General features: G+C 44.5%; 1 protein-coding gene across 1 annotated transcript; it reads right to left on the minus strand.

Annotated features, from left to right (window-relative positions):
- Nucleotides 1-611: 611 nt before the first annotated feature.
- Nucleotides 612-42,262, minus strand: LOC124027598 (neprilysin-like; the record flags this gene model as incomplete). Its single annotated transcript, XM_046339964.1, has 18 exons — nucleotides 612-688; nucleotides 1,852-1,947; nucleotides 3,371-3,436; nucleotides 4,197-4,330; nucleotides 4,452-4,571; nucleotides 6,630-6,688; nucleotides 6,825-6,928; nucleotides 7,347-7,424; nucleotides 13,030-13,128; nucleotides 13,612-13,740; nucleotides 13,886-13,979; nucleotides 16,240-16,376; nucleotides 17,803-17,904; nucleotides 20,070-20,204; nucleotides 21,543-21,611; nucleotides 34,411-34,529; nucleotides 41,956-42,051; nucleotides 42,182-42,262. Coding segments are annotated over 18 exons (1,795 nt in total), but the record flags the coding sequence as incomplete, so codon positions are not given.
- Nucleotides 42,263-50,521: the final 8,259 nt, after the last annotated feature.

Consider the following 50,521-nt stretch of genomic DNA (forward strand, 5'->3'; position numbering starts at 1 on the left):
GAGGAAGTGGCCCTGAGTTAATATGGACAGAGATGGGGTGAGGGGAAGAGGAAGGGCCCTGAGTTAATATGGACAGAGATGGAGTGAGGGGAAGAGAGAAGAGTTAATATGGACAGATGTGGGGAGGGGAAGAGGAAGTGGCCTGAGTTAATATGGACAGAGATGGAGTGAGGGGAAGAGGAAGTGGCCCTGAGTTAATATGGACAGATGTGGGGTGAGGGGAAGAGGAAGTGGCCCTGAGTTAATATGGACCGAGATGGGGTGAGGGGAAGAGGAAGTGGCCCTGAGTTAATATAGACAGAGAAGGGGTGAGGGGAAGAGGAAGTGGCCCTGAGTTAATATGGACAGAGATGGAGTGAGGGGAAGAGGAAGTGGCCCTGAGTTAATATGGACAGAGATGGAGTGGGGGGAAGAGGAAGTGGCCCTGGTTTAATATGGACAGAGATGGAGTGAGGGGAAGAGGAAGTGGCCCTGGGTTAATATGGACAGAGATGGAGTGAGGGGAAGAGGAAGTGGCCCTGGGTTAATATGGACATAGATGGAGTGAGGGGAAAAGGAAGTGGCATTGATTGATACAGGAGAGGAATGGAATGAGGAGTGAGAGATCGTACCTGAACTTCCCTGGACTGTGTACATCTACTTTGATGGAGTTGCCAGCTTGTTGTGGTCGATGTGTTCCACACCACACCTGGAAGAGGAAGAGATGGGAGTGAGATAGGCTGTGACATACACCCATCCATTCTTCCAACCATCCATCCATCCAATAATTCATCCATCCATCCATTCTTCCAACCAACCATCCATCCATTCATTCCTCCATCCATCCAATCATTCACCCACCCATCCATTCATCTATCCATTCACCCATCCATCCATTCACCCACCCATTCATCCACCCATCCATTCACCCAACCAACCATCCATTCAATCACCCATCCATTCATTCACCCACCCATCCATTCTTCCAACCAACCATCCATTCAATCACCCATCCATTCATTCACCCACCCATCCATTCACCCACCCACCCATCCATTCACCCACCCACCCATCCATTCACCCACCCACCCATCCAACCAACCATCCATTCATTCACCCACCCATCCATTCACCCACCCACCCATCCATTCACCCACCCATCCATTCACCCACCCACCCATCCATTCACCCACCCACCCATCCATTCACCAACCCACCCACCCATCCATTCATCCACCCACCCACCCATCCATTCACCAACCCACCCACCCATCCATTCATCCACCCACCCATCCATTCATCCAACCACCCACCCATCCATTCATCCACCCACCCACCCATCCATTCATCCACCCACCCACCCACCCACCCACCCACCCACCCACCCACCCACCCACCCACCCATCCATTCATCCACCCACCCACTCATCCATTCATTCACCCACCCATCCATTCATCCACCCACCCACCCATCCATTCACCCACCCACCCACCCACCCACCCACCCACTCATCCATTCATTCACCCACCCATCCATTCATCCACCCACCCACCCACCCACCCATCCATTCACCCATTCACCCATTCATCCACCCATCCATCCACCCATCCATCCATCCAGTCACCCACCCATCCATTCATCTATCCATTCACCCATCCATCCATTCACCCACCCATTCATCCACCCATCCATTCACCCATCCATCCATACATCCATTCACCCACCCATTCATCCACCCATCCATCCATCCATCCATCCATTCACCCATCCATCCATCCATTCATCCACCAATCCATTCATTCACCCACCAATGCATTCATCCACCCACCCATCCCATCCGTCCATTCATCCATCCATTCATCCAGTCTGACCTGGGCGAAGTTGACAAAGAAGAGTTGTTGATGGTTGAGGTTTATTCCAGGCAGGAGAGGCTCATTCCCATTCTTCTCCACATAGTTCAGGTATGCCTGAAATCATCACAACACCACTTCAAACCACACTGGCCTGAAATCATCACAACACCACTTCAAACCTCACTGGCCTGAAATCATCACAACACCACTTCAAACCTCACTGGCCTGAAATCATCACAACACCACTTCAAATCTCTCTGGCCTGAAATCATTACAACACCACTTCAAACCTCACTGGCCTGAAATCATCAAAACACCACTTCAAACCTCACTGGCCTGAAATCATCACAACACCACTTCAAATTTCTCTGGCCTGAAATCAGTACAACACCACTTCAAACCTCACTGGCCTGAAATCATCACAACACCACTTCAAACCTCACTGGCCTGAAATCATCACAACACCACTTCAAACCTCACTGGCCTGAAATCATTACAACACCACTTCAAACCTCACTGGCCTGAAATCATTACAACACCACTTCAAATTTCTCTGGCCTGAAATCATTACAACACCACTTCAAACCTCACTGGCCTGAAATCATCACAACACCACTTCAAACCTCACTGGCCTGAAATCATCACAACACCACTTCAAATTTCTCTGGCCTGAAATCATTACAACACCAGTCTTTAATACTTGACAATAGATCGATAGGTACTTGATTTAACACCAATCACATCAGATGATCTCAGACTCTCCTACCTTCTTAGAAAACATATAAAGTAAACAAAGGGCTCTCAGAATCAGTGAAGAAGTGTTCTCCATTCCTCCGTCATCACTTCCCTCTGGACACTAACCCGAGACGCCTGGTTGGCCAATCACATTGCTCATTACTCACACCATGCTCAGAGAGCATGTCTAATGGTTCACCATGCCCGAGAGCATGTCTAATGGTTCACCATGCCCGAGAGCATGTCTAATGGTTCACCATGCTCCGAGAGCATGTCTAATGGTTCACCATGCTCCTAGAGCATGTCTAATGGTTCACCATGCTCCGAGAGCATGTCTAATGGTTCACCATGCTCCGAGAGCATGTCTAATGGTTCACCATGCCCCGAGAGCATGTCTAATGGTTCACCATGCTCCGAGAGCATGTCTAATGGTTCACCATGCCCGAGAGCATGTCTAATGGTTCACCATGCTCCGTGAGCATGTCTAATGGTTCACCATGCTCCGAGAGCATATCTAATGGTTCCATCAGAGAGCTGGCAGGAGGAGTAATTAGTAATATTACTGGCAGATGGCAATTACCCACAAGTCCTTCCGATCTCATTTCATCTCACAACATGTCACTCAGACGTATATAGCTAATCATCAAATGCTAAAACAATGTAGATGTGAGGGAGCAATAGAGAAAATGGTAACAGATTACTGGAATCCATTTCTTGCCTGGGTTAAAGGACTCTGTCTTCATAATGTGGGTGCATCTTTTTTAAGCTGGAAAATGTGTCTTTCTACAGTGGGCATTCGTACCTGGTAGGACTGACGGATGCCTCCATTGTCTGCGATGTTCTCACCCAGAGTGTTATTCCCATTGAGCTGCTTACAGAAAACAAAAGACAGATGAATACAGCCTGTAATTGAGTATTTTCAGCAGTTCTCCATCCCAGGGAAACCATTTTCCACGCTGCGGGTAAATGAGCATAAAACAAAATGCTATTGTTCACGGCAACAAGTCAGGGGAGGACAGGAGATGGAGAGAGGAGAGGAGAGGAGGGGAGGGGAGGGGAGGGGAGGGGAGAGGGAGGGGAAAGGAGGAGAGAGAGGAGTGGGGAGGACAGAGATGGAGAGAGGAGAGGAGGGGAGGGGAGGAGAGGAGATGAGCATACGTGAAGAAACAGAGTGGTATAAATGTGAACCCTGCACTCATTTACTGGAAAGAAAGGAGAGAAGGGGAGGAGAGGAGAGGAGTAGTGGAGGGGAGGTGAGGTGAGGGATGGAGGGGAGGGGAGGGATGGAGTGGGGAGGCGAGGGATGGAGGGGAGGAGAGGTGAGGTGAGGGGAGGGGTGGAGGGGAGGCGAGGGAGGGGTGGGATGGAGTGGGGGAGGCGAGGGATGGAGGGGAGGAGAGGTGAGGTGAGGGGAGGGATGGAGGGGAGGCGAGGCGAGGGGAGGGGAGGGAGGCGAGGGGAGGGGGAGGGATGGACTGGGGGAGGCGAGGGATGGAGGGGGAGAGGTGAGGTGAGGGATGGAGGGGAGGCGAGGCTAGGGCAGGTGTGGTGAGGGGAGGGATGGAGGAGGTGAGGGGAGGGATGGAGGGGAGGGAGGCGAGGCGAGGGGAGGGGAGGGTAAAACATACATTCAGCCCGTTGGCCAGGTCCCAGGAGAAGCTTCCATACTGGTCCACAATGCACTTGGACAGATTCACAAAGTTCTGGGTGGAGCTTGGCGTCCACCAGTCCTTCAGGTCACCATCTTTATCGTAGTTACGCCTGGCAACCGGACAAACAAACTGTTACGGACAGCTGACCAGCTAGTCCACATGTCATGAAACGACACTTTGAATTGGACTGTCCATTCTAACAAAGGTAATTCCATGTGCAGAGTGTCTTACCGTTGTCATCGAACCCGTGTGTGATCTCATGTCCGATCACCATGCCGATACCGCCAAAGTTCAGAGACTTGGTCTGGCCCTTACCGAAGAACGGAGGCTGGAGGATCCCAGCTGGGAACACTGAGGAGGAGGAGGAAGAGGATGAAGAAAGGATCTCACATCTTTCACCTTCAGAGTGAAGGGAGAAGACAAGTAGAGGTGATGGGAGAAGACAGTAGAATTGATGGGAGAAGACAGTAGAGATGATGGGAGGGAACAGTAGAGATGATTGGAGGTGACAGAAGAGAAGACAGTAGAGGTGATGGGAGAAGACAGTAGAATTGATGGGAGAAGACAGTAGAGATGATTGGAGGGAACAGTAGAGGTGATTGGAGGTGACAGTACAGGTGACAGTAGAGGTGATTGGAGATGACAGTACAGGTGACAGTAGAGATGATTGGAGGAACAGTAGAGATGATTGGAGGTGACAGTACAGGTGACAGTAGAGATGATTGGAGGTGACAGTACAGGTGACAGTAGAGATGATTGGAGGTGACAGTACAGGTGACAGTAGAGGTGATTGGAGGTGACAGTACAGGTGACAGTAGAGGTGATTGGAGTTGACAGTACAGGTGACAGTAGAGGTGATGGGAGATGACAAAAGAGATGACAGTAGAGGGGATTGAAGTTGACAGAAGAGATGACAGGAGAGGTGATTGAAGGTGACAGTAGAGATGATTGGAGGGAACAGTAGAGATGATTGGAGGTGACAGTACAGGTGACAGTAGAGGTGATGGGAGATGACAAAAGAGATGACGGTAGAGGAGATTGGAGTTGACAGAAGAGATGACAGGAGAGGTGACAGAAGAGATGACAGTAGAGGTGATTGAAGGTGACAGTAGAGGTGATTGGAGATGACAGTAGAGGAGATTGGAGATGACAGTAGAGGTGATTGGAGGAGACTGTAGAGGTGACAGTAGAGTTGATTGGAGGAGACTGTAGAGGTGACAGTAGAGGTGATTGGAGGAGACTGTAGAGGTGACAGTAGAGGTGATTGAAGGAGACTGTAGGTGATTGGAGGAGACTGTAGAGGTGACAGTAGAGGTGATTGAAGGAGACTGTAGAGATGACAGTAGAGGTGTCAGTAGAGGTGATTGGAGGAGACTGTAGAGATGACAGTAGAGGTGAGTGGAGGAGACTGTAGAGGTGACAGTAAAGGTGTCAGTAGAGGTGATTGGAGGAGACTGTAGAGGTGAACGTAGAGGTGATTGGAGGAGACTGTAGAGGTGACAGTAGAGGTGATTGGAGGAGACTGTAGAGGTGACAGTAGAGGTGAGTGGAGGAGACTGTAGAGGTGACAGTAAAGGTGTCAGTAGAGGTGATTGGAGGAGAGTGTAGAGGTGACAGTAGAGGTGATTGGAGGAGACTGTAGAGGTGACAGTAGAGGTGATTGGAGGAGACTGTAGAGGTGACAGTAGAGGTGATTGGAGGAGACTGTAGAGGTGAGAGTAGAGTTGATTGGAGGAGACTGTAGAGGTGACAGTAGAGGTGATTGAAGGAGACTGTAGGTGATTGGAGGAGACAGTAGAGGTGACAGTAGAGGTGATTGAAGGAGACTGTAGGTGATTGGAGGAGACTGTAGAGGTGACAGTAGAGGTGATTGGAGGAGCCTGTAGAGGTGACAGTAGAGGTGATTGGAGGAGACTGTAGAGATGACAGTAGAGATGATTGGAGGAGACTGTAGAGGTGACAGTAGAGATGATTGAAGGAGACTGTAGGTGATTGGAGGAGACTGTAGAGGTGACAGTAGAGGTGATTGGAGGAGACTGTAGAGGTGACAGTAGGGGTGATTGAAGGAGACTGTAGGTGATTGGAGGAGACTGTAGAGGTGACAGTAGAGGTGATTGGAGGAGACTGTAGAGGTGATTGAAGGAGACTGTAGGTGATTGGAGGAGACTGTAGAGGTGACAGTAGAGGTGATTGAAGGAGACTGTAGGTGATTGGAAGAGACTGTAGAGGTGACAGTAGAGGTGATTGGAGGAGACTGTAGAGGTGACAGTAGAGGTGATTGGAGGAGACTGTAGAGGTGACAGTAGAGGTGATTGGAGGAGACTGTAGAGGTGACAGTAGAGGTGATTGGAGGAGACTGTAGAGGTGACAGTAGAGATGATTGAAGGTTACGGTAGAGGTGACTGGTACCTATTTGGTTTTTGCTAGAGGAGTAGAAGGCATTGACAACGGCTGCTCCTGTTACCCATCTAGGGATGAGGCACAAAGACGTTCCACAACAATATTGAATAGAGGAGTTCATAATTAATCACTACTGTAATATTAGTGCTGTGGCTGCTATTTTAGCCAGCGCGGACAATGGGTTTTGGAAAGGAAGGATCTTACTCTTCTTTGTTAACTTTGACCCGTAGCTTCCTCAGACGTTTCTTCTGTACGTAGTCCAGGTTCTGGAGGATGTTCTCAAAGTACTCCTCTGCACTGTAGCTCAACTAACACACACACCAACACACACACGCACACGCACACACGCACGCGCGCACACACACACACACACACACACACACACACACACACACACACACACACACACACACACACACACACACACACACACACACACACACACACACGCACACACACACACACGCACACACGCACACACCAAAACGCACACACACGCACACGCACACGCACACACACACACACACACACACACACACACACACACACACACACACACACACACACACACACACACACACACACACACACACACACACACACACACACACACACACACACAGTGTCAATGGCAGATATCAGGTATGATAGTTTGAACCCTGTGTCCACTGTATCACGACAACTGACGAAATGCATGATTATGTTCCTTCACCTTTTAACACTCACATTTCTATACTCGTTGTTCAGGTAGGTGTCATTCTTGATGTTGTCGGAGTAGCCAATCCGCTCACGGATAGCTTGTGCCTACAGAACATTCGAAGAGTTTGAGGGGAGTAACAAGTGGTGTAAAGTACTTAAGTAAAAAAAATACTTTAAAAGTATTTTTGGGATATCTGTACTTTACTTTCCTATTTATATTTTTTTGATAACTTTAACTTTTACTTCACTACATTCCTAAAGAAAATAATGTACTTTTTACTCCATACATTTTCCCTGACACCAAAAAGTACTTGTTACATTTTGACAAGAAAATGTTCTAATTCACACACTTATGAAGAGAACATCCCTGGTCATCCCTACTGCCTCTGATCTGGAGGTTTCACTAAACAGAGAACATCCCTGGTCATCCCTACTGCCTCTGATCTGGAGGTTTCACTAAACAGAGAACATCCCTGGTCATCCCTACTGCCTCTGATCTGGAGGACTCACTAAACAGAGAACATCCCTGGTCATCCCTACTGCCTCTGATCTGGAGGTTTCACTAAACAGAGAACATCCCTGGTCATCCCTACTGCCTCTGATCTGGAGGTTTCACTAAACAGAGAACATCCCTGGTCATCCCTACTGCCTCTGATCTGGAGGACTCACTAAACAGAGAACATCCCAGGTTATCCCTACTAGCCTCTGATCTGGAGGACTCACTAAACAGAGAACATCCCAGGTTATCCCTACTAGCCTCTGATCTGGAGGACTCACTAAACAGAGAACATCCCAGGTTATCCCTACTAGCCTCTGATCTGGAGGACTCACTAAACAGAGAACATCCCAGGTTATCCCTACTAGCCTCTGATCTGGAGGACTCACTAAACAGAGAACATCCCTGGTCATCCCTACTAGCCTCTGATCTGGAGGACTCACTAAACAGAGAACATCCCTGGTCATCACTACTGCCTCTGATCTGGAGGACTCACTAAACAGAGAACATCCCTGGTCAATCCCTACTGCCTCTGATCTGGAGGTCTCACTAAACAGAGAACATCCCTGGTCATCCCTAACTGCCTTTGATCTGGCGGAAACACAAATGCTTCGTTTGTAAATGATGTCTGTGTGTTGGAGTGTCCCTGGCGATCTGTCAAAAAATAATTCAATACAAGAAAATTGTGCCGTACAAGGAATTTGAAATGGTTTATACTATTGATACTTAAGTATATTTCAAACGATTTTTGAAAGTAGTATTTTACTGGGTGACTTTCACTTCTACTCAAGTATGACAATTGAGTAATTTTTTCAACCACTGGGAATAACAACACAGAATGTATGAATAGAGCTTGTGATTATAACACTTGACAGAGGTAAAACAGAGACAGGTAAAACAGAGACAGGCAAAACAGAGACAGAGACAGGTAAAACAGGGACAGGTAAAACAGGGACAGGTAAAACAGAGACAGGTAAAACAGAGACAGGTAAAACAGGGACAGGTAAAACAGAGACAGGTAAAACAGAGACAGGTAAAACAGGGACAGGTAAAACAGAGACAGAGACAGGTAAAACAGAGATAGAGACAGGTAAAACAGAGACAGGTAAAACAGAGACAGAGACAGGTAAAACAGGGACAGGTAAAACAGAGACAGGTAAAACAGAGACAGGTAAAACAGAGACAGAGACAGGTAAAACAGGGACAGGTAAAACAGAGACAGGTAAAACAGAGACAGGTAAAACAGAGACAGAGACAGGTAAAACAGGGACAGGTAAAACAGGGACAGGTAAAACAGAGACAGGTAAAACAGAGACAGAGACAGGTAAAACAGGGACAGGTAAAACAGGGACAGGTAAAACAGAGACAGGTAAAACAGAGACAGAGACAGGTAAAACAGGGACAGGTAAAACAGAGATAGAGACAGGTAAAACAGGGACAGGTAAAACAGAGACAGGTAAAACAGAGACAGAGACAGGTAAAACAGGGACAGGTAAACAGAGACAGAGACAGGTAAAACAGGGACAGGTAAAACAGGGACAGAGACAGGTAAAACAGGGACAGGTAAAACATGGACAGGTAAAACAGGGACAGAGACAGGTAAAACAGAGACAGGGACAGGTAAAACAGAGACAGGTCAAACAGAGACAGGTAAAACAGAGACAAGTCAAAGAGACAGGTCAAACAGGGACAGGTAAATCAGAGACAGGTAAAACAGAGACAGAGACAGGTAAAACAGGGACAGGTAAAACAGAGATAGAGACAGGTAAAACAGGGACAGGTAAAACAGAGACAGAGACAGGTAAAACAGGGACAGGTAAAACAGAGACAGGTAAAACAGGGACAGGTAAAACAGGGACAGAGACAGGTAAAACAGGGACAGGTAAAACAGGGACAGAGACAGGTAAAACAGAGACAGGGACAGGTCAAACAGAGACAGGTCAAACAGAGACAGGTAAAACAGAGACAAGTCAAAGAGACAGGTCAAACAGGGACAGGTAAAACAGGGACAGGTAAAACAGGGACAGAGACAGGTAAAACAGAGACAGGTAAAACAGGGATAGGTAAAACAGGGACAGAGACAGGTAAAACAGAGACAGGTAAAACAGGGACAAGTCAAAGAGACAGGTCAAACAGGGACAGGTAAAACAGGGACAGAGACAGGTAAAACAGAGACAGGTAAAACAGGGACAGGTAAAACAGGGACAGAGACAGGTAAAACAGAGACAGGGACAGGTAAAACAGAGACAGGTCAAACAGAGACAGGTAAAACAGAGACAAGTCAAAGAGACAGGTCAAACAGGGACAGGTAAATCAGAGACAGGTAAAACAGAGACAGAGACAGGTAAAACAGGGACAGGTAAAACAGAGATAGAGACAGGTAAAACAGGGACAGGTAAAACAGAGACAGAGACAGGTAAAACAGGGACAGGTAAAACAGAGACAGGTAAAACAGGGACAGGTAAAACAGGGACAGAGACAGGTAAAACAGGGACAGGTAAAACAGGGACAGAGACAGGTAAAACAGAGACAGGGACAGGTCAAACAGAGACAGGTCAAACAGAGACAGGTAAAACAGAGACAAGTAAAAAGAGACAGGTCAAACAGGGACAGGTAAAACAGGGACAGGTAAAACAGGGACAGAGACAGGTAAAACAGAGACAGGTAAAACAGGGACAGGTAAAACAGGGACAGAGACAGGTAAAACAGAGACAGGTAAAACAGGGACAAGTCAAAGAGACAGGTCAAACAGGGACAGGTAAAACAGGGACAGAGACAGGTAAAACAGAGACAGGTAAAACAGGGACAGGTAAAACAGGGACAGAGACAGGTAAAACAGAGACAGGGACAGGTAAAACAGAGACAGGTCAAACAGAGACAGGTCAAACAGAGACAGGTCAAACAGGGACAGGTAAAACAGGGACAGAGACAGGTAGAACAGAGACAGGGACAGGTAAAACAGAGACAGGTCAAACAGAGACAGGTAAAACAGAGACAGGGACAGGTAAAACAGAGACAGGTAAAACAGAGACAGAGACAGGTAAAACAGGGACAGGTAAAACAGGGACAGAGACAGGTAAAACAGGGACAGGTAAAACAGAGACAGGTAAAACAGAGACAGGTAAAACAGAGACAGGTAAAACAGGGACAGGTAAAACAGAGAGAGAGACAGGTAAAACAGAGACAGGTAAAACAGAGACAGGTAAAACAGGGACATAGACAGGTAAAACAGGGACAGGTAAAACAGAGACAGGTAAAACAGGGACAGGTAAAACAGAGAGAGAGACAGGTAAAACAGAGACAGGTAAAACAGGGACATACACAGGTAAAATAAGGACAGGTAAAACAGAGACAGGTAAAACAGAGACAGTTAAAACAGAGACAGGTAAAACAGGGACATAGACAGGTAAAACAGGGACAGGTAAAACAGGGACAGAGACAGGTAAAACAGGGACAGGTAAAACAGGGACAGAGACAGGTAAAACAGGGACAGAGACAGGTAAAACAGAGACAGGTAAAACAGGGACAGGTAAAACAGGGACAGAGACAGGTAAAACAGAGACAGGGACCGGTAAAACAGAGACAGGTCAAACAGAGACAGGTCAAACAGAGACAGGTCAAACAGGGACAGGTAAAACAGGGACAGAGACAGGTAGAACAGAGACAGGGACAGGTAAAACAGAGACAGGTCAAACAGAGACAGGTAAAACAGAGACAGGTAAAACAGAGACAGGGACAGGTAAAACAGAGACAGGTAAAACAGAGACAGAGACAGGTAAAACAGAGACAGGTAAAACAGAGACAGGTAAAACAGGGACATAGACAGGTAAAACAGGGACAGGTAAAACAGAGACAGGTAAAACAGGGACAGGTAAAACAGAGAGAGAGACAGGTAAAACAGAGACAGGTAAAACAGGGACATACACAGGTAAAATAAGGACAGGTAAAACAGAGACAGGTAAAACAGAGACAGTTAAAACAGAGACAGGTAAAACAGGGACATAGACAGGTAAAACAGGGACAGGTAAAACAGGGACAGAGACAGGTAAAACAGGGACAGGTAAAACAGGGACAGAGACAGGTAAAACAGGGACAGAGACAGGTAAAACAGAGACAGGTAAAACAGGGACAGGTAAAACAGAGACAGGTAAAACAGAGACAGGTAAAACTGGGACAGGTAAAACAGGGACAGGTCAAACAGAGACAGGTCAAACAGGGACATAGACAGGTAAAACAGGGACAGGTAAAACAGGGACAGAGACAGGTAAAGCATGGACAGGTAAAACATGGACAGGTAAAACAGGGACAGGTAAAACAGAGACAGGTAAAACAGAGACAGGTAAAACTGGGACAGGTAAAACAGGGACAGGTAAAACAGAGACAGGTAAAACAGAGGCAGGTAAAACAGAGACAGAGACAGGTAAAACAGAGACAGGTAAAACAGAGACAGGTAAAACAGGGACAGGTAAAACAGGGACAGAGACAGGTAAAGCATGGACAGGTAAAACATGGACAGGTAAAACAGGGACAGGTAAAACAGAGACAGGTAAAACAGAGACAGGTAAAACAGAGACAGAGACAGGTAAAACAGAGACAGAGACAGGTAAAACAGAGACAGGTAAAACAGAGACAGAGACAGGTAAAACAGAGACAGGTAAAACAGGGACAGGTAAAACAGAGACAGGTAAAACAGGGTCAGGTAAAACAGAGACAGGTAAAACAGAGACAGGTAAAACAGGGACAGGTAAAACAGGGACAGGTAAAACAGGGACAGAGACAGGTAAAAAAGAGACAGGGACAGGTAAAACAGAGACAGGTCAAACAGAGACAGGTCAAACAGGGACAGGTAAAACAGGGACAGAGACAGGTAAAACAGAGACAGGGACAGGTAAAACAGAGACAGGTAAAACAGAGACAGGTCAAACAGAGACAGGTCGAACAGGGACAGGTAAAACAGGGACAGAGACAGGTAAAACAGAGACAGGGACAGGTAAAACAGAGACAGGTCAAACAGAGACAGGTAAAACAGAGACATAGACAGGTAAAACATAGACAGGTAAAACGAGACAGGTAAAACAGAGACAGAGACAGGTAAAACAAAGACAGGTAAAACAGAGACAGGTAAAACAGAGACAGGTAAAACAGAGACAGAGACAGGTAAAACAGGTCAGTCTGAGGTCAACAGGTAGATATCAAATGGCAGGTGAGTCTCACCTTCTCCTCAGCAGCCTTCTTGGTCTCTACATCCATCCATCTTAGGTGGTCTAAGTTACTGATGAATACCTCCCGTATAACAGAGATCATCTCTTCCATCTAACACACACACACACACACACACACACACACACACACACACACACACACACACACACACACACACACACACACACACACACACACACACACACACACACACACACACACACACACACACACACACACACACACACACACACACACACACACACACACACACACACTTTAAACAGATCAGTATGTACTTGATAATGTCTCTATTGTGGATCTCAGCCCAGGTTCCTCTGGAACAGAATGTGATAGGTATCTCTTCTTTCAGAGTGTTAAGGAAAATAATGCTTTAGAGTGAACTTAAAATAAGCTTAAAATAGCTGTGTATGTGTCAGAGGCCTGACAAAACGTTTCATAGAAAATATGTGTTTGGATCACAATCTGTGTGAGCATAAACTCAATGGTATGAGACCCTATTGTGTCAGCCAATGGGTGACCTGAACAGGCTTACGGACACACACTCTCCCCCTTCCCCCTCATGAACCTCACCAGTTCTTTGCTCTCCCCAGAGAAGGACTCCTCTACGTACAGTCTTCCGACAGCGTTGTCCATATTGTTATTGACGTAGATGACACACTGCCGCCACACCGCCGCCTCCGACGTGGCACCGTACAGCGCCTGCAGGGGGGGGGGGCAGCAGGGCATGGCTCACACTGATGACATCACACACACCAGAGAAATAGTGAGATGTAGGAAGAGAAGACGGACTAGAGAGAAAGGCGGGAGGTGAGAGTGAAAGGACAAGGAGATGGCGTGTCTGTACCTTGCGGAAGGCTTTCCTGGTGTCCCTGTACTGTCTGCTCAAACCCACCACCATGTTCATGACAAAACGCCACACCATGTAATTCTGCAGGACTCTGGAAAAAACAACACGGAAACACTACACCAGCGACTACAGTTGATATACAATGTACTAGAAATGAGAACGTTTGAATAACTTATAATGATGTGCTTTTCTCAGTGTTCTCAGTGTGCTTGACTAGGATAGGGTTGAGTCAATGTTCTCAGTGTGCTTGGCTAGGATAGGGTTGAGTCAATGTTCTCAGTGTGCTTGGCTAGGATAGGGTTGAGTCAATGTTCTCAGTGTACTTGGCTAGGATAGGGTTGAGTCAATGTTCTCAGTGTGCTTGGCTAGGATAGGGTTGAGTCAATGTTCTCATTGTGCTTGGCTAGGATAGGGTTGAGTCAATGTTCTCAGTGTACTTGGCTAGGATAGGGTTGAGTCAATGTTCTCAGTGTGCTTGGCTAGGATAGGGTTGAGTCAATGTTCTCAGTGTGCTTGGCTAGGATAGGGTTGAGTCAATGTTCTCAGTGTACTTGGCTAGGATAGGGTTGAGTCAATGTTCTCAGTGTACGTGGCTAGGATAGGGTTGAGTCAATGTTCTCAGTGTACGTGGCTAGGATAGGGTTGAGTCAATGTTCTCAATGTACTTGGCTAGGATAGGGTTGAGTCAATGTTCTCAGTGTACGTGGCTAGGATAGGGTTGAGTCAATGTTCTCAATGTACTTGGCTAGGATAGGGTTGAGTCAATGTTCTCAGTGTACGTGGCTAGGATAGGGTTGAGTCAATGTTCTCACCTCTTAGTGTTCTTGGCTAGGATAGGGTTGAGTCAATGTTCTCACCTCTTAGTGTTCTTGGCTAGGATAGGGTTGAGTCAATGTTCTCAGTGTGCTTGGCTAGGATAGGGTTGAGTCAATGTTCTCAGTGTACGTGGCTAGGATAGGGTTCAGTCAATGTTCTCAGTGTGCTTGGCTAGGATAGGGTTGAGTCAATGTTCTCAGTGTACGTGGCTAGAATAGGGTTGAGTCAATGTTCTCAGTGTGTTTGGCTAGGATAGGGTTGAGTCAATGTTCTCAGTGTGCTTGGCTAGGATAGGGTTGAGTCAATGTTCTCAGTGTACTTGGCTAGGATAGGGTTGAGTCAATGTTCTCAGTGTACGTGGCAAGGATAGGGTTGAGTCAATGTTCTCAGTGTGCTTGGCTAGGATAGGGTTGAGTCAATGTTCTCAGTGTACGTGGCTAGGATAGGGTTGAGTCAATGTTCTCAGTGTGCTTGGCTAGGATAGGGTTGAGTCAATGTTCTCAGTGTACATGGCTAGAATAGGGTTGAGTCAATGTTCTCAGTGTGCTTGGCTAGGATAGGGTTGAGTCAACGTTCTCAGTGTGTTCGGCTAGGATAGGGTTGAGTCAATGTTCTCAGTGATCTTGGCTAGGATAGGGTTGAGTCAATGTTCTCAGTGTTCTTGGCTAGGATAGGGTTGAGTCAATGTTCTCACCTCTTAGTGTTCTTGGCTAGGATAGGGTTGAGTCAATGTTCTCACCTCTTAGTGTTCTTGGCTAGGATAGGGTTGAGTCAATGTTCTCAGTGTTCTTGGCTAGGATAGGGTTGAGTCAATGTTCTCACCTCTTAGTGTTCTTGGCTAGGATAGGGTTGAGTCAATGTTCTCACCTCTTAGTGTTCTTGGCTAGGATAGGGTTGAGTCAATGTTCTAAGTGTTCTTGGCTAGGATAGGGTTGAGTCAATGTTCTCACCTCTTAGTGTTCTTGGCTAGGATAGGGTTGAGTCAATGTTCTCACCTCTTAGTGTTCTTGGCTAGGATAGGGTTGAGTCAATGTTATAACCTCTTAGTGTTCTTGGCTAGGATAGGGTTGAGTCAATGTTCTCACCTCTTAGTGTTCTTGGCTAGGATAGGTTTGAGTCAATGTTCTCACCTCTTAGTGTTCTTGGCTAGGATAGGGTTGAGTCAATGTTCTAACCTCTTAGTGTTCTTGGCTAGGATAGGGTTGAGTCATTGTTCTCACCTCTTAGTGTTCTTGGCTAGGATAGGGTTGAGTCAATGTTCTCACCTCTTAGTGTTCTTGGCTAGGATAGGGTTGAGTCAATGTTCTCACCTCTTAGTGTTCTTGGCTAGGATAGGGTTGAGTCAATGTTCTCACCTCTTAGTGTTCTTGGCTAGGATAGGGTTGAGTCAATGTTCTCACCTCTTAGTGTTCTTGGCTAGGATAGGGTTGAGTCAATGTTCTCACCTCTTAGTGTTCTTGGCTAGGATAGGGTTGAGTCAATGTTCTCACCTCTTAGTGTTCTTGGCTAGGATAGGGTTGAGTCAATGTTCTCACCTCTTAGTGTTCTTGGCTAGGATAGGGTTGAGCCGTCTGAAGTACTTAGGTGCGTAGTTGATAACATTCTCTGTGTCAGGCACAGTGATGCCGACCGTCCCCATGATCTTCCTGGTGAAGTAACTCCAGTCAAACACCTGAGAGGAGTGGTTCATCATCACCTGAGATGAGGGGTTTATCACATCTCGTGTATGATAGTTTTTGCATGTCTCACTCACGAAGCATTTAGCATACTCCCTGCCTGTACTGTTGTCATTTTTGGACCTACTGTGTATGACCTTCTGCCTGCCCCTAAACCCATCTACCTGCCTCCTACTAAAGACAATTGCATTAAACATCAGCTGCGATCTGAGCTTCAAACCAGCTATATGTCTCCCTCAAGTTCATTACACATCTGAGGAGAGGGGTTTATCATCAACACCTGAGAGGAGGGGTTTATCATCAACACCTGAGAGGAGGGGTTTATCATCAACACCTGAGAGGAGGGGTTTATCATCAACACCTGAGAGGAGGGGTTTATCATCAACACCTGAGAGGAGGGGTTTATCATCAACACCTGAGAGGAGGGGTTTATCATCAACACCTGAGAGGAGGGGTTTATCATCAACACCTGAGAGGAGGGGTTTATCATCAACACCTGAGAGGAGGGGTTTATCATCAACACCTGAGAGGAGGGGTTTATCATCAACACCTGAGAGGAGGGGTTTATCATCAACACCTGAGAGGAGGGGTTTATCATCAACACCTGAGAGGAGGGGTTTATCATCAACACCTGAGAGGAGGGGTTTATCATCAACACCTGAGAGGAGGGATTTATCATCAACATCTGAGGAGAGGGGTTTATCATCAACACCTGAGAGGAGGGGTTTATCATCAACACCTGAGAGGAGGGGTTTATCATCAACACCTGAGAGGAGGGGTTTATCATCAACACCTGAGAGGAGGGGTTTATCATCAACACCTGAGAGGAGGGGTTTATCATCAACACCTGAGAGGAGGGGTTTATCATCAACACCTGAGAGGAGGGGTTTATCATCTACACCTGAGAGGAGGGGTTTATCATCAACACCTGAGAGGAGGGGTTTATCATCAACACCTGAGAGGAGGGGTTTATCATCAACACCTGAGAGGAGGGGTTTATCATCAACACCTGAGAGGAGGGGTTTATCATCAACACCTGAGAGGAGGGGTTTATCATCAACACCTGAGAGGAGGGGTTTATCATCAACACCTGAGAGGAGGGGTTTATCATCAACACCTGAGAGGAGGGGTTTATCATCAACACCTGAGAGGAGGGGTTTATCATCAACACCTGAGAGGAGGGGTTTATCATCAACACCTGAGAGGAGGAGTTTATCATCAATACCTGAAAGGAGGGGTTTATCATCAACACCTGAGTGGAGGGGTTTATCATCAACACCTGAGAGGAGGGGTTTATCATCATCACCTGAGAGGAGGGGTTTATCATCAACACCTGAGAGGAGGGGTTTATCATCATCACTTGAGAGGAGGGATTTATCAGACATACTTAACAGAGCAGACAACACACATTGAGTCTCTTACTTGTGTGTCGACCTCTAGGCTGAAGTTAGCATTGAGAACACCCAGCTCCATTTTGTTGTAGAGGAGAACTGGGTTGTTACGGTCCTCTGGAGTATCAGTTGCCTGGGGGAGAGACAGCGAAAGAGGGCGAGAGAGAAAGGAGAGAGAGCACAATTTGCAAATTCAGCACAAACACCATTAACTCTATATCAAATAAAGCATTAAATAGATTTGGCTTGACGATCTGTCCTCTGGCTGTCACAGAGTTCAATTGTCAAAAACAGGCACCGCTGGTCCCATCATAAATGTCTGTTTTTCAATACACACACACACACACACAACAGCATGGTTAGAGGCCCAGGGGTCCCTACCCTGTAAATGTCAGTAACAGAGCAGCCTGATTGTCCTGTAAAAGGCAGCAGTGTAGCACTGAGCTATGGGAAACACAGGGATCTGCTACAAATTTATTAAGAAAGAGCCCATGGGCTCAGCGCTTGCTTAACCCAACAACTGGTAAGAACCAGAGCCGCCTGGTTGACACAACTGGTAAGAACCAGAGCCGCCTGGTTGGCACAACTGGTGAGGACCAGAGCCGCCTGGTGAACACAACTGGTAAGAACCAGAGCCGCCTGGTGAACACAACTGGTTAAAACCAGCACCCCCTGGTTAACATAACTGGTTAGAACCAGCATCCCCTGGGTAACACAATTGGTTAGAACCACCGTCGATTGGTTAAAGCCACAACTAGTAAGATGGTCTGGCTTCATAAACACAGTGATAGAGAGGAGGTTAAGGGCTGAAGTCTGGCTTCATAAACACAGTGATAGAGAGGAGGTTAGGGGCTGAAGTCTGGCTTCATAAACACAGTGATAGAGAGGAGGTTAAGGGCTGAAGTCTGGCTTCATAAACACAGTGATGGAGAGGAGGTTAAGGGCTGAAGTCTGGCTTCATAAACACAGTGATGGAGAGGAGGTTAAGGGCTGAAGTCTGGCTTCATGAACACAGTGATGAGAGGAGGTTAGGGGCTGAAGTCTGGCTTCATAAACACAGTGATGGAGAGGAGGTTAAGGGCTGAAGTCTGGCTTCATAAACACAGTGATGGAGAGGAGGTTAAGGGCTGAAGTCTGGCTTCATAAACACAGTGATGGAGAGGTGGTTAAGGGCTGAAGTCGGGCTTCATAAACACAGTGATGGAGAGATGGTTAAGGGCTGAAGTCTGGCTTCATAAACACAGTGATGGAGAGGAGGTTAAGGGCTGAAGTCTGGCTTCATAAACACAGTGATGGAGAGGAGGTTAAGGGCTGAAGTCTGGCTTCATAAACACAGTGATGAGAGGAGGTTAGGGGCCGAAGTCTGGCTTCATAAACACAGTGATGGAGAGGAGGTTAAGGGCTGAAGTCTGGCTTCATAAACACAGTGATAGAGACGAGGTTAAGGGCTGAAGTCTGGCTTCATAAACACAGTGATGGAGAGGAGGTTAAGGGCTGAAGTCTGGCTTCATAAACACAGTGATGAGATGAGGTTAAGGGCTGAAGTCTGGCTTCATAAATACAGTGATGGAGAGGAGGTTAAGGGCTGAAGTCTGGCTTCATAAACACAGTGATGAGAGGAGGTTAGGGGCCTGACGTCTGGCTTCATAAACACAGTGATGGAGAGGAGGTTAAGGGCTGAAGTCTGGCTTCATAAACACAGTGATGAGAGGAGGTTAAGGGCTGAAGTCTGGCTTCATAAACACAGTGATGGAGAGATGGTTAAGGGCTGAAGTCTGGCTTCATAAACACAGTGATGGAGAGGAGGTTAGGGGCCTGACATCTGGCTTCATAAACACAGTGATGGAGAGGAGGTTAAGGGCTGAAGTCTGGCTTCATAAACACAGTGATAGAGAGGAGGTTAAGGGCTGAAGTCTGGCTTCATAAACACAGTGATGGAGAGGAGGTTAAGGGCTGAAGTCTGGCTTCATAAACACAGTGATGAGAGGAGGTTAGGGGCTGACGTCTGGCTTCATAAACACAGTGATGGAGAGATGGTTAAGGGCTGAAGACTGGCTTCATAAACACAGTGATGGAGAGATGGTTAAGGGCTGAAGTCTGGCTTCATAAACACAGTGATGGAGAGGAGGTTAAGGGCTGAAGTCTGGCTTCATAAACACAGTGATGGAGAGATGGTTAAGGGCTGAAGTCTGGCTTCATAAACACAGTGATGGAGAGATGGTTAAGGGCTGAAGTTACAAAACCTAAAGCAGATGGTAAGTAAAGCAGGTTTTCCTAGAGCAGCAGTGTTGAACTTACGTTGGCGATCTCCCTCTCCAGCTCAATGACCCTGGTGACCTCCTCTCTGATTTGGGTCTCGTTGACCTCTAGGCTGCGGTCGGTACGGATCAACCTGGCCACGTCTATCATGAACTGTTCATATGCTCTACATGGCTGGGAGGACACACACACACACACAGACAGACAAACAGACACACATTAAAAACATGTATTGTAGTATCAACAGAAAAAAAGTAGTCATAAGTAGTTGGCTAGATGATGAAGAATGAGAGATACTGTATTCACATCACTGGAAATACAATGAGAGATACTGTATTCACATCACTGGAAATACAATGAGAGATACTGTATTCACATCACTGGAAATACAATGAGAGATACTGTATTCACATCACTGTAAATATATATTAGGCTTCATCATCCTCTGTTTGCTATTAAGAGACAGGAAGAGAACACTATGAAAATATAATCTGTCTAATCAATGACACACACACACACACACACACACACACACACACACACACACACACACACACACACACACACACACACACACACACACACACACACACACACACACACACACACACACACACACACACACACACACACACACACACACACAACACACACACTCCTATCCCCCACGCCAAGTTTGGCAAGTACATAATCCTTTCAGAATACAAATCAGTGGTGAAACCATACCAGATAATATCCACCCCAAACACTCACATCTGGTTTGAGTTGGGCTGCGACCAAATCGGTCATCTCACTTCGTTATTTTAATGATCACATTGCTCCAGATGGCATCACACACACACACACACACACACACACACACACACACACACACACACACACACACACACACACACACACACACACACACACACACACACACACACACACACACACACACACACACACACACACACACACACACACACACACACACACACACACACACACACTCCAGCTAGTCACATTGACAGTTAGATAAGTTGGAACACAGGTTATCCGTGGGCCAAACATCAGATTGGTTTTTAAGTGGGAAATGGATCATAATGTGGTTTATAGTTTCTTCCTAACAGAGACCTCAGACAAACAGGCTTATTTGGAGGTCTGTGTTAAACCACACTAACACAAACTCATTAGAGCATGTCAATGCTAATGATTAGTTCAATCATTAAACTACAGCAAAATATTCAGGTTCAAATGTCATCAGCTTTAGAGTTCTTCACATCTAGTTCTGGATGTTCATTAAACCATGCTGGAGATTTGGACCCAACGTGATTACCTAGAGAGGATGGTGATCTTATCCTAGACTGATGCTGAGGGCTTGCAGGCACTGCGGAAGTGGGTCATTGTGTGTTCTGGATGGATGGACCAGTGATCAGAACAACATGGGGTTGAAACCCAGACTCTGACATACCCGGCCAGATAAGTAATGTCCTTGAAACATTAACATGTGTGTAGCAGGTACAGGCTTACCTCTGCGTAGGGCCCGGTGCAAGTATAATGCTCTCTGGATAAGAGACCAAGGCTGGTTTGCTGGTCAAACTGGCAGAGGAGAGAGAATCAGGACACAAGCAGCCATTCATTCAACAGCAGGTGAAAGACAGTTCAGAGAGATTAGTGTGTGAATACTAAACACTGCCTAGGTTAGATTTAGGGTAGTTTACTGAGCAAATAAGTACACTATATCCCTAACTATGAGAGCGGGTTAAGGGGTACAAGTGATGGGGTACAGGCTTATTTATGTGTCTATCATATAATGGGGTACAGGTGTGTTTATGTGTCTATCATATAATGGGGTACAGGTGTGTTTATGTGTCTATCATGTGATGGTGTACAGGTGTGTTTATGTGTCTATCATGTGATTGTATACAGGTGTGTTTATGTGTCTATCATGTGATTGTATACAGGTGTGTTTATGTGTCTATCATGTGATTGTATACAGGTGTGTTTATGTGTCTATCATATAATGGGGTACAGGTGTGTTTATGTGTCTATCATGTGATGGTGTACAGGTGTGTTTATGTGTCTATCATGTGATTGTATACAGGTGTGTTTATGTGTCTATCATATAATGGGATACAGGTGTGTTTATGTGTCTATCATATAATGGTGTACAGGTGTGTTTATGTGTCTATCATGTGATTGTATACAGGTGTGTTTATGTGTCTATCATATAATGGTGTACAGGTGTGTTTATGTGTCTATCATATAATGGGATACAGGTGTGTTTATGTGTCTATCATATAATGGGATACAGGTGTGTTTATGTGTCTATCATATAATGGGATACAGGTGTGTTTATGTGTCTATCATATAATGGGATACAGGTGTGTTTATGTGTCTATCATATAATGGGATACAGGTGTGTTTATGTGTCTATCATGTGATGGTGTACAGGTGTGTTTATGTGTCTATCATGTGATGGTGTACAGGTGTGTTTATGTGTCTATCATGTGATGGTGTACAGGTGTGTTTATGTGTCTATCATATAATGGGGTACAGGTGTGTTTATGTGTCTATCATATAATGGGATACAGGTGTGTTTATGTGTCTATCATGTGATGGGGTACAGGTGTGTTTATGTGTCTATCATATAATGGGATACAGGTGTGTTTATGTGTCTATCATATAATGGGATACAGGTGTGTTTATGTGTCTATCATATAATGGGATACAGGTGTGTTTATGTGTCTATCATGTGATGGGGTACAGGTGTGTTTATGTGTCTATCATATAATGGGATACAGGTGTGTTTATGTGTCTATCATATCATGGGATACAGGTGTGTTTATGTGTCTATCATATAATGGGGTACAGGTGTGTTTATGTGTCTATCATATAATGGGATACAGGTGTGTTTATGTGTCTATCATGTGATGGGGTACAGGTGTGTTTATGTGTCTATCATATAATGGGGTACAGGTGTGTTTATGTTTCTATCATATAATGGGATACAGGTGTGTTTATGTGTCTATCATATAATGGGATACAGGTGTGTTTATGTGTCTATCATTTAATGGGGTACAGGTGTGTTTATGTGTCTATCATATAATGGGATACAGGTGTGTTTATGTGTCTATCATATAATGGGGTACAGGTGTGTTTATGTGTCTATCATATAATGGGGTACAGGTGTGTTTATGTGTCTATCATATAATGGGATACAGGTGTGTTTATGTGTCTATCATATAATGGGATACAGGTGTGTTTATGTGTCTATCATATAATGGGATACAGGTGTGTTTATGTGTCTATCATATAATGGGATACAGGTGTGTTTATGTGTCTATCATATAATGGGGTACAGGTGTGTTTATGTGTCTATCATATAATGGGATACAGGTGTGTTTATGTGTCTATCATGTAATGGGATACAGGTGTGTTTATGTGTCTATCATGTGATGGGGTACAGGTGTGTTTATGTGTCTATCATATAATGGGGTACAGGTGTGTTTATGTTTCTATCATATAATGGGATACAGGTGTGTTTATGTGTCTATCATATAATGGGGTACAGGTGTGTTTATGTGTCTATCATATAATGGGGTACAGGTGTGTTTATGTGTCTATCATGTGATGGTGTACAGGTGTGTTTATGTGTCTATCATGTGATGGTGTACAGGTGTGTTTATTACAGGTGTGTTTATGTGTCTATCATGTGATGGTGTACAGGTGTGTTTATTACAGGTTTGTTTATGTGTCTATCATGTGATGGTGTACAGGTGTGTTTATGTGTCTATCATGTGATGGTGTACCGGTGTGTTTATGTGTCTATCATGTGATGGTGTACAGGTGTGTTTATTACAGGTGTGTTTATGTGTCTATCATGTGATGGTGTACAGGTGTGTTTATTACAGGTGTGTTTATGTGTCTATCATGTGATGGTGTACAGGTGTGTTTATTACAGGTGTGTTTATGTGTCTATCATGTGATGGTGTACAGGTGTGTTTATTACAGGTGTGTTTATGTGTCTATCATGTGATGGTGTACAGGTGTGTTTATTACAGGTGTGTTTATGTGTCTATCATGTGATGGTGTACAGGTGTGTTTATTACAGGTGTGTTTATGTGTCTATCATGTGATGGTGTACAGGTGTGTTTATGTGTCTATCATGTGATGGTGTACAGGTGTGTTTATTACAGGTGTGTTTATGTGTCTATCATGTGATGGTGTACAGGTGTGTTTATTACAGGTGTGTTTATTACAGGTGTGTTTATTACAGGTGTGTTTATTAGAGGTGTGTTTATTACAGGTGTGTTTATGTGTCTATCATGTGATGGTGTACAGGTGTGTTTATGTGTCTATCATGTGATGGTGTACAGGTGTGTTTATTACAGGTGTGTTTATGTGTCTATCATGTGATGGTGTACAGGTGTGTTTATTACAGGTGTGTTTATGTGTCTATCATGTGATGGTGTACAGGTGTGTTTATTACAGGTGTGTTTATGTGTCTATCATGTGATGGTGTACAGGTGTGTTTATGTGTCTATCATGTGATGGTGTACAGGTGTGTTTATTACAGGTATGTTTATGTGTCTATCATGTGATGGTGTACAGGTGTGTTTATTACAGGTGTGTTTATGTGTCTATCATGTGATGGTGTACAGGTGTGTTTATTACAGGTGTGTTTATGTGTCTATCATGTGATGGTGTACAGGTGTGTTTATTACAGGTGTGTTTATGTGTCTATCATGTGATGGTGTACAGGTGTGTTTATTACAGGTGTGTTTATGTGTCTATCATGTGATGGTGTACAGGTGTGTTTATTACAGGTGTGTTTATGTGTCTATCATGTGATGGTGTACAGGTGTGTTTATGTGTCTATCATGTGATGGTGTACAGGTGTGTTTATTACAGGTGTGTTTATGTGTCTATCTTGTGATGGTGTACAGGTGTGTTTATTACAGGTGTGTTTATGTGTCTATCATGTGATGGTGTACAGGTGTGTTTATTACAGGTGTGTTTATGTGTCTATCATGTGATGGTGTACAGGTGTGTTTATGTGTCTATCATGTGATGGTGTACAGGTGTGTTTATGTGTCTATCATGTAATGGTGTACAGGTGTGTTTATGTGTCTATCATGTGATGGTGTACAGGTGTGTTTATGTGTCTATCATGTGATTGTATACAGGTGTGTTTATGTGTCTATCATATAATGGTGTACAGGTGTGTTTATGTGTCTATCATATAATGGGATACAGGTGTGTTTATGTGTCTATCATATAATGGGATACAGGTGTGTTTATGTGTCTATCATATAATGGGATACAGGTGTGTTTATGTGTCTATCATATAATGGGATACAGGTGTGTTTATGTGTCTATCATATAATGGGATACAGGTGTGTTTATGTGTCTATCATGTGATGGTGTACAGGTGTGTTTATGTGTCTATCATGTGATGGTGTACAGGTGTGTTTATGTGTCTATCATGTGATGGTGTACAGGTGTGTTTATGTGTCTATCATATAATGGGGTACAGGTGTGTTTATGTGTCTATCATATAATGGGATACAGGTGTGTTTATGTGTCTATCATGTGATGGGGTACAGGTGTGTTTATGTGTCTATCATATAATGGGATACAGGTGTGTTTATGTGTCTATCATATAATGGGATACAGGTGTGTTTATGTGTCTATCATATAATGGGATACAGGTGTGTTTATGTGTCTATCATGTGATGGGGTACAGGTGTGTTTATGTGTCTATCATATAATGGATACAGGTGTGTTTATGTGTCTATCATATCATGGGATACAGGTGTGTTTATGTGTCTATCATATAATGGGGTACAGGTGTGTTTATGTGTCTATCATATAATGGGATACAGGTGTGTTTATGTGTCTATCATGTGATGGGGTACAGGTGTGTTTATGTGTCTATCATATAATGGGGTACAGGTGTGTTTATGTTTCTATCATATAATGGGATACAGGTGTGTTTATGTGTCTATCATATAATGGGATACAGGTGTGTTTATGTGTCTATCATTTAATGGGGTACAGGTGTGTTTATGTGTCTATCATATAATGGGATACAGGTGTGTTTATGTGTCTATCATATAATGGGGTACAGGTGTGTTTATGTGTCTATCATATAATGGGGTACAGGTGTGTTTATGTGTCTATCATATAATGGGATACAGGTGTGTTTATGTGTCTATCATATAATGGGATACAGGTGTGTTTATGTGTCTATCATATAATGGGATACAGGTGTGTTTATGTGTCTATCATATAATGGGATACAGGTGTGTTTATGTGTCTATCATATAATGGGGTACAGGTGTGTTTATGTGTCTATCATATAATGGGATACAGGTGTGTTTATGTGTCTATCATGTAATGGGATACAGGTGTGTTTATGTGTCTATCATGTGATGGGGTACAGGTGTGTTTATGTGTCTATCATATAATGGGGTACAGGTGTGTTTATGTTTCTATCATATAATGGGATACAGGTGTGTTTATGTGTCTATCATATAATGGGGTACAGGTGTGTTTATGTGTCTATCATATAATGGGGTACAGGTGTGTTTATGTGTCTATCATGTGATGGTGTACAGGTGTGTTTATGTGTCTATCATGTGATGGTGTACAGGTGTGTTTATTACAGGTGTGTTTATGTGTCTATCATGTGATGGTGTACAGGTGTGTTTATTACAGGTTTGTTTATGTGTCTATCATGTGATGGTGTACAGGTGTGTTTATGTGTCTATCATGTGATGGTGTACCGGTGTGTTTATGTGTCTATCATGTGATGGTGTACAGGTGTGTTTATTACAGGTGTGTTTATGTGTCTATCATGTGATGGTGTACAGGTGTGTTTATTACAGGTGTGTTTATGTGTCTATCATGTGATGGTGTACAGGTGTGTTTATTACAGGTGTGTTTATGTGTCTATCATGTGATGGTGTACAGGTGTGTTTATTACAGGTGTGTTTATGTGTCTATCATGTGATGGTGTACAGGTGTGTTTATTACAGGTGTGTTTATGTGTCTATCATGTGATGGTGTACAGGTGTGTTTATTACAGGTGTGTTTATGTGTCTATCATGTGATGGTGTACAGGTGTGTTTATGTGTCTATCATGTGATGGTGTACAGGTGTGTTTATTACAGGTGTGTTTATGTGTCTATCATGTGATGGTGTACAGGTGTGTTTATTACAGGTGTGTTTATTACAGGTGTGTTTATTACAGGTGTGTTTATTAGAGGTGTGTTTATTACAGGTGTGTTTATGTGTCTATCATGTGATGGTGTACAGGTGTGTTTATGTGTCTATCATGTGATGGTGTACAGGTGTGTTTATTACAGGTGTGTTTATGTGTCTATCATGTGATGGTGTACAGGTGTGTTTATTACAGGTGTGTTTATGTGTCTATCATGTGATGGTGTACAGGTGTGTTTATTACAGGTGTGTTTATGTGTCTATCATGTGATGGTGTACAGGTGTGTTTATGTGTCTATCATGTGATGGTGTACAGGTGTGTTTATTACAGGTATGTTTATGTGTCTATCATGTGATGGTGTACAGGTGTGTTTATTACAGGTGTGTTTATGTGTCTATCATGTGATGGTGTACAGGTGTGTTTATTACAGGTGTGTTTATGTGTCTATCATGTGATGGTGTACAGGTGTGTTTATTACAGGTGTGTTTATGTGTCTATCATGTGATGGTGTACAGGTGTGTTTATTACAGGTGTGTTTATGTGTCTATCATGTGATGGTGTACAGGTGTGTTTATTACAGGTGTGTTTATGTGTCTATCATGTGATGGTGTACAGGTGTGTTTATGTGTCTATCATGTGATGGTGTACAGGTGTGTTTATTACAGGTGTGTTTATGTGTCTATCTTGTGATGGTGTACAGGTGTGTTTATTACAGGTGTGTTTATGTGTCTATCATGTGATGGTGTACAGGTGTGTTTATTACAGGTGTGTTTATGTGTCTATCATGTGATGGTGTACAGGTGTGTTTATGTGTCTATCATGTGATGGTGTACAGGTGTGTTTATGTGTCTATCATGTAATGGTGTACAGGTGTGTTTATGTGTCTATCATGTGATGGTGTACAGGTGTGTTTATTACAGGTGTGTTTATGTGTCTATCATGTGATGGTGTACAGGTGTGTTTATGTGTCTATCATGTGATGGTGTACAGGTGTGTTTATGTGTCTATCATGTGATGGTGTACAGGTGTGTTTATGTGTCTATCATGTGATGGTGTACAGGTGTGTTTATGTGTCTATCATGTGATGGTGTACAAGTGTGTTTATTACAGGTGTGTTTATGTGTCTATCATGTGATGGTGTACAGGTGTGTTTATGTGTCTATCATGTGATGGTGTACAGGTGTGTTTATTACAGGTGTGTTTATGTGTCTATCAGGTGATGGTGTACAGGTGTGTTTATTACAGGTGTGTTTATGTGTCTATCATGTGATGGTGTACAGGTGTGTTTATGTGTCTATCATGTGATGGTGTACAGGTGTGTTTATGTGTCTATCATGTGATGGTGTACAGGTGTGTTTATTACAGGTGTGTTTATGTGTCTATCAGGTGATGGTGTACAGGTGTGTTTATTACAGGTGTGTTTATGTGTCTATCATGTGATGGTGTACAGGTGTGTTTATGTGTCTATCATGTGATGGTGTACAGGTGTGTTTATGTGTCTATCAGGTGATGGTGTACAGGTGTGTTTATTACAGGTTTGTTTATGTGTCTATCATGTGATGGTGTACAGGTGTGTTTATTACAGGTGTGTTTATGTGTCTATCATGTGATGGTGTACAGGTGTGTTTATGTGTCTATCAGGTGATGGTGTACAGGTGTGTTTATTACAGGTTTGTTTATGTGTCTATCATGTGATGGTGTACAGGTGTGTTTATTACAGGTGTGTTTATGTGTCTATCATGTGATGGTGTACAGGTGTGTTTATGTGTCTATCATGTGATGGTGTACAGGTGTGTTTATGTGTCTATCATGTGATGGTGTACAGGTGTGTTTATGTGTCTATCATGTGATGGTGTACAGGTGTGTTTATGTGTCTATCATGTGATGGTGTACAGGTGTGTTTATGTGTCTATCATGTGATGGTGTACAGGTGTGTTTATGTGTCTATCATGTGATGGTGTACAGGTGTACAGGTGTGTTTATGTGTCTATCATGTGATGGTGTACAGGTGTGTTTATGTGTCTATCATGTAATGGTGTACAGGTGTGTTTATGTGTCTATCATGTGATGGTGTACAGGTGTGTTCAACGGAACGAATTTGATTAGTGTAGTGTCAACAACGCACCCACTGCCAGCTAGCCTACTTCAGCAGTACTGTATCATTTTAATCATTTTAGTCAATAAGATTCTTGCTACGTAGCTTAACTTTTTGAACATTCGAGACGTGTAGTCCACTTGTCATTCCAATCTCCTTTGCATTAGCGTAGCCTCTTCTGTAGCCTGTTAACTATGTGTCTGTTTATCCCTGTTCTCTCCTCTCTGCACAGACCATACAAACGCTCCACACCGCGTGGCCGCGGCCACCCTAATCTGGTGGTCCCAGCGCGCACGACCCATGTGGAGTTCCAGGTCTCCGGCAGCCTCTGGAATTGCCGATCTGCGGTCAACAAGGCAGAGTTCATCTCAGCCTATGCCTCCCTCCAGTCCCTCGACTTCTTGGCACTAACGGAAACATGGATCACCACAGACAACACTGCTACTCATACTGCTCTCTCTTCGTCCGCCCACGTGCTCTCGCACACCCCGAGAGCTTCTGGTAGGCGGGGTGGTGGCACCGGGATCCTCATCTCTCCCAAGTGGTCATTCTCTCTTTCTCCCCTTACCCATCTGTCTATCGCCTCCTTTGAATTCCATTCTGTCACAGTTACCAGCCCTTTCAAGCTTAACATCCTTATCATTTATCGCCCTCCAGGTTCCCTCGGAGAGTTCATCAATGAGCTTGATGCCTTGATAAGCTCCTTTCCTGAGGACGGCTCACCTCTCACAGTTCTGGGCGACTTTAACCTCCCCACGTCTACCTTTGACTCATTCCTCTCTGCCTCCTTCTTTCCACTCCTCTCCTCTTTTGACCTCACCCTCTCACCTTCCCCCCCTACTCACAAGGCAGGCAATACGCTCGACCTCATCTTTACTAGATGCTGTTCTTCCACTAACCTCATTGCAACTCCTCCAAGTCTCCGACCACTACCTTGTATCCTTTTCCCTCTCGCTCTCATCCAACACCTCCCACCCTGCCCCTACTGGATGGTATCGCGCCGTCCCAACCTTCGCTCTCTCTCCCCCACTACTCTCTCCTCTTCCATCCTATCATCTCTTCCCTCCGCTCAAACCTTCTCTAACCTATCTCCTGATTCTGCCTCCTCAACCCTCCTCTCCTCCCTCTCTGCATCCTTTGACTCTCTATGTCCCCTATCCTCCAGGCCGGCTCGGTCCTCCCCTCCCGCTCCGTGGCTCGATGACTCATTGGGAGCTCACAGAACAGGGCTCCGGGCAGCCGAGCGGAAATGGAGGAAAACTCGCCTCCCTGCGGACCTGGCATCCTTTCACTCCCTCCTCTCTACATTTTCCTCCTCTGTCTCTGCTGCTAAAGCCACTTTCTACCACGCTAAATTCCAAGCATCTGCCTCTAACCCTAGGAAGCTCTTTGCCACCTTCTCCTCCCCCTGAATCCTCCTCCCCCCTCCCCCTCCTCCCTCTCTGCAGACGAAGGTCGACGACATCCGATCCTCGTTTGCTAAGTCAAACGACACCGCTGGTTCTGCTCACACTGCCCTACCCTGTGCTCTGACCTCTTTCTCCCCTCTCTCTCCAGATGAAATCTCGCGTCTTGTGACGGCCGGCCGCCCAACAACCTGCCCGCTTGACCCTATCCCCTCCCCTCTTCTCCAGACCATTTCCGGAGACCTTCTCCCTTACCTCACCTCGCTCATCAACTCATCACTGACCGCTGGCTACGTCCCTTCCGTCTTCAAGAGAGCGAGAGTTGCACCCCTTCTGAAAAAACCTACACTCGATCCCTCCGATGTCAACAATTACAGACCAGTATCCCTTCTTTCTTTTCTCTCCAAAACTCTTGAACGTGCCGTCCTTGGCCAGATCTCCCGCTATCTCTCTCTGAATGACCTTCTTGATCCAAATCAGTCAGGTTTCAAGACTAGTCATTCAACTGAGACTGCTCTCCTCTGTATCACGGAGGCGCTCCGCACTGCTAAAGCTAACTCTCTCTCCTCTGCTCTCATCCTTCTAGATCTATCGGCTGCCTTCGATACTGTGAACCATCAGATCCTCCTCTCCACCCTCTCCGAGTTGGACATCTCCGGCGCGGCCCACGCTTGGATTGCGTCCTACCTGACAGGTCGCTCCTACCAGGTGGCGTGGCGAGAATCTGTCTCCTCACCACGCGCTCTCACCACTGGTGTCCCCCAGGGCTCTGTTCTAGGCCCTCTCCTATTCTCGCTATACACCAAGTCACTTGGCTCTGTCATAACCTCACATGGTCTCTCCTATCATTGCTATGCAGACGACACACAACTAATCTTCTCCTTTCCCCTTCTGATGACCAGGTGGCGAATCGCATCTCTGCATGTCTGGCAGACATATCAGTGTGGATGACGGATCACCACCTCAAGCTGAACCTCGGCAAGACGGAGCTGCTCTTCCTCCCGGGAAGGACTGCCCGTTCCATGATCTCGCCATCACGGTTGACAACTCCATTGTGTCCTCTTCCCAGAGCGCTAAGAACCTTGGTGTGATCCTGGACAACACCCTGTCGTTCTCAACCAACATGAAGGCGGTGGCCCGTTCCTGTAGGTTCATGCTCTACAACATCCGCAGAGTACGACCCTGCCTCACACAGGAAGCGGCGCAGGTCCTAATCCAGGCACTTGTCATCTCCCGTCTGGATTACTGCAACTCGCTGTTGGCTGGGCTCCCTGCCTGTGCCATTAAACCCCTTCAACTCATCCAGAACGCCGCAGCCCGTCTGGTGTTCAACCTTCCCAAGTTCTCTCACGTCACCCCGCTCCTCCGTTCTCTCCACTGGCTTCCAGTTGAAGCTCGCATCCGCTACAAGACCATGGTGCTTGCCTACGGAGCTGTGAGGGGAACGACACCTCAGTACCTCCAGGCTCTGATCAGGCCCTACACCCAAACAAGGGCACTGCGTTCATCCACCTCTGGCCTGCTCGCCTCCCTACCACTGAGGAAGTACAGCTCCCGCTCAGCCCAGTCAAAACTGTTCGCTGCTCTGGCCCCCCAATGGTGGAACAAACTCCCTCACGACGCCAGGACAGCGGAGTCAATCACCACCTTCCGGAGACCTGAAACCCCACCTCTTTAAGGAATACCTAGGATAGGATAAGTATTCCCTCCCCCCCCTTTAAGATTTAGATGCACTATTGTAAAGTGACTGTTCCACTGGATGTCATAAGGTGAATGCACCAATTTGTAAGTCGCTCTGGATAAGAGCGTCTGCTAAATGACTTAAATGTAAATGTAAATGTTTATGTGTCTATCATGTGATGGTGTACAGGTGTGTTTATGTGTCTATCATGTGATGGTGTACAGGTGTGTTTATGTGTCTATCATGTGATGGTGTACAGGTGTGTTTATGTGTCTATCATGTGATGGTGTACAGGTGTGTTTATGTGTCTATCATGTGATGGTGTACAGGTGTGTTTATGTGTCTATCATGTGATGGTGTACAGGTGTGTTTATGTGTCTATCGTGTGATGGTGTACAGGTGTGTTTATTACAGGTGTGTTTATTACAGGTGTGTTTATGTGTCTATCATGTGATGGTGTACAGGTGTGTTTATTACAGGTGTGTTTATGTGTCTATCATGTGATGGGGTACAGGTGTGTTTATTACAGGTGTTTTTATGTGTCTATCATGTGATGGTGTACAGGTGTGTTTATTACAGGTGTGTTTATGTGTCTATCATGTGATGGTGTACAGGTGTGTTTATTACAGGTGTGTTTATTACAGGTGTGTTTATTACAGGTGTGTTTATTACAGGTGTGTTTATTACAGGTGTGTTTATGTGTCTATCATGTGATGGTGTACAGGTGTGTTTATTACAGGTGTGTTTATTACAGGTGTGTTTATTACAGGTGTGTTTATTACAGGTGTGTTTATTACAGGTGTTTATTACAGGTGTGTTTATTACAGGTGTGTTTATTACAGGTGTGTTTATGTGTCTATCATGTGATGGTGTACAGGTGTGTTTATTACAGGTGTGTTTATGTGTCTATCATGTGATGGTGTACAGGTGTGTTTATTACAGGTGTGTTTATTACAGGTGTGTTTATTACAGGTGTGTTTATTACAGGTGTGTTTATGTGTCTATCATGTGATGGTGTACAGGTGTGTTTATTACAGGTGTGTTTATTACAGGTGTGTTTATTACAGGTGTGTTTATTACAGGTGTGTTTATTACAGGTGTGTTTATTACAGGTGTGTTTATTACAGGTGTGTTTATTACAGGTGTGTTTATTACAGGTGTGTTTATTACAGGTGTGTTTATTACAGGTGTGTTTATTACAGGTGTGTTTATTACAGGTGTGTTTATTACAGGTGTGTTTATTACAGGTGTGTTTATTACAGGTGTGTTTATTACAGGTGTGTTTATTACAGGTGTGTTTATTACAGGTGTGTTTATTACAGGTGTGTTTATTACAGGTGTGTTTATTACAGGTGTGTTTATTACAGGTGTGTTTATTACAGGTGTGTTTATTACAGGTGTGTTTACCACCCTTGGATTTGTTAACATTTTATTGTGTTACAAAGTGGGGTTAAAATGGATTGGAACTGTTTTTGTTGTTGTTGTTGTTGTTTTTGTTGTTGTTGTTGTTGTTGTTATCTACACAAAATAACATGTAATGTCAAAGTGGAAGAGAAAATCATAAAAATTCAAATAAACATGAACTAAAAATAAAACGCTAATCTATCTTGATTAGATAAGTACTCACATCCTCTGAGTCAACACATGTTACAAACATGTGACAGTCATGTGATGGGGTGTACGTGTGTTCAAGTGTATGTGTATGTACATGTGTATGTGTATGTGCATGTGCATGTGTATGTGTATGTGTATGTGTATGTGTATGTGCATGTGCATGTGTATGTGTATGTGCATGTGCATGTGCATGTGCATGTGCATGTGTATGTGCATGTATATGTGCATGTGCATGTGCATGTGCATGTGCATGTGCATGTGTATGTGTATGTGCATGTGCATGTGCATGTGCATGTGCATGTGTATGTGTATGTGTATGTGCATGTGCATGTGTATGTGCATGTGTATGTGTATGTGCATGTGACGCCACCTACGTGAATGATGTGTGAATTGGAGTCTTTGTCATCAGTGCCGATAAAAAAATTAACCAAGACTTGAGTTCCATATTTCTCATTTAGTCTGGCAATGGCATCCTCCAACTTCCATGTGTCACCTAAGTAGGAGAGGAGAGGATTGGTATGAGGAGAAGAGAAGAGAGGAGAGGATCGGTATGGTATGAGGAGAGGAGAGGATTGGTATGAAGAGAGGAGAGGATTGGTATGAGGAGAGGAGAAGAGAGGAGAGGATTGGTATGAGGAGAAGAGAAGAGACGAGAGGATTGGTATGAGGAGAGGAGAAGAGAGGAGAGGATTGGTATGAGGAGAAGAGAAGAGAGGAGAGGAATGGCATGAGGAGAAGAGGAGAGAGGAGAGGATTGGTATGAGGAGAAGAGGTGAGAGGAGAGGATTGGTATGAGGAGAGGAGAAGAGAGGAGAGGAGGGGATTGGTATGAGGAGAAGAGAAGAGAGGAGAGAGGAGAGGAGAAGAGAGGAGAGGAGAGGATTGGTATGAGGAGAAGAGAAGAGAGGAGAGGATTGGAATGAGGAGAAGAGAAGAGAGGAGAGAGGAGAGGAGGAGAGGATTGGTTTGAGGAGAGGAGAGGATTGGTTTGAGGAGAGGATTGGTTTGAGGAGAGGAGAGGATTGGTTTGAGGAGAGGATTGGTTTGAGGAGAGGATTAGTTTGAGGAGAGGATTGGTTTGAGGAGAGGATTGGTTTGAGGAGAGGATTGATTTGAGGAGAGGAGAGGAGATAATAGGTTTGAGGAGAGGATTGGTTTGAGGAGAGGATTGGTTTGAGGAGAGGAGATAATTGGTTTGAGGAGAGGATTGGTTGAGGAGAGGATTGGTTTGAGGAGAGGAGATAATTGGTTTGAGGAGAGGATTGGTTTGAGGAGAGGATTGGTTTGAGGAGAGGAGATAATTGGTTTGAGGAGAGGATTGGTTTGAGGAGAGGATTGGTTTGAGGAGAGGAGATAATTGGTTTGAGGAGAGGATTGGTTTGAGGAGAGGAGAGGATTGGTTTGAGGAGAGGATTGGTTTGAGGAGAGGATTGGTTTGAGGAGAGGAGAGGATTGATTTGAGGAGAGGAGAGGATTGGTTTGAGGAGAGGATTGGTTTGAGGAGAGGATTGATTTGAGGAGAGGAGAGGAGATAATTGGTTTGAGGAGAGGAGAGGATTGGTTTGAGGAGAGGAGAGGATTGGTTTGAGGAGAGGAGAGGATTGATTTGAGAGGATCACTTCCGGGTTGGAGCGAGCGGTCGCATCCGCACTTCGCTCCGCAGGTAGAATAACTTTTTCATTACATTTCATTACATTTCATTATAGTACAACGGTTTGATTTGTCTAATCTTAGCAATTTCTTCTTAGCTAGCTACATAGCCGTCTTTGTATCAAAGATAATTGCGTAATTATCGTATTTCGTCGTCCTAACGTAGTCTTCACTGCTATTTGCCCAGCAGCTAGCCAGCTAGCAAACGTCCACCGAATAGCAGCACTGTAGAAACTATTACACTCAACTGAACGACTTGATTAGTGTAGTGTTAGCTAGCTACATAGCTGTCTTTGCTGTCTTCGTATCCAAGATAATTGTGTAGTTTAGAGTGTGTAGTCTTAGAGTGATTATCTTAATTTACAGAGGTTAGCTAGCCAGCTATTTGTCGTCCTTAACGTAGGAGACACTGCTAGCTAGCCAACAGCTAGCCAACGTCTACCGAATAGAACAACCCGGTCGCATTCCGCTTCGCTCCACAGGTAGTATCACATTTTCACTTCATTTCATTACAGTACAACGGTTTGATTTGTTTGATCGTAGCTAGGTACATAGCTAGCTACATAGCTGTCTTTGTATCAAAGATAATTGTGTAGTCTAGAGCGACTTTCTAGGTTAGCTAGCCAGCTATTGTCGTTCTTTTAATGCAACGTAACGTAATCAACACTGCTAGCTAGCCAGCTAGCCCCCGAATAGCAGCACTGTAGAAACTATTTCACTCAACGGAACGACTTGATTAGTGTAGTGTCAACAACGCAGCCACTGCCAGCTAGCCTACAAAGTCAACAACGCAGCCACTGCCAGCTAGCCTACTTCAGCAGTACTGTATCATTTTAATCATTTTAGTCAATAAGATTCTTGCTACGTAAGCTTAACTTTCTGAACATTCGAGACGTGTAGTCCACTTGTCATTCCAATCTCCTTTGCATTAGCTTAGCCTCTTCTGTAGCCTGTCAACTATGTGTCTGTCTATCCCTGTTCTCTCCCTCTCTGCACAGACCATACAAACGCTCCACACCGCGTGGCCGCGGCCTCCCTAATCTGGTGGTCCCAGCGCGCACGACCCACGTGGAGTTCCAGGTCTCCGGTAGCCTCTGGAACTGCCGATCTGCGGCCAACAAGGCAGAGTTCATCTCAGCCTATGCCTCCCTCCAGTCCCTCGACTTCTTGGCACTGACGGAAACATGGATCACCACAGATAACACTGCTACTCCCACTGCTCTCTCTTTCGTCCGCCCACGTGTTCTCGCACACCCCGAGAGCTTCTGGTCAGCGGGGTGGTGGCACCGGGATCCTCATCTCTCCCAAGTGGTCATTCTCTTTTCTCCCCTTACCCATCTGTCTATCGCCTCCTTTGAATTCCATGCTATCACAGTTACCAGCCCTTTCAAGCTTAACATCCTTATCATTTATCGCCCGCCAAGTTCCCTCGGAGAGTTCATCAATGAGCTTGATGCCTTAATAAGCTCCTTTCCTGAGGACGGCTCACCTCTCACAGTTCTGGGCGACTTTAACCTCCCCACGTCTACCTTTGACTCATTCCTCTCTGCCTCCTTCTTTCCACTCCTCTCCTTTTTGACTCACCCTCTCACCTTTCCCCCTACTCACAAGGCAGGCAATACGCCTCGACCTCATCTTTACTAGATGCTGTTCTTCCACTAACCTCATTGCAACTCCCTCCAAGTCTCCGACCACTACCTTGTATCCTTTTCCCTCTCGCTCTCATCCAACACTTCCCACACTGCCTCTACTCGGATGGTATCGCGCCGTCCCAACCTTCGCTCTCTCTCCCCCGCTACTCTCTCCTCTTCCATCCTATCATCTCTTCCCTATGCTCAAACCTTCTCCAACCTATCTCCTGATTCTGCCTCCTCAACCCTCCTCTCCTCCCTTTCTGCATCCTTTGACTCTATGCCCCCTATCCTCCAGGCCGGCTCGGTCCTCCCCTCCCGCTCCGTGGCTCGACGACTCATTGCGAGCTTACAGAACAAGGCTCCGGGCAGCCGAGCGGAAATGGAGGAAAACTCGCCTCCCTGCGGACCTGGCATCCTTTCACTCCCTCCTCTCTACATTTTCCTCTTCTGTCTCTGCTGCTAAAGCCACTTTCTACCACTCTAAATTCCAAGCATCTGCCTCTAACCCTAGGAAGCTCTTTGCCACCTTCTCCTCCCTCCTGAATCCTCCCCCCTCCTCCCTCTCTGCAGATGACTTCGTCAACCATTTTGAAAAGAAGGTCGATGACATCCGATCCTCGCTTGCTAAGTCAAACGACACCGCTGGTTCTGCTCACACTGCCCTACCCTGTGCTCTGACCTCTTTCTCCCTCTCTCTCCAGATGAAATCTCGCGTCTTGTGACGGCCGGCCGCCCAACAACCTGCCCGCTTGACCCCATCCCCTCCTCTCTTCTCCAGACCATTTCCGGAGACCTTCTCCCTTACCTCACCTCGCTCATCAACTCATCCCTGACCGCTGGCTATGTCCCTTCCGTCTTCAAGAGAGCGAGAGTTGCACCCCTTCTGAAAAACCTACACTCGATCCCTCCGATGTCAACAACTACAGACCAGTATCCCTTCTTTCTTTTCTCTCCAAAACTCTTGAACGTGCCGTCCTTGGCCAGCTCTTCCGCTATCTCTCTCAAAATGACCTTCTTGATCCAAATCAGTCAGGTTTCAAGACTAGTCATTCAACTGAGACTGCTCTTCTCTGTATCACGGAGGCGCTCCACACTGCTAAAGCTAACTCTCTCTCCTCTGCTCTCATCCTAGACCTATCGGCTGCCTTCGATACTGTGAACCATCAGATCCTCCTCTCCACCCTCTCCGAGTTGGGCATCTCCGGCGCGGCCCACGCTTGGATTGCGTCCTACCTGACAGGTCGCTCCTACCAGGTGGCGTGGCGAGAATCTGTCTCCTCACCACGCGCTCACCACTGGTGTCCCCCAGGGCTCTGTTCTAGGCCCTCTCCTATTCTCGCTATACACCAAGTCACTTGGCTCTGTCATAACCTCACATGGTCTCTCCCATCATTGCTATGCAGACGACACACAACTAATCTTCTCCTTTCCCCTTCTGATGACCAGGTGGCGACCGCATCTCTGCATGTCTGGCAGACATATCAGTGTGGATGACGGATCACCACCTCAAGCTGAACCTCGGCAAGACGGAGCTGCTCTTCCTCCCGGGGAAGGACTGCCCGTTCCATGATCTCACCATCACGGTTGACAACTCCATTGTGTCCTCCTCCCAGAGCGCTAAGAACCTTGGTGTGATCCTGACAACACCCTGTCGTTCTCAACCAACATCAAGGCGGTGGCCCGTTCCTGTAGGTTCATGCTCTACAACATCCGCAGAGTACCACCCTGCCTCACACAGGAAGCGGCGCAGGTCCTAATCCAGGCACTTGTCATCTCCCGTCTGGATTACTGCAACTCGCTGTTGGCTGGGCTCCTGCCTATGCCATTAAACCCCTTCAACTCATCCAGAACGCCGCAGCCCGTCTGGTGTTCAACCTTCCCAAGTTCTCTCACGTCACCCCGCTCCTCCGTTCTCTCCACTGGCTTCCAGTTGAAGCTCGCATCCGCTACAAGACCATGGTGCTTGCCTACGGAGCTGTGAGGGGAACGGCACCTCAGTACCTCCAGGCTCTGATCAGGCCCTACACCCAAACAAGGGCACTGCGTTCATCCACCTCTGGCCTGCTCGCCTCCCTACCACTGAGGAAGTACAGCTCCCGCTCAGCCCAGTCAAAACTGTTCGCTGCTCTGGCCCCCCAATGGTGGAACAAACTCCCTCACGACGCCAGGACAGCAGAGTCAATCACCACCTTCCGGAGACCTGAAACCCCACCTCTTTAAGGAATACCTAGGATAGGATAAGTATTCCCTCCCCCCCCCCTTTAAGATTTAGATGCACTATTGTAAAGTGACTGTTCCACTGGATGTCATAAGGTGAATGCACCAATTTGTAAGTCGCTCTGGATAAGAGCGTCTGCTAAATGACTTAAATGTAAATGTAAATGTTTATGTGTCTATCATGTGATGGTGTACAGGTGTGTTTATGTGTCTATCATGTGATGGTGTACAGGTGTGTTTATGTGTCTATCATGTGATGGTGTACAGGTGTGTTTATGTGTCTATCATGTGATGGTGTACAGGTGTGTTTATGTGTCTATCATGTGATGGTGTACAGGTGTGTTTATGTGTCTATCATGTGATGGTGTACAGGTGTGTTTATGTGTCTATCATGTGATGGTGTACAGGTGTGTTTATGTGTCTATCATGTGATGGTGTACAGGTGTGTTTATGTGTCTATCATGTGATGGTGTACAGGTGTGTTTATGTGTCTATCGTGTGATGGTGTACAGGTGTGTTTATTACAGGTGTGTTTATTACAGGTGTGTTTATGTGTCTATCATGTGATGGTGTACAGGTGTGTTTATTACAGGTGTGTTTATGTGTCTATCATGTGATGGGGTACAGGTGTGTTTATTACAGGTGTGTTTATGTGTCTATCATGTGATGGTGTACAGGTGTGTTTATTACAGGTGTGTTTATGTGTCTATCATGTGATGGTGTACAGGTGTGTTTATTACAGGTGTGTTTATTACAGGTGTGTTTATTACAGGTGTGTTTATTACAGGTGTGTTTATGTGTCTATCATGTGATGGTGTACAGGTGTGTTTATTACAGGTGTGTTTATGTGTCTATCATGTGATGGTGTACAGGTGTGTTTATTACAGGTGTGTTTATTACAGGTGTGTTTATTACAGGTGTGTTTATTACAGGTGTGTTTATTACAGGTGTGTTTATGTGTGATGGTGTACATGTGTGTTTATTACAGGTGTGTTTATTACAGGTGTGTTTATGTGTCTATCATGTGATGGTGTACAGGTGTGTTTATTACAGGTGTGTTTATGTGTCTATCATGTGATGGGGTACAGGTGTGTTTATTACAGGTGTGTTTATGTGTCTATCATGTGATGGTGTACAGGTGTGTTTATTACAGGTGTGTTTATGTGTCTATCATGTGATGGTGTACAGGTGTGTTTATTACAGGTGTGTTTATTACAGGTGTGTTTATGTGTCTATCATGTGATGGTGTACAGGTGTGTTTATTACAGGTGTGTTTATGTGTCTATCATGTGATGGTGTACAGGTGTGTTTATTACAGGTGTGTTTATTACAGGTGTGTTTATTACAGGTGTGTTTATGTGTCTATCATGTGATGGTGTACAGGTGTGTTTATTACAGGTGTGTTTATGTGTCTATCATGTGATGGTGTACAGGTGTGTTTATTACAGGTGTGTTTATTACAGGTGTGTTTATTACAGGTGTGTTTATTACAGGTGTGTTTATTACAGGTGTGTTTATTACAGGTGTGTTTATTACAGGTGTGTTTATTACAGGTGTGTTTATTACAGGTGTGTTTATTACAGGTGTGTTTATTACAGGTGTGTTTATTACAGGTGTGTTTATTACAGGTGTGTTTATTACAGGTGTGTTTATTACAGGTGTGTTTATTACAGGTGTGTTTATTACAGGTGTGTTTATTACAGGTGTGTTTATTACAGGTGTGTTTATTACAGGTGTGTTTATTACAGGTGTGTTTACCACCCTTGGATTTCTTAACATTTTATTGTGTTACAAAGTGGGGTTAAAATGGATTGGAACTGTTTTTGTTGTTGTTGTTGTTGTTGTTTTTGTTGTTGTTGTTGTTGTTGTTGTTATCTACACCTGAAACCCCACCTCTTTAAGGAATACCTAGGATAGGATAAAGTAATCCTTCTACCCCCCCCTTAAAAGATTTAGATGCACTATTGTAAAGTGGCTGTTCCACTGGATGTCATAAGGTGAATGCACCAATGTGTAAGTCGCTCTGGATAAGAGCGTCTGCTAAATGACTTAAATGTAAAATGATGTAAATGATTGGTTTGAGGAGAGGAGATTATTGGTTTGAGGAGAGGAGAGGATTGATTTGAGGAGAGGATTGGTTTGAGGAGAGGATTGGTTTGAGGAGAGGAGAGGATTGATTTGAGGAGAGGATTGGTTTGAGGAGAGGAGAGGATTGGTTTGAGGAGAGGATTGATTTGAGGAGAGAGAGATTGGTTTGAGGAGAGGAGAGGATTGGTTTGAGGAAAGGTTTGAGGAGGATTGGTTTGAGGAAAGGAGAGGGATTGGTTTGAGGAGAGGCAAACTTGGTTTGAAAAGAGGTTGGTTTGATTGGTTTGAGGAAACACAGAGGTTTGAGGAGGGCAAACTAGTGTCGTTCACCATAGACAGTCTCCCAGTGGTCTGTTGCTATTGGCCACTCAAACACATTAGGAAGTATGTCTAGTAAAGGAGCTCCGCCCCTTTTCTCAATCTGACCTTCAGAGGGGGAAAAACACAAAAGTGACCCAGGTTAACTCACAGCTTAAAGGTAGACAACTATTTGGACTTTAATGACTTACTCAATTGAAATGTAATTGACCTCAACAAAACAGACCAGCAGACTCACTCTCATTGGTGCAGGATCTGTAGAGGGTCTTGGCTTTAGTGAGGGCACTGGCCTCCCCCTCCACGCTTCTCTCTAGAACACCTACAAAAATATGATAGAGGTTATAGATTTGCAGCACATCTGTGTTGATGTTTGCTTTTAAACTGAAAATCAAAAAGAGGTTTGGATATGAGTTGAGCTGTGAATGTTGTGAGTAACATGGAGCATGTGAGCTGTGTTATGGAGGACAATGTCCCCCTCAGAGGGACTGTAACATTTCCCTTTAGACCAGACAGAACACAGTCAGACTCTGGGCCAAGGAGCTGTCGGTCTGCTGCTTTTCACCACATAACAAACATTGAGAAACATCACAGAACTGTGGAAACAAAAAAACAAAAAAACAAGCAAGGAAAAAAACAATGCTTTCAATGTGTGGTCATTTCCATGTGGTGGTAACTGTAGACAACATCCATGTGGTGGTAACTGTAGACAACATCCATGTGCTGGTAACTGTAGACAACATCCATGTGGGGGTAACTGTAGACAACATCCATGTGGTGGTAACTGTAGACAACATCCATGTGGTGGTAACTGTAGACAACATCCATGTGGTGGTAACTGTAGACAACATCCATGTGGGGGTAACTGTAGACAACATCCATGTGCTGGTAACTGTAGACAACATCCATGTGCTGGTAACTGTAGACAACATCCATGTGGTGGTAACTGTAGACAACATCCATGTGCTGGTAACTGTAGACAACATCCATGTGCTGGTAACTGTAGACAACATCCATGTGGTGGTAACTGTAGACAACATACATGTGGTGGTAACTGTAGACAACATACATGTGCTGGTAACTGTAGACAACATACATGTGGTGGTAACTGTAGACAACATACATGTGGTGGTAACTGTAGACAACATCCATGTGCTGTAGACAACATCCATGGTAACTGTAGACAACATCCATGTGCTGGTAACTGTAGACAACATCCATGTGCTGGTAACTGTAGACAACATATTGTTATGTGGTATAATAATAATAATAATAATAACAGCTCTCTGTCTCCATTCTTACAGAACAGCTCTCAGCCCCTCTCCATTGGTACAGTAACTGTAGGACAGTAACAGCTCCTGCCCCTGGTAACTTCTAGTAACAGCATCCATTCTTATGGTAACAGCTCTCTGCCCCTCTCCATTCTTATAGTAACAGCTCTCTGCCCCTCCATTCTTATAGTAATAGCTTCTTATTCTTATAGTAACAGCTCTCTGCCCCTCTCCATTCTTACAGTAACAGCTCTCTGCCCCTCTCCATTCTTACAGTAACAGCTCTCTGCCCCTCTCCATTCTTATAGTAACAGCTCTCTGCCCCTCTCCATTCTTACAGTAACAGCTCTCTGCCCCTCTCCATTCTTATAGTAACAGCTCTCTGCCCCTCCATTCTTATAGTAACAACTCTTCATTTCTACAGTAACAGCTCTCTGCCCCTCTCCATTCTTATAGTAACAGCTCTCTGCCCCTCTCCATTCTTATAGTAATAGCCCTCTGCCCCTCTCCATTCTTATAGTAACAGCTCTCTGCCCCTCTTATCGTCCATTCTTATAGTAACAGCTCTCTGCCCCTCTCCATTCTTATAGTAACAGCTCTCTGCCCCTCTCCATTCTTATAGTAACAGCTCTCTGCCCCTCTCCATTGTTATAGTAACAGCTCTCTGCCCCTCTCCATTCTTATAGTAACAGTTCTCTGCCCCAATCGTTCTTCATTCTTACAGTAACAGCTCTCTGCCCCTCTCCTTTGTTATAGTAACAGCTCTCTGCCCCTCTCCATTCTTATAGTAACAGTTCTCTGCCCCACAGTAACAGCTCTCTGCCCTCTCTCTCCATTCGTATAGTAACAGCTCTCTGCCCTCTATCTTCTTTCTTACAGTAACAGCCCTCTGCCATCTTTCTCTCTCTATTTTTACAGTAACAGCTCTCTGTCATCTCACCTCTCAGTCTTCCTCTTTCCCTCTTCCTCAAATCCTCTCGTCATCCCCTGGTTTGGTTAGGACAGAACCCCTGCAGTCTCATTACCTAGTGGGCACACTATTTATGTGCTCATGCAATGTTAATGAAGCGCTGGGTTAGGAAACCTTCATAGGGCGCTTCCTGCCAAAGGGCGCAGATCATGTGTGTGATTGGATTAACAACTGGATGTGGGGAAGAGAGAGGGGGGGGGATTCTGTTTGGATTAAAGACCACCTGATGCTCGTGTGGCAAACACCCCTTTAAATACAAGTTCACCTACTTTGGAAGCTTTCAGGGCTTCTTTTTACTTTTGGGGGGAAATAACAGCGGAGGAGATATTTTTGATGTCTTTTTCAACCCTGCGGTTCTGTCACTCTTACGGTGCTGTGGTTAAACTCCTGAGACCCAGAACACATATACGTGAGCACGCGCACACACACACACACACACACACACACACACACACACACACACACACACACACACACACACACACACACACACACACACACACACACACACACACACACACACACACACACACACACACACACACACACTTAAACAATGTGACCTTATCTGGGCCCCAACCTCAGAGCCCATCCTGATAAAAAAAGGAACTACACAGGAAGTATGTCTCCCCAGAGCCAATCCCTCTGTGTATATGTATTCAGCACAGAACACTGCAGAGCCCCTCTGGCCTCAAATCCACCACATGGACTCAACTAGGGTACATACAACTGGAAACAGCTGCATTGTTGCTGAAGAGCTGAATATGGAGCACAGATCTAGTGCTGTCTGACCTCTGTGATGTCATAAGATTTCTGACTTAGACATTCTTTCAAAACCTCTGTGATGTCATAAGATGCCTGATGCCTTGTTCGAATCTCCGACAACTGGGAATTTGGGACTGGATTTTGATTTATTTCAACGGTCATCCAACTCGGGAACTCTGGCCTCTTTCTAGAGTATTTTTCCTGAGGTCCCAGTTGTCTTAAATTTGGCACATTCTGTCACACCCTCTATGACCTACATAGCATGTATGACAGACAGTAATGTCATGAGATGCCTGACAGACAGTCTGTAATGTAACATGTGAGATGCCTGACAGACAGTCTGTAATGTAACATTTAGTAATGTCATGAGATGCCTGACAGACAGTCTGTAATGTAACATTTAGTAATGTCATGAGTAACATTTAGTGCCTGACAGACAGTCTGTAATGTAACATTTAGTAATGTCATGAGATGCCTGACAGACAGTCTGTAATGTAACATTTAGTAATGTCATGAGATGCCTGACAGACAGTCTGTAATGTAACATTTAGTAATGTCATGAGATGCCTGACAGACAGTCTGTAATGTAACATTTAGTAATGTCATGAGATGCCTGACAGACAGTCTGTAATGTAACATTTAGTAATGTCATGAGATGCCTGACAGACAGTCTGTAATGTAACATTTAGTAATGTCATGAGATGCCTGACAGACAGTCTGTAATGTAACATTTAGTAATGTCATGAGATGCCTGACAGACAGTCTGTAATGTAACATTTAGTAATGTCATGAGATGCCTGACAGACAGTCTGTAATGTAACATTTATGAGATGCCTGACAGACAGTGTCATCTGTAATGAGATGCCTGACAGACAGTCTGTAATGTAACATTTAGTAATGTCATGAGATGCCTGACAGACAGTCTGTAATGTAACATTTAGTAATGTCATGAGATGCCTGACAGACAGTCTGTAATGTAACATTTAGTAATGTCATGAGATGCCTGACAGACAGTCTGTAATGTAACATTTAGTAATGTCATGAGATGCCTGACAGACAGTCTGTAATGTAACATTTAGTAATGTCATGAGATGCCTGACAGACAGTCTGTAATGTAACATTTAGTAATGTCATGAGATGCCTGACAGACAGTCTGTAATGTAACATTTAGTAATGTCATTGCCTGACAGACAGTCTGTAATGTAACATTTAGTAATGTCATGAGATGCCTGACAGACAGTCTGTAATGTAACATTTAGTAATGTCATGAGATGCCTGACAGACAGTCTGTAATGTAACATTTAGTAATGTCATGAGATGCCTGACAGACAGTCTGTAATGTAACATTTAGTAATGTCATGAGATGCCTGAACAGAATGTCATGTCTGTAATGTAACATTTAGTAATGTCATGAGATGCCTGACAGACAGTCTGTAATGTAACATTTAGTAATGTCATGAGATGCCTGACAGACAGTCTGTAATGTAACATTTAGTAATGTCATGAGATGCCTGACAGACAGTCTGTAATGTAACATTTAGTAATGTCATGAGATGCCTGACAGACAGTCTGTAATGTAACATTTAGTAATGTCATGAGATGCCTGACAGACAGTCTGTAATGTAACATTTAGTAATGTCATGAGATGCCTGACAGACAGTCTGTAATGTAACATTTAGTAATGTCATGAGATGCCTGACAGACAGTCTGTAATGTAACATTTAGTAATGTCATGAGATGCCTGACAGACAGTCTGTAATGTAACATTTAGTAATGTCATGAGATGCCTGACAGACAGTCTGTAATGTAACATTTAGTAATGTCATGAGATGCCTGACAGACAGTCTGTAATGTAACATTTAGTAATGTCATGAGATGCCTGACAGACAGTCTGTAATGTAACATTTAGTAATGTCATGAGATGCCTGACAGACAGTCTGTAATGTAACATTTAGTAATGTCATGAGATGCCTGACAGACAGTCTGTAATGTAACATTTAGTAATGTCATGAGATGCCTGACAGACAGTCTGTAATGTAACATTTAGTAATGTCATGAGATGCCTGACAGACAGTCTGTAATGTAACATTTAGTAATGTCATGAGATGCCTGACAGACAGTCTGTAATGTAACATTTAGTAATGTCATGAGATGCCTGACAGACAGTCTGTAATGTAACATTTAGTAATGTCATGAGATGCCTGACAGACAGTCTGTAATGTAACATTTAGTAATGTCATGAGATGCCTGACAGACAGTCTGTAATGTAACATTTAGTAATGTCATGAGATGCCTGACAGACAGTCTGTAATGTAACATTTAGTAATGTCATGAGATGCCTGACAGACAGTCTGTAATGTAACATTTAGTAATGTCATGAGATGCCTGACAGACAGTCTGTAATGTAACATTTAGTAATGTCATGAGATGCCTGACAGACAGTCTGTAATGTAACATTTAGTAATGTCATTTAGTCATGTCATGAGATGCCTGACAGACAGTCTGTAATGTAACATTTAGTAATGTCATGAGATGCCTGACAGACAGTCTGTAATGTAACATTTAGTAATGTCATGAGATGCCTGACAGACAGTCTGTAATGTAACATTTAGTAATGTCATGAGATGCCTGACAGACAGTCTGTAATGTAACATTTAGTAATGTCATGAGATGCCTGACAGACAGTCTGTAATGTAACATTTAGTAATGTCATGAGATGCCTGACAGACAGTCTGTAATGTAACATTTAGTCATGTCATGAGATGCCTGACAGACAATTCATGCGGTAAAGAGGTCAATCAAACTCTTTGTTCATGACACGAGTCATTTTTCCAACAATTGTTTACAGGCAGATTATTTCACTTATAATTCACCGTATCACAATTCCAGTGTGTCAGAAGTTTACATACACTAAGTTGACTGTGCCTTTAAACGGCTTGGAAAATTCCAGAAAACGATGTCATGGCTTTAGAAGCTTCTCATAGGCTAATTGACATGATTTGAGTCAATTGTAGGTGTACCTGTGGATGTATTTCAAGGCCTACCTTCAAACTCAGTGCCTCTGTGCTTGAAATCATGGGAAAATCAAAGAAATCAGCCAAGACTTCAGAATGTCCTGGTTCATCCTCGGAAACAATTTCTAAGTGCCTGAAGGGACCACATTCGTCTGTACAAACAATAGTACGCAAGTATAAACACCATGGGACCACACAGCCGTCATACCGCTCAGGAAGGAGACGTGTTCTGTCTCCTAGAGATGAAGGTACATTGGTGCGAAAAGTGCAAATCAATCCCAGAACAACAGCAAAGGACCTTGTGACGATGCTGGAGGAAACAGGTACAAAACTATCTATTTCCACAGTAAAACGAGTCCTATATCGACATAACCTGAAAGGCCGCTCAGCAAGGAAGAAGCCACTGCTCCAAAACGCCCATAAAAAAGCCAGACTACGGTTTGCAACTGCACATGGGGACAAAGATTGTACTTTTTGGATAAATGACTTCTGGTCTGATGAAACAAAATAGAACTGTTTGGCCATAATGACCATCATTATGTTTGGAGGAAAAAGGGGGAGGCTTGCAAGCCGAAGAACACCATCCAAACCGTGAAGCACGGGGGTGGCAGCATCATGTTGTTAGGTTGCTTTGCTGCCGGAGGGACTGGTGCACTTCACAAAATAGATGGCATCATGAGGGGAAGAATATGTGAATATATTGAAGCAACATCTCCAGACATCAGTCAGGAAGCTTGGTCGCAAATGGGTCTTCCAAATGGACAATGACCCCAAGCATACTTCCAAAGTTGTGCTAAAATAGCTTAAGGACAACAAAGTCAAGGTATTGGAGTGGCCATTACAAAGCTCTGACCTCAATCCCATAGAAAATTTGTAGGCAGAACAGAAAAACCTTGTGCGAGCAAGGAGGCCTACAAACCTGACTCAGTTACACCAGCTCTGGCAGGAGGAATGGGCCAAAATTCACCCAATTTATTGTGGGAAGCTTGTGGAAGGCTACCTTAAGCGTTTGACCCAAGTTAAACAATTTAAAGACAATGCTACCAAATACTACTTGAATATGTAAACTTCTGACCCACTGGGAATGTGATGAAATAAATAAAAGCTGAAATAAATAATTATCTCTACTATTATTCTGACCTTTCACAATCTGAAAATACAGTGATGAGCCGAACTGACCTAAAACAGGGAATTTTACTAGGATTAAAAGTCAGGAATTGTGAAAAACTGAGTAATGTATTTGGCTAAGGTGTATGTAAACTTCTGACTTCAACTGTATATATATATATATAATTTGTATATGTCCACTGTAAACATGAATCACGGCAAGTCGGTTCCTGTTTCAGTCATGTATTTGGTCACGTTCACGTGGGTCAAACTAAACAAACAATGATTGGTTGACGATAGAACCTCCCACTATGTAGAAAATGGCTGCAGGGTGAACTTGTTATTGGGCAAATGCAGAAACTTGCAGTCGACTGCAGACAAAAGTGATCCGCTCAAACTCGTCCACTGTCTGACCCTTTGTGATGTCTCTGACAGACATGGGGCTTGTTCGACATTGCAGCTCAGAGTGCAAGCGACTGAGAACTGACTCACAAATCACCTTGCATCATAAATAACTACTCATTATTATTTGTAGATCAGTCAGTCACCATTTGCCCACAATGCATCATGGATTTGATGCTGTTGAACACAGCCACTGTCACGTCACTGCTGTCCGATTGACAGACTCCGCTGAACCTTTGTGATATGATGTCACAGCTGTCTGTCTGTAGACATTGGGAACTCTGACAAATACAAGGTCAAATCATGACGTCAGTGATCTTCAGGTCAGAAAGTCAGAGTTCTAGAAAGAGGCTAAAATTCCAAGTTGGAATTTTGAGTTGGATGTAGAATTCCGAGTTTTCCAGCCATTGTGTCTCAATATAATGTTCCATCAGTAAGTAGTGAGTAGATCTGTTTCTCATAAAGCTAGTCACAGCAGTCATAGAGGGCAGCGTCACGCAGGGTTTAGACCTTCTCACAGAGATCACAACCATATGTCAACCCCCCCCATTTCCTTATACGTCTCTCTCCATAAACAAGGTATAATTAAAAAGCTCACAGTCAATTGGGCAAATGATTGCCCAGTATGCCATACCTGAAACAAAGCAGAGATGTAAAACTATCCCTGTGGTTAAGTGTCGAGAGCAGTGCCTTATTAAACCCGTCACATGGTTTCCATTCAGAACAGTTTGTGCATTCACTACCGGTCAAAAGTTTTAGAACGCCTACTCATTCAAGGGTTTTTCTGTATTTTGACTATTTTCTACATTGTAGAATAATAGTGAAGACATCAAAAACTATGAAATAACACATATGGAATCATGTAGTAAACAAAAAACTGTTACACAAATGAAAATATATGTTATATTTGAGATTCTTCAAGTAGCCACCCTTTGACAGCTTTGCACACTCTTGGCATTCTCTCAACCAGCTTCATGAGGGAGTCCCCTGGAATGCATTTCAATTAACAGCTGTGCCTTCTTTAAAGTTAATTTGTGGAATTTCTTTCCTCT

Source organism: Oncorhynchus gorbuscha, unplaced genomic scaffold, assembly GCF_021184085.1.
Source record: "Oncorhynchus gorbuscha isolate QuinsamMale2020 ecotype Even-year unplaced genomic scaffold, OgorEven_v1.0 Un_scaffold_3360, whole genome shotgun sequence".
In the NCBI taxonomy this organism is placed as follows: domain Eukaryota; kingdom Metazoa; phylum Chordata; class Actinopteri; order Salmoniformes; family Salmonidae; genus Oncorhynchus; species Oncorhynchus gorbuscha.